Source organism: Dasypus novemcinctus, chromosome 28 (genome assembly GCF_030445035.2).
Source record: "Dasypus novemcinctus isolate mDasNov1 chromosome 28, mDasNov1.1.hap2, whole genome shotgun sequence".
Classification (NCBI taxonomy): Eukaryota; Metazoa; Chordata; class Mammalia; order Cingulata; family Dasypodidae; genus Dasypus; species Dasypus novemcinctus.
In genome coordinates this window covers 44,148,662-44,219,780 of record NC_080700.1, presented here as the reverse complement: position 1 = coordinate 44,219,780, position 71,119 = coordinate 44,148,662, and positions in this window count along the sequence as shown.

The window sequence follows — 71,119 nt, the reverse complement described above, 5'->3', positions numbered from 1 at the left end:
ACTGGGTTTCCAGTCTACCCCATCACCCCCTAAAAGCCCTTTACTCTACAGAGCAAAGCCGCAGCCCCTCAGCCCGCCACACAGGGCTGCTGGGAGCGGTGCTTACCTAGGTCTCCAGACGCCACTTGCAGTCGAGGCGCCGGCCTTCTCCTCGCTCCCCACTCATGCCAGGCTCTTGTCTGCCTCCCCCACTCGTCCCTGGTTTGGCCTTCCCTCTCTGTCTGGTGAACCTTTGCCAATCTTATTATTATTGCCAATCTTCTGAGATTCAATTCCTGAGTCACTTGCTCCATGCATCTCTCCTGAACTCGGGTTTGGGCTGCAGATTCCTTCTTTGAACATCCACAGGCTCTTGTGCCTAAAGCGATCCTAACTGAAACCAAGTCCTGTTTCGGCCTGTGTCTGTCTCCGTGTCAGTGACATGCTCTTTGAGGGCAGGGATGGTTTAATTTACCATTGTGTTCCCAGCACCCAGCTCTGGCACGTGGTAAGTTATACATAAATGTTGGCTGCACCATAAACCAAGCAGCGTCCCCCCGGAAGAAAGGCTGGACCCCGAAGCTCCCCGCATTCTCTCCTCTTCCCAGACTCACACACACACCTCTTCTGACCTCTGGCAGGTCCTCGGAGGGCCACGTGCTCTCCTTCGACGCCTTCTCAGTGTCCAGTGGCCTCTACGTCTATGTGGGCTCCCGCCCATCGGCGCTTCCCGAGGGGCCTGTCCCTGCCACGGAGGCAAGGGGCCACCTGGCCCTGCCGCGGCTGCCAGTCCGTTTGCCCTCCTGGCCTCCGTGGCCCCAGATGCTGCGAGCCCAGTGGGACTTTCAAGGGCCGACCCCGGGTCCCCCAGGAGCTGGAGCAGCAGGAGGCATGAGCGCTTCCCCGCCCCCGCGCCTCCCCCCACTTCCTCCTCTCCTCAGCTCAGCTCTGCTCCCGCTCCGTAAATGGATTAGTCCCTCCCACGTCGGGACCCTGGCTAGAGGATAATTTAAAACAGCAGATGGGAAAAAAGGGGTTCGATTTGGATCGCACACGTATTACATCATCCGTATGATTTTTGCAGCACCGGCAGCGTTTTGCTGTGCTGATAATTTTTTGCACATGCTCATCTTCAAATTACATTTCCAGCGTACCATCGCCCAGGGTGTGCTTGCAGGGACATGAGGGTGTGGCTCTTTTTCAGGAATCTTGCCCCGTGGAGCAGTGGGAAGAGCGGAAGGCCACGGGCCAGCGAGAGCTCGGCTCCCATCCATCCGTGTGCCCGTTGCTGAGCCGGGGAGATGGCTTCTCCTCTGAGAAAGCTGACCCCGCGGGCTGGTGGAGGATCAAGTTGTTGTGGCAGCTCTTCAAGTGAGAGCCAGCTCGATCCTCCTGGTACTCGTCGTGCCAGCCTTTCTTCTCCACTTCCCCTTGAGAGCCGGAGGTCACACACCAGGCAGCCTGCTTCTCGGGTGTCCCCCCCATCTCAGAACAGGGCTTTCTTTTCTTTTCTCCTTATTTATTATTTTTCCCTCTTCTCTACCACCACACCATCCCCTGCCAACCTGTATTCTAGCATCTGACGCTGTGAATTTGCATATTCTAATGATTTTCCATCCGTGAGGTCATACACCATTTGTCCTTCTGTCACTCCACTCGGTGTCTTCAAGGCGCGTGTTGTCGCATCCGTCAGGATGTCATGCCGTCTTACGGTCGAACAATATTCCAGTGTGTGTATATGCTATTATTTCTTTCTTAATTGAGTGGAGGAGAGGAGGTATTATGTTTGGGAATGAAGCAAATAGCTTAAAAGGATCAGAAAGGAAGTAGCTGAGAGTTGCCCGTGCTACCAGGTATCCCTAGTAGTTTTACTACCAGACCTGGGGACACAGCGCAGCGGTGGCACGCCTCGTCAGTCCCAGTTTAGCTCCTGGGTTGGAGAATTCCATGCAGGTTTCATTCCAGACTGTGCTGTGCTCTCAGTATTCTCTGATGTGTTTGTGTTTATTTGTTTTGCCTTGCACCCAAAGTCGCACGGCACCCCTGGCCTTTGTGCAGGGTCCTTAACAACTTACAAGCAAAGGGAAGGACTTGGGTGCAGCTATCTTCTAGGGAGAGCCCCACGTAGGAATAAAAAAATGTGGTGAAGGTGGCTGCTCTTCCCCAAAGGACTTTGCAAGCCAGTTGATGGGCCTTACGTTGCGCTGTTTTTAATTTACGCACGCACAGTAGGAGTGCAGGCCGCGTGGGCCCGCGGTTAACTGCTCCTGGATTCAGGCTATCTGCAGAGGCGGATACTTCCTAACATGTTCTCCCACTCCTACTAGAAGACTTGCCCATCTTTTGTCCTATTTTAGTCATAAATCTTTTCCCACAAATTTTAGTTTATACTAAAAGAGATATTTGTCCTTCTCCAAAAATTTCAACTTCAGTTTTTAACTGGTACTTTGAAAGTCAAAATATACTTTTTTCTTATAAATGTTATAAATTAAAAAAAAAAAAAAGAGCTCCTGGAGTACAGAAGCAGCATCAAGAATAAAATCAGGGGAGCGGGTGTCGCTCGGTGGTCGAGCACCTGCTTCCCATGCACAAGGTCCTGGGTGCAGGCCCTGGTCCCGCCTAAAAGAATAAACTCAATCTCATGTGATTATTACATGTTAATGCATTTGAGAGCAGTGGGTACTTCCCAATCAATCTGCTCATCCTACATGAAGTGTCTATTATAATCCACAGAGCAGCGTGCAGTATGCGCCACACGAGGCAATGTATTTCGATACAGAATAAAGAGAGTCATGATGCAAAGTGCAGTGCGTGTGAGATTAGTTCACCAGAGCGAAGCAGAGCCTAGTAACGAGCATTCTAGAGGAGACCAAATGCTGGAGCTTTCGGCACCAGGGTCAGTCTAGGCATCCTAATAAGCCAGGGCGCCGGGAGCCTTTCTGCTGGCTTCTCTTTGTCCCATAAACGTTCTCCCGCCAGGACTTATTTCCTGGTGGCCTCCAGCTGGCTTTCCGGCCCCTGCTGCTGGACCTCTGCGGATTCTGGATTCTCAGCCCCTCCAGGGCTCTGGCGGCGCCCCCTCCTCTGGCCCCTCTCCCAGCTGTAGGCGGAACCCTCCGCTGGGGAATTTTATTTTGCAAATGTTCTTCACTTGCTTTCCTTCCTGATGAAACCGTGGGCTACAGCCTGTTTTCCAAACTTCTCACCACCCATTAGTCATGACATCAACTTAGTAAGCAGTGGTCAGCATTGAAGAAGGACAACAAAGGAAGAAAAAGGACAGAGTAGAACTTACCAGGACCCATCATAAAGGACAGATAATATTCATTTGTAGAACGGTTGCTTCTTGAGTGTGTGTGAACTGGCTCGCAATATAAAATATTCTGTTTCCCTTCTACTGTTGACCAGCATCAAAAAATTTGAAAGCTACCAAGTTGTTGGCATTTTTCAGTTCATTTCTGGTTTTCTCAGTGCCTACCGGTTGCTGGCCCTAATAAATGATTAAGGAATACATAAATGAATTAATACAGCAATGAATGAGTTAGTCCCAGCTCTGCCCCCCAACATCCCAAAGACTACAACTGCCCCCACCGTCAGTCCCCCGCCCCATCCTAGGGGATCCCAGATTGCTAAGGCAGATGTGCTCCCTGCGCCCCCACTGCCCTCCTGTTCTGGGGGCTGAGGAGCTCTCTGGGGGAGCGCCGGAGTCCCCAGGGCGGGTATTTCATTGCACCTGTCTGTAAACACGGCCTGCCCCGGAAGGGCACACACCAGCCCGTGCTCGCTCGCTGGTGCCACTTGGGCCGCTTTTGTTCTAGGGAGCCTGGGCAGTGAGCTTCAGCCAAGCTCCAGCACCAGGCCAGGCTCCCTCCAGCCATGCGGTCACTGTGTCGGCCAGCCGGGCAGAGCTGAGGGACCACAGGCCCAGCGAGGCCCAGGGCAGGGCGGGAGGAGGGAGAGGGCACAGCTACCGCACAGCTATCGGCCACAGATGAAAGAGCTTGGGGACACCGACTGGGGGGCAGGAAGCAAAGAGCAGGGCGGGCCGGGAGCCTGTCCTGGGCACCCCAGGACTCCTGTGTGCTGAGGGGGGAGCCTGATTACCACTTGCTGCACCCGGCACTTAGTGCCCAGGCTACGCTCACTGGGCATCAGCTGGCTCACAACCAATAATCGCTGGTGATGGAATGACCCTTTTCATTGTTGTTCATTATTTATCTATTGAGAGAAATTATTCCTTACCCCACATATTCAAGTTTCATGATTCAGAAGTCCAGACAGGCAGTGACAAACTTCTGGAGAAATTCCAAAATCAATTTGCCTTCAGAGAGAGACCAGCTTTCATCTCCTCAACACATTGAATGGAATTGGAATTTCTGTAGAACCATGCAGATGGCTCAGTCTTGGTTCAGACTCACAGAGAGTGGCAGTTCCCAAGGAAACGCACAGCTGGCTCAGACAAAACAAAGCCACAGATGTTTGCCTGAAGGCCTCGCCATGGTTTGGTGAAAGCGCTAGAAGGTCTGGTGGCTCCTCTCAGGACACTGGGCTGGAAGGCCTGGTAGCTCTTCTCATGGACTCTGGGCTGGAAGGCCTGGTAGCTCTTCTCCAGACTCTGGACTTGAAAGCCTGGTAGCTCTTCTCAGGACACTGGGCTGGAAGGCTTGGTAGCTGGTAGCTCTTCTCATGGACACTGGGCTGGAAGGCCTGGTAGCTTGTCTCGTGGACTCTGGGCTGGAACATCTGGTAGCTCTTCTCGTGGACTCTGGGCTGGAAGGCCTGGTAACTCTTCTCATGGACTGTGGGCCATAAGATCTGGTAGATCTTCTCATGGACACTGGGCTAGAAGGCATGGTAGCACTTTTTAGGTACACTGGACTGGAAGGCCTGGTAGCTCTTCTCATGGACTTTGGGCTGGAAAGCCTGGTAGCTCTTCTTGTGGACTCTGGGCTGGAAGGCCTGGTAGCTGTTCTCGTGGACTCTGGGCTGGAAGGCCTAGTAGCACTTTTCAGAGACACTTGCCTGGAAGGCCTGGTAGCTCTTCTCAGGACACTGGGCTGGAAAGCCTGGTAGCTCTTCTCAGGACACTGGGCTAGAAGACCTGGTAGCTCTTCTCGTGGACTCTGGGCTGAAAGGCCTGGTAGCACTTTTCTGGTACACTGGGCTGGAAGGCATGATAGCTCTTCTCATGGACTTTGGGCTGGAATGTCTGGTAGCTCTTCTTGTGGCCACTGGGCTGGAAGGTCTGGCAGCCCTTCTCATGGACTGGAAATCCTGGTAACTCTTCTCAGGGACCCTGGGCGAAGGACATTTTTAAGTGTCCTTAAAAAGCAGAATTTAAAACTGCTGTTGATTCCAGAAAGCAGAACAATTAAGTCTCCAGAAGAAAGCAGTTAAGATGAAAATTAAAAACAAACAAGCAAATGAAAGCTGTAGGGGCCTTGCTCTTGGAGCTACAGGTGGGTAGAGGTTCTGGCTTTCGCTCAGGCAGTGCATAGGACCTGTCCACTGCATGAAGACAGGGCTGTTTCCATGTCCTCTGGGAGCCCCCTTCCTCCACCCCCAGCCCCATCAGAGTGCCTCCTGCACTCTCCCCAAGGCCTGAGATTCCATAATCAGAGATACTTGCTTTTACATTGAGGCATTTATCCTTAAGAACGAACAAAAATCAAAATATAACAACAACAAGAACGAACACCCTGTTGTAGGGTTGCAGATCAAAGTGGTACAGAATTCCTGTTTGAGGTGATGGAAGAGTTTAGATAGTGGGTGGTGGAGATGGTAGCACAACATTGAGACTGAAATTAACAACATTGAATTATATATCTGACTGGTTAAAAGGGGAAATCTCACGGGGTATATAAGTTACTAGAATAAAAATTTAAGTAAAGAACAGGACTGTCCAACACACTCGGAACCTTAATACAAACTACTGACTATAGTTAATAGTGCAATTATAATAATATTCTCTCAGCAGCTGTAGCAAAGGTACCGCACTTATGTAAAATGTTAACAATGGGGACAGGCGAATAAGGACTCCGCGTTTTCTACACGATTTTCATGTAAACCTACAATTTCTCTAATAAAAAAATATAAAAATAAAGTCTTATGTTTACACCCAAGAATGGATGGGTTAGCCAAGTCTTTCCTGGAGAAATGGTTGAGATGAGAGGATGGTGAAGGCAGCAGACTTGTCAGTGGGTGGGGATTGCTGGCACAGAAAAGGGAACTGGACTTCTCCCCCCTCCGCTCCCCTCGCTCTGCTCTCCTCCTCTACCCCCTCCTTCCCGCTCCCTGAGAACTTGGCCTAGAGACAGCCCCGCCTTCAGAAGCTGAGCTAACAGCAATCTGGGCCTAAATCTTGATAATCCACACTGACGTTCTCGTAAGTGGTAAGAGTAGGTCCTGTCCTCACACCCTCAGAGGGAATCAGATTTTTTTAAAAAAGCTGCAGTTCTTCACAAAAGAACTGAGAAATAAAAAGCAGATTTGGATTGCAAGCAACTCGATTAGTTAGCTAGACGATTAGACTCGGAGTGCACGAGCCCTACCACCGGCAGGAAAGCTGCCTTGGTCTCCTGCTGAGCACAGTGGACACAGTTTCTGGGTGCCCAGGTCTTCCCCTGAGATTAACAAGGAGACAGAGAAGTGGGGCTCAGATGTTTCTGTATGAAATGTTACCTGTGGTTCCAGGTTTAAAAGTAGCAGTAAGAATTCTTAGGATAGACGAATCCCAGCGACGGATTGGGGTTCCTGGGTCCGAAGGAGTGAGAGGACTTTCCGGACGCACGCAGACGTCACCCCGCACTGGGGCGCGAGCCCTGAATCCCAATTTGCAGCCTGCACGCACGTTTGTCGTCTGCGCATCTGCGCATCTGCGCATTTGCAGGCGGAACTAGAGGAGGCGGGTGGTGAGGCCGCAAGACTGGACTTTGGAAGACGGCGCCAGCGGCCATGTCCGGTTTACGGGAACCACTTCCTCGTGGTCTTAGACGACAGCCGGTGCAGCTGGCCGGCTCTGGTCTGGGGACACGGGGAGCGCTTCTCAGTCGGGGCAGCCCCTGCAGGACACCCACGGCCCAGCAGCACCTCGAGGCTGAAGCCTGCACCACCGGCTGCCAGAGGCGCTTTAGGGGACCCCAGGCCCCACACCCACCCGCGCCTGGCACGGGACCCGGAGGTTGGAGGGTACGTGGCGTGGAGAGACAGGACTCACCGGGGGTGGCTGGAGGACACGTGGGAAGCCGGCGTCGCGTGCCGGGGCGCAGAGAGGTGCTGGGGGAAAGCGGGGTCCGCCGGCCGCCCCTCAGTCTCCTGCTGAAGACCCCAAGGGGGTCGCCCAATCAGGATGCCGAGCAGATCAAACCACAGTGACCAATGGGCGTGGCCCCGATGTCCCCTTGCCCTGGGCAGGAGGCTGGCCGGGCCACGCTGGGACGGCAGCCCAGCCCTTTAAATGAGGGTTTATCAGGCGAGGGGGGCTTCAGCCGAGGCGGGGGCCGCAGTGGTTTCCATGGCGACCCAGGGCCAGGAGGCCTCCTGACCCCTCTCCGGGGCTGGCGTGGCCCTGCAGGTTTCGGCTGCCGTCCCCACCCCGCGCCCATCCCCAGCCCCACCAGGTGCGTGACTTGCTCCTGGGGGTCTCTTACCCCAGGCCCTGGCCTGGCCGAGCTCTAGTGGCGCCCACACGGGGACCCCCATGCCCACCGGTGGGTCCACTGGGCTCCCCACGGGGAACGAGGCGGGATGGGAAAAAAAGGAGACAAAGTCTTCAAGGGAGACCAGGCCGGCGCGGGGGACGTGTCGGCCCCGAGAAGAGTGAGGCCCAGCTGAGCGGAGAAAAGGGAAAGCACGAAAAACACCCCGAACTCAGACGAAACTGGGGCGGAGGTCACCGGGATGTACGTCACCTTATACATTTATTTATTTTTTAAAGATTTATTATTTAGTTATTTATTTCCCCTTCCTCCCCCAACTGTCTGCTCTCTGTGTCCATTCGCTGTATGTTCTTCTGTGACCGCTTCTATCCTTACCAGCGGCACTGGGAATCTGTGTTTCTTTTTGCTGCATCATCTTGCTGCGTCAGCTCTCTGTGTGTGCGGCTCCACTCCTGGGCAGGCTGCACTTTCTTTCGCGCTGGGCGGCTCTCCTTACGGGGCGCACTCCTTGCGTGTGGGGCTCCCCTACGCAGGGGACACCCCTGCGTGGCAGGGCACTCCCTGTGCGCATCAGCGCTGTGCCTGGCCAGCTCCACACGGGTCAAGGAGGCCCGGGGTTTGAACTGCGGACCTCCCATGTGGTAGGCGGACGCCCTAACCACTGGGCCAAGGACTAAGGAGCACGGAGGAAGGCGGGGGAGGGGCTCTCGTCTATCCTCAGGGTGTTCCCTCGTGTCCCCGGGGTGACTCGAGGGAGAGGATGGAGGTTCTTGGGTGCTGGAGCTCAGCCCGGGAGGCCCGGCCTCAGGTTCCCCTCGTCCTTGAGTCCTGCCTCTAAGTCGCTCCCGAGCGCGCCCCCGTCAGCACGTCCAGCCCGTTTAAGAGCAGAGGGGACGGGCCAGCACCCAGGAAGGCTCCGCGAGGAGCAGCCGGGATCTCCAAATCACACCCGGGGGTCAGGGGACGGCCGAGCTGGGAAGGAGCCTGGGAACTAGAGCGCCGGCGTCTGAGGAAGCTGCAGTCGGCAGGGAGCCCCCAGACCCTGCTGGAGCCCCTGCCCCCGGGCACAGCCCGCGAGGGCTGGACGACGGTCAGCTGAGCGCCAGCCCGGCTCCAGGGCCTCCGCCGCGATCGCCCCAGAACCCCGACGGCCTTTCACGGTGATTGTTGTCGGGTGACGCGGGGCCTCGGTCTGCCCAGGCTTCGGTTCTCAGGTTTAATTCTTTCCCACCACTTTCCACCAGCGGAAGCCAGGGGCCCCGGCCGTTGCTAGACGCCGTCACCTCTACCCTGGTACGGCAACCGCTGACCAGTCCAATACGAGGCTTTGTGCTGTTCACGGCCTGACGTCAGAGGCTCCTCTTTTTTTTTCGGCTTCTTAAAAAAAGATTTATTGTTTTTTTCCTCTCTGCCTCCCCCGCCCCTGCCCTGCTATGTTTTGCTGTCTGTGCCCATTCGCTGTGTGATCTTCTGTATCTGTTTCTCTCTTTGTCTTCTCGTCTTTCTCCTCTAGGAGTCACCGGGATTTGATCCTGGGGACCTCTGATGGGGAGAGAGGCTCCCGTCAATTGCACCACGCGGTTCCTGGTCTCTGGTGCGAATCACAAGCTCCTCTTGGCCACCCCCGCCCAGGTTCCGGGTGTGGCGTCCACAGCGGAAGTCCGTTCCGCTGAGGCTCTCGGACGCGGAGTCAGGGCTGCGAGCTGCCAGGCCCCGGGACGTGGCGGGCACTCTCTAGGCATTTGCTGAATGAACGAATGAACGTGCTTTTAAATCAAGCTTGTTAGGAAACACGGCATAAACCAGGGGCTTGAAACCACAGTTTCCAAGATTATAGTTTCCATTCATTGAGTATTTATTAAGTACCAGGTATTACTTCCTTTGATATTTAACAAGTGGTTGTTATCTCCATTTTATGTAAAAGATTATTGAAGCTAAAAGAGGCCCGGTACCTTGCCCACAGGCACCCGCTAGTGAGGGGCAGAGCCCGGAATCAGAGCCTGCGGTCATGGAGAGCTCGCCACGGCCTCTGCACACTCGTGAGAGCTGCCCGAGCGGGCAGGGCAAGGTCGTGCGAGAGCCCAGCAAGGCAGGGCCAGGCCGTCACTGTCCTCTTGGGTCAGAATTTAGATATTCCCTGGCCCTCAGAGCATTTGGAAACGAGGGAGTGGCCCAGCCAGGGGGTCCCCAGAGTTTAAGAGGGTACCGGCTTGCTGGGGACGAGGGCATCAGGCTGCTGGGGATGAGGGCATCAGGCTGCTGCGGGAAGAGGGCATCAGGCTGCTGGAGGAAGAGGGCATCAGGCTGCTGGGGAAGAGGGCATCAGGCTGCTGGGGACAAGGGCATCAGGCTACTGGGGAAGAGGGCATCAGGCTGCTGCAGGAAGAGGGCATCAGGCTGCTGGGGGAAGACGGCATCGGCCTGCTTGGGAAGAGGGCATCAGGCTGCTGGGGACGAGGGCATCAGGCTGCTGTGGGAAGAGGGTGTCAGGCTGCTGGGGAAGAGGGCATCTGGTTGCTGGGGACGAGGGCATCAGGCTGCTGGGGACGAGGGCATCAGGCTGCTGGGGACGAGGGCATCAGGCTGCTGGGGACAAGGGCATCAGGCTGCTGGGGACAAGGGCATCAGGCTACTGGGGAAGAGGGCATCAGGCTGCTGCAGGAAGAGGGCATCAGGCTGCTGGGGGAAGACGGCATCGGCCTGCTTGGGAAGAGGGCATCAGGCTGCTGGGGACGAGGGCATCAGGCTGCTGTGGGAAGAGGGTGTCAGGCTGCTGGGGAAGAGGGCATCAGGTTGCTGGGGACGAGGGCATCAGGCTGCTGGGGACGAGGGCATCAGGCTGCTGGGGACGAGGTCATCAGGCTGCTGGGGACGAGGGCATCAGGCTGCTGCGGGAAGAGGGCATCAGGCTGCTGGGGACGAGGGCATCAGGCTGCTGTGGGAAGAGGGCATCAGGCTGCTGGGGGACGAGGGCATTGGGCTGCTGGGGAAGAGGGCATCAGGCTGCTGGAGGAAGAGGGCATTGGGCTGCTGGGGACGAGGGCATCGGGCTGCTGGAGGAAGAGAGCATCAGGCTGCTGAGGACGAGGGCATCAGGCTGCTGGGAAAGAGGGCATCAGGCTGCTGGGGATGAGGGCATCAGGCTGCTGGGGACGAGGGCATCAGGCTGCTGGGGAAGAGGGCATCAGGCTGCTGGGGAAGAGGGCATCGGCCTGCTGGGGACGAGGGCATCAGGCTGCTGGGGAAGAGGGCATCGGCCTGCTGGGCGGCGCTGAAGGCCGACATAGTCAGTCAGTTCGTAACACGGAGCCGCTGCCTTCTCCCCTGGCAGGTAACAGCAAAGGCACTCAGAGCTCTCCAGGGGGAGAGTGTCAGGAAGTCAAGGGAAACCTCCCGGCAAGGCGGACATGAGTCACTCTACCAGGAACGGCAGCCAAGCAGAGGAAGAATGTTCTAGAATAGCAGAGTGGGAAGGCACAGGGATAGAAACGCCTCCACTGCGTCCCGAGAAGAGCCACCAGCTGGCACGGAGGCTGCTTGGGGGTCCCGGGCAGGGCGGCGGGCGGGAGGGGCACCGTGGTCCTGAGGCCCTCAGGGCCGGGGCTTGGTGGAAGGCACCAGGCTGCGAAGAAGCAGGTGGCGTGCAAGGCGCGACTAAGCCGTCGATGTATGTGCAGGCGGGTCCGAGAGGCAAAGCCAGGGCAAGGCTACGCCGCGGCGGTCTGGACCGAGGAGCTGAGGGCCTGAACGAAAGGAATGGCTGGAGAGGCTCTGTTGGCCACGGCTGACCAGATGGTTTAAGCCAGTTTATCCACAGAGAAAAATCAAACAAAACCAAACCAAAAAAGGTGCTTGAAGGTAGAGATAACTGCCAGGGCAGTGAGGATCTGCAAGATCAAGAAGAGAAGCAGCAAGGGAGGTGATTCCACACTTAAGCCCACGCCTCCCCTCAAGGCAAAAGCCAATTCTAAAAACAAGAACAGGGAAGCGGACTTGGCCCAGTGGTTAGGGCGTCCGCCTACCACATGGGAGGTCCACAATTCAAACCCTGGGCCTCCTTGACCCGTGTGGAGCTGGCCAATGCGCAGTGCTGATGCACGCAGGGAGTGCCCTGTCACGCAGGGGTGTCCCCTGCGTAGGGGAGCCCCACGCACAAGGAGTGCGCCCCGTAAGGAGAGCCGTCCAGCGCGAAAGAAAGTGCAGCCAGGAATGGTGCCGCACACACGGAGAGCTGACACAACAAGATGACGCAACAAAAAGAAACACAGATTCCTGTGCTGCTGACAACAACAGAAGCGGACAAAGAAGACGCAGCAAATAGACACAGAGAACAGATAATTGGGGCGAGGGGGGAAGGGGAGAGAAATAGATAAATAAAATCTTTTAAAAAAATAAATAAAATAAAATAAAAACAAGAACAGGCTGGGAAGTTCAGCACAGATTTTGGCACCCTCGTGGGGGTGGGGCAAGAGAGGACAAAAGAGGAGGTTCAGAATAAAAGAGGGAGATGCTTCCAAATACTGCTGTCATCTGGGACCCCAAGACCCCACCGTGGGAGGGAGAGGGCCCTAGAATTTGAGCAGACTCCGGGGCCGGCAGCCCTGCTTCGCGTCAGCTCTGCCCCCAACTACAGTAAAACGATCTTCCCCTAGCTTAGCTGCAAGAAAGGAAAATTACAGCTCAAGCTTTCTCATAAACACAGATTCAGAGGCTCTAAAGGAGACTTCAGCAACCTGAGTCCAGCACTATATATATATATGATCAAGTTGCAAATTTAACATGTGAAAATCAATCAAGGTAATTTATCCCATTCACAGATAATGGAGAAAAAAAATCATAATCATCTCATTAGAAACAGAAACTTTTATAAAATTCAACACTTACTCATGATCTTAAAAGAAGAGCTCTTAAGCCAGCATTAGAATGGAATTTCCTTTAGTTGATTAAAAGTACAGTAAACATCATAGTAAATGATAAAATTAAGTTTCAGGTTTTCCCCCTGAGGTTGAAAATGAGACAAGTCTGTTCACCAGAATATAAAGAAATAAAATATATGAGGGTCAGAATGGAAAGAAGTAGAAGAAATGAAACTGCCATTATTTCAAAAAAACAAGATATTGTCTGTAAAAATCCCAGAAGGATTCTATTAGAATTAATAATGCATTTACATGGTCTCTGGATATAAAGTTAATACACAGAAGTCAATTGTATTTCTATATGATATCAACAAACACTTATAAAATGAAGTTTAAAAATTATTTACAATAGCAGCAGATCAAGTATCTAGGAATAAATCAAACAAAAGATGTACAAGATTTCCACGCTGAAGACTCTAAAACATTCCTGAGAGAAACTGAAAAAGTGAATGAATGCGACAATATACCATGGTCATGACTGGAAAGACTAAATATTTAAAGCAGTTGATTCCTTTAAAAATGGTCCAAATAGATTTGATGAAGTTCCCAGCAGGTTTTGTAGAAACTGACCAGCTGATTCTATACTTATATGGAAAGGTAAAGGGCCAGCAAGAGCTAAGACAAAGTTAAGAAGTTGGAGGACATTCAGTACTGGATGTCAAAACTTACAGCCCTGGCCACAGGGACATACAGAGATCACTGGAACGGAGCAGAGTCCAGAAATAAACTCTCATTATTTGAGCACTTGGTGATTTAGGGCAATGGTGGCACATAAAGGAGTGAGCAAAGGATTTACAAAAAATAATTGATGCTGGGCTGCTTGGATATTCATATGGAAAGAATACTACTCTTGACCTCCGTCCTGCACAGAAAGCAATTTTACCTGGATTGCAGATCTAAAAGTGAAACGGTAAGGTGTATAGACGAGGATATTGGAGAAAGTCACCATGACCTTGAGGTAGACCCTGCACAGTAGGACGATAAAGGAGATTTCCCAACTGGGTTTTATTTAAGTTGTGTCTGTGTGAGCACAGTGTCGCCCCAGCTCAACGCCGGGTGAAGAGCGAGGTGAGGGCGGCTCCAGGGACCCAGCCGGCCCCAGGCCATCCCCCGTCTTCACCCACAGGCCCACAGCCTGTCCCCGGGGAATCAGATGGCCAACCCATCAGCTTCCCGTCGACTTCTTTACTCACGCCAGCTCGGGGGTGTAGATAGCAGGAGGGGGCTTCTCCAGGCTGACGGCAGAGCCCCAGGGCGAGGAATGTGAGTGTGGGGTGGGCTGGGGGCCCTAGAGCCCTCTGAATTCAAGCCACCTGCTCTCCTTTCTCCCTGGCCCCTCCGCCCAGGCCCCAACTGATCAAACCAGCACGGGTCCTTCGCGCCAGGAAGGGGCCGCTGTGGGGCTCGTCTTGTCTTCTCTCCTCGAGTTTATTTTTGTGTAATTCCCACCCTGCAGGTCCTGAAGGGCCCATGCCCGGCTGGTGGCTGATGGTTTCCATCATCCTCCCTGACCCTCCAAGAGGCTCCGGGCAGATTTCTCCACCCTCAGAGTTCACGTCCTCCACTGACATTTGAAAAACTCTGAACTGAATCAACCCACATTCCTTTTAGGTGAGAGAGCGAGTCTAAATGATGGAAACCTTTGTGAAAAATGTGCCAGAATGTTTTGAAAACGGCTTGTACTTGGAGGAACACAGTAGAGGGTGAGGTTTTAAAATATGACTGCTGAAGATATTATGAGTGAAGGTGTGTGCACACACTGAATGCCGGTGAGCCTTAATCCGATACGGCCAAAGTTTTTATAAGCAAAGAAATTTGGACAAAGAAAGAGAAGCCATGGGGAAAGGGCAAAGCTGGAAGTCAATGAAACCCAGAAGAGAAAGGAGAGGACGCTGCCACATGACGGAACAAGAAACGGCAAGGAGAGATGGAATCCAGCCTCGGAATGCCCCAGTCTTGAGGAGAAACCATCAACTTGCTGATGCCTCAATTTTGGACCACCCCTAGCCTCAAAGCTATGAACCAATAAATTCCTAATATTTAAACTAAAAAAAACCAAACAAAACAGAACAAAACAAAGCCGATCTTTACTTAAAGAGATGGCTCGCTTTAGAGTATCAAAAATTCCGAAACTCAATTCTTTGCAGATGTGCATTTTTCCTTACCTGAGGAAAAGTCACAGAAGGGGTAGAAGGTGTCCTCCTTTTCCCTCCTTTTATTCAAATCCCACATCTCTTCAAGGTCTAGACCAAGTCTGACCTCCATTTGACCTCTGCTTCTTGCTCCAACCCCAAATGTCTCGCTCCCCTGTGCCCTGCAGGGCTCACCTTGTAAATACTTCCTTTGCTATTTAAACATGCGAGTTTTTATATCACGTCTGTTTACCATCAGGAAAACACTGCAACCTATCAGAGTAATTTAAAATATCAAATTGGCACCTAGTGTCAGAAATACTTGCCAGGGAAGCAGACTTGGCCCAGTGGTTAGGGTGTCTGCCTACCACATGGGAGGTCCACGGTTCAAACCCCAGGCCTCCTTGACCCGTGTGGAGCTGGCCCATGCACAGTGCTGATGCGCACAAGGAGTGCCGTGCCACGCAGGGGTGCCCCCGCATAGGGGAGCCCCATGCACAAGGAGTGCGCCCGTAAGGAGAGCCGCCCAGCACAAAAGTAAGTGCAGCCTGCCCAGGAGTGGCGCTACACACATGGAGAGCTGACACAACAAGATGACGCAACAAAAAGAGACACAGATTCCCGTGCCACTGACAACAACAAAAATGGACAAAGAAGAACACGCAGCAAATAGACACAGAGAACAGACAACTGGGGCGGGGGGTGGGGAAGGGGAGAGAGACATAAAGAAATAAACAAATCTTTAAAAAAAAAAATACTTGCCAGGGAGCAGGTGTGGCTCAAGCAGTTGAGCACCTGCTTCCCACACGGGAGGCCCCAGGTTTGATTCCCGGTGCCTCCTAAAAACAAAACAAAACAAAAACAAACAACAACCAAGCAAATGAAAACACCAACTCAGGGAAGGATGATGTGGCTCAGGGGTTGAGCACCAGCTTCTACATATGAGATCCTGGGTTCATTCCCTGGCCCCTCCAAAAAACAAAAATCAAAAACAAAAAAGTTGTCAAAGTTTTTGTTTGTACTCCAGAGAAGGAATTTTTAAAAATCCTAATTAGGGCACCTTTGGCTGCAAGAAACAGCACCCCTGACTCAAACGGCTTCGCCGGGGATGTGAGATCTCACACAATCAGAAGCCCAAGGTGGCGGCTCCAAGCTTGGCTAATCTGGCAACTCAACCCCACCCCACGAGCAGGAGCTCTTCCTGCTCTCTAGGCTGCCCCTTCTGTGGGTCGGCTTTGTCTTCACGCATCTCATCCCCAGACCCCACACCCAGGAGCATCTTCCTCGTGTGCTTCTTAAGAGGCAGAAAACTGTGCCCAGAAGCCCTGCTCGGCGAGGGAAGAGGCTGCCGAGCCGGGGTCAAGCCATCCCTTGGCATCTGCCCGGGCTAAGAGGGGTGCCGTCTTCCCAGGACACTGAGCAAAACGGGGGCTGCCAGCAAAGAGGGGGGCAGCGATTTGGGGTGGGCACGGTCAGCGCCACGTCCGCCTTCCTCCCTGCTGGGCCTCGGGGACGCGAGGTCGGCGGGGGTCGCTCTCGCCTCGTCCTGACTCCACGTCTGGGCTTGTGTGCTGAGGTCATCACGTGACGTGTGTGGGGACACAGACGCCACGCGAACGCATGTGCAGGTGCCAGCGGGTCGTCACACAGGGCTTTGAGCGGAGCGTTCACACGGCCCAGGGCAGAAAAACCAACCACAGGGACAGGGGTCACTTCTCAAATGGAGGACCATGTGGCTGAAAGGGGCAACCCCGGTAGCTCTGCAGGGCTGACATTTTTTTTTTTAAGATTTATTTATTTATTTCTCTCCCCTTTCCCCCCACACCCCTGCCCCGGTTGTCTGTTCTCTGTGTCTATTTGCTGCATGTTCTTCTTTGTCCACTTCTGTTGCTCTCAGCGGCACGGGAATCTGTGTTTCTTCTTGTTGCGTCATCTTGTTGTGTCAGCTCTCCGTGTGTGCGGCGCCATTCCTGGGCAGGCTGCACTTTCTTTTGCACTGGGCGGCTCTCCTTACGGGGTGCACTCCTTGCGCGTGGGGCTCCCCTACACAGGGGACAATCTTGGCATGGCACTCCTTGAGCACATCAGCACTGCACGTGGGCCAGCTCCACATGGGTCAGGAGGCCTGGGGTTTGAACCGCGGACCTCCCATGTGGTAGACGGACACCCTAACCACTGGGCCAAGTCCGCTTCCCAGTGCTGACATTCTGTCTTTGCATTTGTGTGCATATGTGCTTATATGTATACGTCATAAGTAAACACGCTAGGTTTCTACTCTTCACATGGAGTGCGTACAACTATAAACCTAGCAAACATATAAACACAAAACACCTGCAAAAAAGTCTGTAAACTCCAACTGACAGTGCTGATGTGGCAGGTGATGCTTTTAGACACTAAATAGACTTTCCCAGAGTGAGTGCAGCCCTAAGTGTGCAGGTTTTGTTCAGCTGGGCTCTGATGAGTCACTTCTGCATTTTTCCTATGTGAATCACTGCCAACATTTCATTTGCAGAGCTGCAGTAATGCCATTTAGCCTTGGCCGGCCTCAACGTTGCATGTCCTTTTAAGCCCCTCCTGTTGCTTTGTTATTGGCTGGTGATACAGAAGTTGCACCACTTTGGGCCCAGGGGCTGTAAAGACAAATGCTGAAAACTCCGCGGCAGTTCTCACTCGTAAGAATGCCATCTAGGCAGTACACTTTTTTTTTAGTTTACCTTTTAAATTAAATATAAACTTAAACATTCTTATAGAGAACAGTCAGACCCTTCAGGGGTTTGGAAACACTGATGTCTCAGGAAGAAGAGAGACTTGAAGTCGGGAGAGCAGGCTGATGCTCCAGCTGTGTGCCGCCCTCTGCACGCTGCTTAAGGCCACTGAGCCCGATGGATATCCTAACAGGAGACTGGACAGGGGTAAAGCTTTGTGAAAACGCCACTGCTCGACCGCTAACTGCCTCTGAGCCCCCACTCTTCCTTCTCACTGTGAGGTCCGTGGAGCCACGTTTTCTGAGACCCCTTTCACAACCCCACCAGTCCCAGCCAGGCAGGTGTTTCACCTTCAGGGCGATAGTTTATTCCATTAAAATTCAAAGGGCAGTCTCATCTAGTGAGAAAACTCCAGGCATTTGTGAAACTATTCTATGGGGATCACCGCGCTTTCAAGTTGACATGACAAAGCCCCCTTCTTTCAGGGAACATAAGTAAAACACTCATAGGATCTATATGTACGTGACAGTTTGAAGCTGGGTGGACCCCAGAAGATCATGTCCTTGGAGCTGCCCCATTCCTGTGTGTGTAAAACTCTTGTAGGTGGGACTTCAGATCAGATTCAGTTAAGGGGCTGCCTTTTGGTTACGTCACTTTAGCTGGGCCTGGCCCAGGGTAGGTCTCAATCCTTTTACTGTATGCCTTTATAAATGGGAGAAACAGCAGAGGCACAGAAAAGCTGCAGAGACGGGGAAAGCGGGAGAGCTGAGAGAGAGCCCGGAGGCTGGAATCGGTGGAGCCCAGAGGGAGGGAAAGAGGCCCCGAGAAGCAGAAAGAGACGAGGCCCTGAGGAGAGGGGAGGGACGAGCACTGCGCCTGGCGCCCAGGGCTGGGCCCAGGGAGAAGGTGAGCCTGGAGAAGTCGGAGACCGGCCGGGCCACCTGCACACCTCACCACGTGGCAGGAGCCCGGGATTGCCAGCAGCCGACCTTCAGTGAGACGGCACCTCTGAAGAAGCCTTGATTTGGACGCTCCCGTGGCCTCAGAACTGTAAGCTTTTAACCCCAAACATTCCTGTTACAAAAGCCAATACAGCAGACTTGGCCCAGTGGTTAGGGCGTCCGTCTACCACATGGGAGGTCCAGGGTTCAAACCCCAGGCCTCCTTGACCCGTGTGGAGCTGGCCCATGCGCAGTGCTGATGCACGCAAGGAGTGCCCTGCCACGCAGGGGTGTCCCCTGCGTAGGGGAGCCCCACGCAAAAGGAGTGCACCCCATAAGGAGAGCCGCCCAGTGCGAAAGAAAGTGCAGCCTGCCCAAGAATGGTGCCACACACACGGAGAGCTGACACAACAAGATGACACAACAAAAAAACCACAGATTCCTGTGCCGCTGACAACAACAGAAGCAGACAAAGCAGAACACGCAGCAAATAGATAGAGAGAACAGACAACTGGGGGTGGGGGGGTGAGGGAAAAGAAATAAAATCAATAAATAAATCTTTAAAAAAAAAAAAAAAAGGCAATACGTTTCTGGCATGTTACTCCCAGCAGCTTTTCGCAAACTAAGACATGCTCCCAGTCGCCTGGTCTGGGAGTGGAGTCCCAAGCTCTCTTGGGTTTGCATCACAGAAGATACGACAGCGTATTCTCAAAGACCTCCCTGGCAGAGCACCCCAGATAATAACATGGTAGAAAATGGTAGGAGGTAAAATGGCAAGACAGAGGCAGCTTTGAAGAGCGGCCTCGGGTTTCCATCACATGTCAGGGCTGAGGATTCTCCACCCTCATTCCTCTCTGGCCTCGGGCGGTAATTTTCGGGGCTTCTCTTTACTCCCTGGTCCGTGGGCTCGGGGACGTCAGGGACGGGCTGTTTTGAACACGCTCTTCCCGGTGCCCAGGAGCTGAGAGCTTCTGGGAACAGGCAGGGAGAGCCTGGGAAGTGAGTACATTTTTCTTTCTCTGTTAACACTCATATTATGAACACCCACACTCGCACGCCCCCCAGGAAAAAAAGAAGCTATCAATAACAGTTTCTATACTTCCAGTTGTCATAAGAAACACCAGTTCTGCAATTAATTTCCATTTCCTTTACCTCCTGGACACGATCAGGCTCTTCTTTCTACTGGTTTCCACATTTTTATTCACTGACTTTATCTTTTGTTTCCCCGCTAGGAGCATCCCCTCTCCAAAACTCTCTGATTTTGTGACAGAGTTGTCATCTTCTGACACATTCAGACCCACAATTACGGAGCCAGAGAAAAAGAGCAGAGGATGCTTGAGAACGTTCTCCGGACCTTCTCCCACCTGTCCGGCCTGGGGTGGGTGCCTGGGGCACAGGGCACCTGGCATTCACCTTCCCGGGGAGGCTTCCACCTGCGGCCCTGGCTTCGCGTTTTCACCCCCCGCACCTGCCGGAGGCCTGGCCCTGTTTCCTGTTTCCAGTCCCTCTCCTCAAGCTTCGTGGAGGACCCCCTTAGCCTGCCTTCTGCACCTCTCTTCCATCCCCAGTCCCCCACCCTTTCTAATGATCTCCAACGGGAGTAACTTCCCTAGTGGACACCAAGCTAAAATTCTGAAAAGAAAATGGAAGCCAATTCACAGGAACTGAAATACCAAGAGTGGGGGAGAGTTCTGTGCATGGCGTCTCCTGAGCCCGGGAATCCGAAGCAGCAGACCCTGGGCCCCGCAGTGGCTGCTCGGTGACGCCTCGCGCCGCCCGGCCCGGGCTGGGGCTTTGGTCCCGCCAGGCTGGGGTGTGAATTCCTTGTCGTGAGCGCAAAAAGACATTCCGGGCAGTGCGTCCCTTGGGGATTGCTTTACTTCCTGGGTGTTTGGACTTGTGTTTTAGAACATCAACTCAAGTCACGGCTAACGGACCAGAAATGTGTTCTCCGTCACGTCCGATCCGAGGGAAGTAGCGTGCAGAAATCCCCCAGCCCTGGAATGCGGCGATTTCTCGGCTCCCTCCACCCAGCCCTGCCCTCCACCCAGGCGGCGCACATCCCGCCTTGCTTTTGAGGTTGTCGGAGAAAACGCGCCGATGGGAAAAACTGAAATTGTTCCGACTCCCAGCACCGGGAGCTAAGGGAACAGACCTACAGACTGAACCAGCATTTTCCCGGCGCCTGACAAAGCCTGTAGGGAGAATCAGGTGAAGGCCACAGGCGCAACGCCCGAACAGATCTCCAGTTTCCAGAAAGTTCCCAGGGAGACTGCTGAGGCCGTCACCCAGCGTGGTCCCCTCTTAGGCTTAGAGGAGCCACAGGGGACTTGCCCAAGCCGAAAGCGTCCTTCCCCGAGCGGCCTGGTTGCTTGTGCCTTCTCTGCGATTCTCCTGCTGACCTCTGCAGCAGTCTTTGGGTGGGCCTTAGATTTGCATCCCCTTCCCTTGCAGGGGTGGGGGGAAGCTGCTGCTACAGACCCCAGCGGTTACAGCTAAGGGACGAAGTCAGACGTAGTTCCTGTGAGTTGGCCCCAGTCCGAGCTCTGCGACTTAAAGCACTGAGAACGTAGTAAGGTACTTAGACTTCCTGAGCTTCAGGTTTTCCACTTGTGAAATGGGGATAATAATATCTCCCTTTATTAGGTGATCAAGAAGATTAAATAAGATTAGGTGTTTGAAGAGTCAGTACAGATGGCTGATGTTAACTGACTCAGTAACTAGAAGCTGGGAGCAGTAGCACCCAAAAAATAAACAACTGATAAAGAAATGGAAGAGTCTTAGAAACATGGAACTTTCTATTGGAAGTTCTGATTGACTCTGCTTTCCGTGCGGCATCTCACCCACGTGCTGGGAGTAATTTGCTCTGTAGAAGACTGTCAGGAAGGGCGTGTGACTCACACAGCTGCATCTACAGCACTTCCGAACAGTTGTTACAACTGCAGGGCCTTCGGCACACGACTCACCACTCAGCCGCACTGCATTTTGTATCGTTCCAGTTTGCTTCATGGGTGTCTTGTCTCACCAACCACGTGTTAAGTTCCTAGAGGACAAGGACTAGCCTTAATCCTCTCTGGGCCCCCCCCCCCATCTCTTGTAGTGTGAGGAGCTTATATCAGGTGACTTGCTGTTTGCTGGAAAAGTATTTTGCATTTCATTGGAGCTTGGTGAAAGATGAAATAATATGGAAATGATGTATTTTCTCTGTCATACAAGAACTCTTCTCATGGCCCACATCTCATTTAAAAACTATGTCCTGCTATTGACATAAGGGGAGCGGGCTAGAGCAGCACCCTAATTATCTGGGAACCCTACTTTTTGAAGTGGCTAAAATTTCCGTAGAGAAGGGGCTCAGGGAGAGTGAATTGGTTGCAAAAGTCTTAAAGGAGTTTCCTCGAAGCTGTTATTGCTGAACAAGTCCATTTTAATTTTAATTTTTTGGTTTATTTTTTGTTTCTCTTTAAACATTTTTACAAGTCCATTTTAAAAAACTTATGCTTCGTGCTTCTTTGAATTAGCTTTGGAGGCACTGAAGATTGGGTGGAAAGAAGTCCAAGCATCGCTATAGGAAGGTGGCATGTAGTTAACGGCAACACTGGAAGGAATCATCTTAATTCCTAAATTCCCAGTTGTGTTAGCTGTCTATTGCTGCGTGACAAATTACCCCAACACTCGCTGGCATAAACAGCAAACATTTACGACCTCACAGTTTCTGTGGGTCAGGAATTCAGAAACGGCTTAGCTGGGTCTCTAGGCGGTCGTCAAGATGTTGGCCGGGGATGCCGTCATCGGAAGGCTCAACCGGAGCCGGAAGCCCATTTCCAAGATGGCGCCTCGCATGGCTGCTGGCCGAGGCCTCCGTTCCTCACCACGTGAGCTCCCCAGAGCCCGCTTGAGAGTCTTCACGACACATCAGCTGGCCTTCCCCAAGCAAGTGACACCAGGGAGAGAACAGGAGAACGCCCAGAGCCTGGGGTCTTACACCGTGACATCACCTGCCCTGCTCACCGGAAGCAGCTGTCGAGGCCCAGCACACATTCGAGGGAGGAAAATCAAATGCTACCTTTTGAGAGAAGGAGTAGCAGAGAACTTGGAAATATGTTTTAAAATCACCAACCCATTAAAGCAAAATCAGCCAAGATTGAGCAGATAGCATGCCTGTGGTTTACAGAGAGCACTAAGTAAAGTAAAATGGCTGCTGCATTGGGTGTTGTGGGGACCTCCCCTTTCCAAGGACCGATTTTCCAGAAGACAAAAACAATCCACCTGTAGGGGCTTTTGGAGAAAAGGGAACTCACCCTAAAGGGTTGCTGATAAGCAATACTTGGTGATAAAACCAGTTTCCACCCAGTAGAGGCAGCTTCTCAGAATGGACAAACATACCCTAATAATGGATGTCCATCTGCTTTCTGCTCCCCACTTTGTGAGACCTCCCTTTTGTAGAATGGAAACCTAACAGCAGACAGTCAGAGCATTTCCTCACTCACCTCCACGTTTGCCCTATGTACAATTCCCCTTTCCAACCCCTCCATAAGATCCCTTCTAGTTCCTGAACGGGATGTGCCCAATTCATGAATTGCTCAATAAAACTCTGAGATCCTGAAAATCTTTTAACAAGAGCCACTGTTCCTAGTCCCTTCTTGAAAATAAGGCTGTATCTGTTAGGATGGTTGTTATAACAAATAACCCCCAAATCTTAGCGGCTTACCAACATGAACTTGATTTCTCACTCTTGGGACAACAGGGGCTGGGAGCAGGTCCCTGTTGGTTGTCACTGCTCAGGGACTCAAGATGACAGCCGCTCCATCTCCACATCTACTTCCATGTCGCGGAGGCTGGAAAAAGGGTACCGCGAAGCTTCTGCCTGGAAGGGACACACATCACAGGTTTTATTGGCAAAACTAGTCCCTTGACCTAACTTACAGGGGAGCAGAGTGGGGAGCGCCTGGAGGGAGGGGTCCTTCTTAATAACTACAGAGAGAGCACTCATCACCTCCATTTGACCCCACCTAGAATTGCTCTCCAAAAAAGAGCTGCAGGCGCTGGTTCCCTGGGGCATCCTTGTGCTTAGAAGCACTTTAAACCTCTTTTACATTCAGATTGGCCTGAACTCAGGGGGCAGAGAATAGAGAATGAGCCCCAGCCCCCACGTGCAGACGCAGACGGGTGGTCCCAGCTCATCTCCCTCAGCGGGACAAACGGAGGGCAGGAAATGAGGCCTCGAAATGCACTGGGTGGCAATTAATTTTAATCATCCTGTCTTTTTTTTTTTTTTTTACTTAATGTAATATTCACTGTGATTCAGTGATTTTGATGGCATTTACTCTAAATGTGGATGCTTTGCTGTGTGTTTCCCCGGAATTCAGCAATTTGGAGTTTCAGCAATAATTAATGACCTATTAGCATGCTGAGTGCCCCTCACCATTATGTATTAATCCTGCATTTAAAAAATTGACAGGGCTGTCGTGGAGGAAGTCTGGACTTTTACCCCCATTGGGGACAATCCCTGGACACCACCGTGAAGGGGGCTGCGCCAGCTTCCCCTCCCCAGTGAGACTTTCTTTCCGCTTGGAAGCACCAGTGCCCCAGCTCTGGAACCTGCGGGGGGAGCTGAGGCACTCTGCTTCACTTCACCTCGGCCTGCTCTCCAGAAAGACACAATGAATTCAGGGCAGAGCCTAAAATTTTCAGCATCTTCCAAATCACAAATGTTTACCATATTCCAAAAGACAATTTGCCAATGTTACCAGATTTTATCTAGGTTCTTGGCTATGCTGCAGAAATGAATTTCAAGAGCACGTCGGGTGAGTTAGGCCAGTAATTTATTCAGGTAGAGAGGGAGAAACAACAGAAAATAACAGAGCAGGGGTCCCAGGTAGAGAGGAAAGGGGTGAAAAGGGATAAAGAGAGCTGCGTTACAAGCTACAATTCTCCACTTCAGGTTATAAATCCCCAGGTTACTTGTGAGGCCACATGGCAGAGGAAAAATGGCGAGAGCGGCAGGCAGAGGGCAGGGACGAGTCCAGAAGCAAGAGAGCGGGGTGAGAGCCCACTCAGCCTGTGCCTGGCTTTTAAACTGTTAACTATTCCACCCCTCTGCTAACGGCAGGGGAGGCGCTCCAGCTGCTTGCTGTTTTGATTGATTACCCCACCCATCAATCCCCCAGGAGGGCCCAATGATAAAGCCCCAGGGAGCATCCGGGGCTTGTCTTTGCATCCAGAAGAAGTCTTTATTCTGGACAGCAGAATCCCAGGGACGGGGGTCCCCCAGTAGCCATCTGGGGGTTCCTGATGTCCATGTGGACTCTGCCAGGTTCCAGATCCATCTATTAATTCCCCATCTTACTAGCTGGCTTCACTAAGGTAAGAGAAGGACCGATCAAGCCCCTGGGCTCCGACCCCTATGGAAGAAGTTGCTAACTTCAGAACCAACAGCGGAGAAAAGGACCACGGCCACGTGGACCCCACTCCTGGGACGAGCGGAGCGCGGGGAGTGCTGGCCTTACATCGGCTGACGTAGGCGGCGGCTCTCTAAGGAAGTCGATCGGGCGAGGGGCCCCCTTCGGGTGGGCGGTCTGCCCGCCCTGGCCCCCGGCCTGGGCTCCTGTGCGGGGGCCGGGTGGCTGCCTTCCTGCGGCCACCGCACCTGTGCCTCCAGCCGGACCGATGCACGCGCTCGCCCAGGGAGCGGGGCGAGCCTCTCATTCTAGGACAGAAACTAGGGAAGGGGCCTCCCACCTGGAAACTGCCCTCCCCCGTAAGAGCCCCCCACGAGGCTGTCCGGAGCGGGGACTCTGGCTCTGCTGCTGACAGGCAGGTTCCTGAGCTCCTCAGAGCCCAGCTCGCTCTTCTCGGAGAACGAGGACGTTGACGACAGTCGTTCCCCTCGCATGGGGGTGCCTGGGAGAATTAAATGAAGTAAAGCATGTACATCACTTAGCACCAAACACGAAGTGCTCAGCAGTCAGTACTGTTTCTAAGTCGTTAATTCTGTTTGGCTTGCCCGCGTCACTTGCATCTTTCTGCACAATTTCTTTGTCCTCTTCCGTCCTCGTGGGTGTGTGTTTGGTGCACATCAAACAAATGTTAATATTACTCAGACAGGTTGGGGGATAGTTTTTGTCATCATCATTATCATTGACGTTCTAGAAACCAAGCAGAGAAGGGATAATTCCTTCCACCCCATGGACAACAGTCCACACTGGATTCCCGTGGAGATGGACCGTGGTTTGTGGGAGCGGAGGGCAGCGGCGTCCGTCACGACGCTTTACAAGAGGTCAGCCAGGAGGGAAATGGGGTGTGTATGGGGAGGGGATTAGGTCAGAGGATTTGCTCCCTCCCTTCCAACAGTGGGAAGAAGCCCAATCGTGGAGAGGAGTCTTGGAACCTGCTTTGGAGGTCAAGGAGGACGCGCGGAGGCACCGAAACCCAGCGCGAGCAGGTGTCTCCGCCCCGGGCCCTCCACTCTCCAGGAGTTTCCTGAGACCCCGGTCCAAAGCGGCTCCTCGCCAGCGACTAGCAAGGAGGTCAGCGGCCCAGGGCCCAAAACCAGCCTCGCCACCTCGGGGGAGTTCAGGGTTTTTATGGATTTTAAACAGAAGGGGTGGAGAGGTCACCGTTTCAATAGAAATGTCCACATACAAGGGTAGATCATCTAGAACAACCGCCACAGCAGGTCCTGGCTAGGACGGACCACATACAGAGGTGAGCTCAATCTAGAACAACCGCCACAGCAGGTCCTGGCTAGGACGGACCACATACAGAGGTGAGCTCAATCTAGAACAACCGCCACAGCAGGTCCTGGCTGGAAATGGCCACATACAAACGGTGAGGTGGGTCCAGCTGGTTTCCATCATTTCAGGTATGACCTTCTGCTCTCCTCCAACATAGTAAAAAGTCGAGTAACAAGGCACCTCTGCGACGGCTCAGTAATCATAACCATTCGTTGTTCTTACCTCTCACCTCCTCCTGCTCAGAAGGGGCTGAGCCGGGGGGGCTATGGATGGAGCCCTGGGCACGTGTCCCCCCCACACCCCCCTTTCATAGGCATTAGAAGCGCCCACTCCCCCCCCCCCCATGAATTTCAGTCCCCAGCAGGGTCCTCGTCAGAAAGCAAGGCCAAAAAAGACCCCCTGCCCACGTCCCGCTGGTGGCCCTGGCTGGTGTTGGTCAGCTGTCCACCTTGACTGTCCTCGGTTCAGCCCCCGGGACCCCGAAGCAAGCTGGGGGGTGGTGGTTAGAGCTGCCCTCCCCCGGTCTCAGCCCTCAGCTTCCTCCTGACAATCCTTTCCTCCAGAAGGCCGGGCGTCCCCCCTTCTTTTCCTAGCTAAGCCGTCAGGCTGAACACCCAACTGGACAGCGGTTGTGGGAAAGTGCAGGGTTTATGCACAGATTTGTCTCCAAGGGACATGGGGACACGCGGGGGCTGCCACCGCTGCGGCTTTCGCCGGACCTGGCCCCTCCCATGCGCGCTCTCTTGGGCTCCTGCTGTCTGGCTCTCGGCGGGACCTTGGCTGCTTTATTTTCTCTAAAGGGTCCCCCGATGTGCCGGGAAGTGGCGCGGTCCGTCTCCTCTGATGGCCGAGAGGTCTGCCCGTCTGGTCTGCGTCCTGGGGCGTGGGTGAGGAGCACGACCTTGAACCTCAGCCCTCCAAGACTTGCTCCCTCCCTCTATGTCCTCTTTCCTAAAACCGCCCTGAGATGGCCATGGCGCAGCGGCCCCGTCATGCTGCACACAGACCCAGGAACGTGCGAAACGGCCCCTGCGAGGCCTGGCCGCTCACTTGGCAGGACCGGAGGAGAACACGTCTCACTCAGCTTCCCTCCTCTCCAGGGAGGGAAAGCCTGTGCGTGTGTGTGAAATCTCCACACGTTCACAAATGTACGTCTTCATATACGAATATCTATACATTTACAAATGCATATCTTCATACGTGTGAATAGCTATTTATAAGTGTGCAGCTTCATATATGAAGAGCTATATTTATAATTGTGTATCGTCATATATGAATATCCCTATACATTTATAAATATTAATCCTTATATTTCTCTATACATTTATAAGTGCGTATCTTTATATATAAATATCCCTATGTTTGTTAATCTATATCTTTAAATATGACTAGCTCTATATTTATAAATATATATTTACATATAATATCTCTATATTTATACATGTGTATCTTTATATATATGAATATTGCTATCTTCTCTCTTTTCATCTATTTATCTATATCTTTCATTGGTCATCCATCATCTCTCTGTGCCTATCATTTATCATGTCTATTTGTATCATCTCTATCATCTATCCCATCTCTATCATCATCTACATCAATCTAGCTATAGCTATCTATCATCACTATCTATCTCTATCTAATTGTTGCACTGCCTGGTACAGGTTATGTTTGTAAACTGGTCTGTCCCTCTGGGTGTGCTCCCCTTTGAATGCGGTAGATTCAGCTGACATGTCTTGATTAAATTGCCTGGTAAGATTAGGGCTTTGATTTGACCAGGCGGGCATGGCTCAGGGTTGAGTGCCCGCCCCCTTGCTGGGCTGATATTAGTGGGCACTCACTCAGGAAGACACAACTGGAGGAAGAGGAGAGGACCTGGTCAGTTTTGATCCTGGAGCCCTGGGGAGAGATGAGCCAGTTGCCTGATAGTTTGCTGCTGATACAGGAAGCCCTGAGAGGGGAGCCCAGGCCAGCCTACAGCTGAGGTCGGAAGAGGCTGGGCCCACGGAGCGTTACGAGGAAGAGGGAGGCTGAACCATGCAGATGCTGCCTGCCATCTTGCTTCAACACGTGCCCAATGACTTTGGTGAGAAAGCAGCCTTGAGCTGGACTCTTTAGGGCCTTGAGACAGTGAGCTCTTGCCCCAAATAAATACGCTTTATGAAAGCCGAGAGAGTTCTGGTACTTTACATCAGCACCCCTTTGGTGGGCTACCACGAGGTCTGACCCCCTTCCAGCAGGGCACCTATGCTGAGCTCTATCTAGCCCTGCCTGTCATCTGTGCCATTCCCTGGAGGGGCCGAGGACGGTTGTAGCTTCAGCAGCCCCTGGCCCGCTGCCGTGGCTCTCCAGGCCTCCTGGCCTTGGGGGATGCAGCCTGACACCGCCCCGCCGGGCAGAGCTGAGCCACCAAACCCGCGTCAAGCCGGTGGCCCTGCTGGGCGCCGCCTCCTTGGGGCTTGGCGTGGTCAGCGATCTCCTGCTCAGAACGCATCGCAGCCCACCCGGAAGCCAGGTGTGCCCGCAGCTGGGCCAGGGCAGCCTGCCGGCCTGCCTCTGCGATACTGCCCTTCTCGCCGCGGTTTCCAAAACCCAGCAGAGCAGCAGCCAGGCTGCCGACAGCTTAGCGCTGCCCCAACTGGGAGACCCCATGTCCCACGTTTGTCTGCAGTCAAGCCAGGGCCCCTGGGGGCGCCTGGGGCGGAGGATCAGAAGGGGCAGCTTGAGACCCAGCTCTACCGGTACCATCTGCACCTCGTGGGCCATGGGCAGCTCACCTATAAAACAGGGTGACAGCAACAACAGAGTGGCTTCCTCTCAGGGCGCTTCGAGGCTCAAAGGGGTGAAGGTATGAAAATCACGAAGGATAACACGGGGTCAGTTGTTAACTAACTGGATCATTTCCACCACCTTCCATCTGTCCAGGAGTAAACCCCACAGAGCAGACCTGCGGGAAAAGCCTGTTTTCTCAACAGAGCGGCCAGAACCAAGGAGCAGCAGCTCAGCACATGCAGAGAACACAATTCCCAGTTCCCAGCGGCCCTCTCAGAATTCCACGCACCCCAGAGATTGGAGGCGGCGGCGTGGCTGTGCGACCTTGAGGCCCCCGCTCCCTCCTCCCCACGTTGTACCTGTAGCTGGCGAGCGTCGCCTGTGGGAGGAAGCACAAGGCGTGCAGCCCAGGTTCCAGCTGTGATTGCTTAGCATCTTGTGTTCCATCTGACATGGGCTTTTGTTTTATTCAAAGATTTATTTTATTTATTTCTCCCCCCCCCAATTGTCTGCTCTCTGTGTCCATTTGCTGTGTGTTCTTCTGTGTCCATTTGCTTTATCAGGAGGCACTGTGCGGCGCCATTCCTGGGCAGGCTGCACTTCCTTTCACGCTGGGCGGCTCTCCTTATGGGGCACACTCCTTGCGCGTGGGGCTCCCCTACGCGGGGGACACCCCTTGTGGCACTGCACTCCTTGCGCACATCAGCACTGCGCATGGGCCAGCTCCACACGGGTCAGGAGGCCCTGGGTTTGAACCCTGGACCCTCCATATGGTAGATGGACGCCCTATCAGTTGAGCCATGTCTGCTTCCCCTGGCAGGGGCATCTGAGCGGGAAGCAGCTGTGTCACTGGCTTATCAGAACCTGGTCCTTCTCCCACAGGGCGTGGGCCGGCACCTCCTGCCTTCAATGATCATTCGTACTGTTGGCACCACTTTTAGGGGCAGCTGGGAAATGGGAGCATCTGCTAAGGGCCAGTTCAGGTCACTCTGAACAGCCATCTGGCCCAGATAATCCTCTACTGAGCTCGGCGGAGTTGGGTCTCCACGGTGCCCGGCTCTTCCCACCTCAGAGAGGGTCGCCGTGGTTCTGCCATGACTTTCCTAACCTCTGCACATCCCTGCGGCCGGGAGGAGGGCCGGGGGCCCAGACCACCTCTTCCTGCTTGGGAAGCACCGAGCGGGGAGCCGCCCAGCCGTGAGCCGCAATCCAGGGAGACTGCGGGCTTGAGCTGTGGGAGAGGCGAGCGCTCCCTGCTCGTGTGCCACCTCGGGAGGCAGTTTAAAATTAAGGACTGCGTGCCCTCCCCCACAGCTGAGGGTAAAATGCCGGAAAGATAGTAAAGCGTGCAAATGGCGGAGCGGGTGTAGCTCAGCCGCGGAGCGCCTGCTCTGCACGTATGAGGTTCCAGGTTCAATTCCTGGCACCTCCTTAAAAAAATAACAATTAAATTAAAATACAATGGGCGCCTTTACACCGCGGATGGGTCATCGGTGTTGGTATTATTAATACTCACCCTCTGGCAGGATGACCCAAGGTCAGCAAAGACAGACAGAGGCAGACCGACAGGCAGGCCAGCTTCACGACCGGGCTTGCAGGCCGGGTGCCCAGGCGGGAGGGAGGGGACGGCACGCGGGCCGGGCAGGCGGGCCCGGCTCTCGGGAACGTGCCCAGGATTCCCTCCCGATTTGTCAGGGTTGAAGCGAAGGGATGGGGTTTCTCGGGGTGACGGGACAGTTTTGGGAGCGGGTGGTGGAGATGGGAACACAGCGTGGGGAATGTGATTGAGACCCCCGGGGTTAAAAAGGACATTTTATGTTGTACATATGTTACCCTAAAAAGAATAGGGAAAAAAAAGCGACGGGACCCCACAGTTTAGAAGCAAAGCAAAGGTGGGGAGCTTGGGGTTATCCGGCCAGGTCTCGCCTGCCTGGCGCGCGGCTTCTTTTGCCAACAGCTCTGTGCAACCTTCTGTGGTTTTGGTCACTGGCGTGTCTGGTGCTTTGGCGCTTGAGGGAGGCCAGGCTCGGGCAGCTCCACCGTCAGGCCTCCTGGGGTGCTCTGTGGGGAGCCTCCTCGCTGGGGGAGAGGCCAGCTCCACGGAGGCTGCCCTCCCGGGCGAGGGGGACGGCCGGCTGAGCACGCGGGGGCGGCATGGCAGGCAGGAGGGCTGTGCAGCTGGCTCTGGATGCCGGGCCCGGCCCTCCCTCTTGAGACTCGAGATCAAGCCTGCAGACCTGCTTCCTTCGCTGCAGTGGTCTCCTAGCCCCTGCCCACAGGCGAGGGAGAGGCCGACACCAGCAAGAGACCAGAGCCGGGCGCTGGGCAGGGGCTCCAGCAAGCGCAGCCACAGCGCCGCAGGGTCACGGGTGGGGGGGCGAGCGCATAGGCCGGCATTTTCCACAGCAGCCCACGTGGGGCATGGCACGGCCCGGGCAGCACCAGGCAGCCCCCGTCCCCACGGCTCTGTGCGGGCCAGCGGAGGCACCGGGGGGGTATGGGGGTGTCGCGGCTCCCTGCAAGGGGACTTCCCGGGGCAGAGCGTGTGGCCAAGAGAGTCCGTGCGCTCGATGTGAAATGCAGCGGATGAAATAGGCACGAAGGCTGAGTGGCCTCGGAGGAAGCGGCAGCAGGTGGCACAGGCCGCGACGGGGCCGAGTCCAGCGCGGCCGTGTGGAAAACCAGCTTCCGGTCGACAGCCTCCAAGGAAGGCCACAGGAAGCGGCAGCTCTTGGAGACGCCGTCCACCCGTCCCCTCCACAGCGCTCGTCGGTGCTGGTGGGTGCCTGCTGCTCTCCGAGGAGCTGGGGATACCGAGGAGAACAAGACGGCAGGCTCCTGGCCTCCGGGGCTGGCTTCCGGTCGGGATGGGCAGGACACAGCAATCCAGAGATGCCCTCTTGTGAGAACTGTCCCAGATGAAAGAAACCAGGATGTGTGCGCAAGGGTTGGCCGTTTAGGGCAGTGCCGGACAAGACGACCTGACTGTGCTTGGGAAAGGCAGCCGGGAAATCCGATCAAGTCCTGCACACAGCTGGTGCAAGCTATATACAGTCACGGCTCTGGAAGAAATGGCAGCGTGTACTTTATAGCTAACTGGTAAAGCGATTTAGCTTTAAAAAACCTTGCTGGGCGGCAGACTTGGCCCAATGGTTAGGGCGTCCGTCTACCACATGGGAGGTCTGCGGTTCACACACTGGGCCTCCTTGACCCGTGTGGAGCTGGCCCATCCGCAGTGCTGATGCGCGCAAGGAGTGCCCTGCCACGCAGGGGTGTCCTCTGTGTAGGGGAGCCCCATGTGCAAGGAGTGCGCCCCACAAGGAGAGTCGCCCAGTGCGAAAGAAAGTGCAGCGTGCCCAAGAATGGCGGAGAGCTGACACAACAAGATGACCCAACAAGAAGAAACACAGATTCCTGTGCCGCTGACAACAACAGAAGTGGACAAAGAAGACGCAGCAAATAGACACAGAGAACAGACAACTGGGGTCGGGGGGGAAGGGGACAGAAATAAATAAATCTTAAAAATAAAAATAAAAAAGCTTTCTGTAGCTTCCCAGGTGCCCGGCTCAAGTGGGAGCCTCCCCTCGGCAGACCCCCAGCCTCCCAAAGTGCCTTCCGCGTGTGCTGCCTGGGCGAGCGCTGGTTTCTGTGAAGGTCTCAATCAGGGTCATTTCATCATCAGGAACAGAAGCACTTCGGAGCCGTCCCAAGCCGAGCACTTTCGTGGGGTATCAGGGGTGGCTAAAAGGACTCGTGGCCCTGGAGAAAGCCCCCAAGAACCCGGCAGCTTCACTCTCTAGCTTCCTCCCGAGGCCATGCGGGTGTTTTGCCTTCCACTTCCGTCCGCCCCTCGCTGCACACAGCTCCCCAGCCCGCTCAGCCTGGAGGCGTTTTCGGTCCAGCCTCTTCCACCAAATGCACGCTTCAGAAGGTTGACTCCGATTGGCCCAGCCCCACTGCCTTGAACCAATCGGCCGTGGGGGGCGGGGTGGAGGCAGAGTCACATGACCCTCTTCCCACTCCACAGGGCGATGGGGGAGGATTCTCTGGGAAGAGGATTGGGCTGACCCCTGAACTGGGGAGTAGGACGAGAAGAGGGTTGAGCTGTCACTAGCCGAGCACGCGAGCAGGATCCTGAGCCGTAGGGTTCCGAGAGGCAAGTGCAGAGGGAGGCACTTCCCAGCCTCGTTTAAGCATGCGGCTGCTCTCCTGGGGGTTGTGTTTAGTGGACACCATCCTACAGACAGGGCGTCAGGGGTCCACAGGGGGGAGTACGGGGGATTTGGGGGCATCCACACTGCTGATCGTCACCCGTCCAGTAACCACCGGCTTCCTGCCAGCCAGGTCAACTAAGCATCTCCCCACCCAGGCATTGCCGCAAGTGAAAGGAGGGGGCAGTCCCTGCTCCCACAGGAAAGGCACGGCTCTGACGCAAATGAAGAGAGACAGCGAGAAACAGCTTCCCTGGGGTTAGTTGATGGGACACCCGGCTCTGGCCTGGCTTTGCTGCTAACCAGCCACCCAGCGGGGCGGTGCTGGGCAGCTCATCGAGGAACTATCAGACCGATGGGTCATCTCCAGGGCTTTGTTTGCTTGTTTTCCAATTTTCATTTTAGCAGAAGGACTTTTTCTTTAAAATGAAAGAATGTGGCTGGCATATGCTGTATCCATGTGCTGGATATGTACAAACATTTACGTACTAGGCAGAGTACATAAAAAAGACAAAGTGGGCCCTCCTGGAGGAGCGGGAGTGAGGACCGGGGGCCTGACACCAGGTAGTGCATGCTCTACCCTGTGGCCTGTCCTTTAGACGGCAGCAGCTGTCACCCTACACGGTGAGCCTCCCCTCCCCAGGCCCAGCTCTTGTCTTATGCTCCCAATTAGCAGCAAGTCCTTGACAGCAGGACGGTCTTAGAAATCTCTGGGTGCTGTGGTAGTTTGAGGCTTTTATGGATCCCAGAAAATCCTGTTCTTGGGGCTAATCCACTCCTGAGGGTATGACCTTATTGCAGGAGGGAACTTTAGATTAGGTCACTTCAGCAGGTGTGACCCGGGGTGGGTCCTAGTCCTCCTACAGGAGGAATATGGCGAGAGAGACAGAGAAATCAACAGGCGGAGACAACGCCTCGCTGCCAGAAGCTGTGGGCAACCCAGCCCGGAGGAGAAGGGAGAGCCTGGCAGGTGCTGCCTTATGCCTTGCCTATGAGAGGAGTCCAGCGTGGCCAGCAGCGGGTCTTTGGGAGAAAGCATCGCCTGATGATGCCTTGATTTGGACCTGTCAAGGCTCAGAACTGTCAGCTCACAACCCAGTAAATCCCCCTGGTAAGAGCCAACCCATTTCTGGTATATTGCATTTTGGCAGCCTAGCAGACTAAGAGGGCCCGGTGCCCAGCGTCCTGCTCACAGGGGCGTGGTTATGTCTGGTAGTGGACAGAGGTACCAGAACTGTACATGACAAGTTCCAGTCCCTTCTGGCAGCCTCCTGGGTATCTTGGGGTTGTCAGGTTTCTGTTTTGCTAAAGACAGGCATTATAAAAGACGGTTTTCACTGCTGCGATCGATGCCAGTTCCTCCAAGAAGGGCACTCCAGCAGAAGCAACACGGCCTGGCATTTGGGAATCACTGCTTGTAGCAGTTTGATATGGTTGTGAATTCCAAAAAGAGATACTGGATTATGTTTGTGATCTGGTCTGTACCTGGGCGTGATTAAGTTATGATTACGGTTTTGGGCCATGTCATTAGGGTGTTGAGTCCCCACCCTTTGGTGGGTGGGGACTCACAGATAAAAGGCGTGGCAAAGGACGGAGGGGGCGGTTTTTGATACTGGAGTTTTGATGTTGGAGTTTGATGCTAAAACCTTAAGCTGGAGCCCTGGGAAGTCAGCTCATAGAGGAAACAGAAGCAAGCCCTGGAAAGAAAGGAACCTTGAACCCAGAGAGAAGCAAAACCTTGAAAGAGAGAAACCCAGGAAGCCTGAACCCTCGCAGCCGTTGGCAGCCGTCTTGCTCCAACACATGAAAATAGACCTTGGTGAAGGAAAAATCTGTAAGCTCTTACCCAAAATATATACCCTTTATGAAAACCAACCAATTTCTGGTATTTTGCCTCAGCGCCCCTTTGGCTGATTCACACAGTGCTCTAGAATCATTTCGGGTCCTTTGTTTAATTCTGTCTTCCTCCTGTCCTCACTAATCGGGCTTGTCCAGGGTCGGCTTTCTGACGGTCCTTGAGCTTTGGGGCCGGGTCTGAGCCACTTCCCAGGGTACCTGCCCCCAAGTGTTGTCTCCTCTGCTGGCCCTGATTGCTGTGACATCTCAGTCCTTTGTCCCAAAGTCCTACCTCTACTTAATAGCACACGACATCTCTCCCTTGACCCCTGGGACAAAGGAGACTCTGAGGCGACAGAAATTCAAAACACCGAGCACCAGAACTCACCCAGGGTGACAGAGAGAGAAACGGGGCGATTCAGCACAGGGCCCAGCACACGCCAGCCGCAGCGGGGTGCCCCTTCCAAAGCGCAGGCGGAACCTATTGGCGGAGTGGATTTGTTGGCCTGGGAACCTAGGAGAGGATGTGGGTGTCGGGGGAACTGGGGAGGCTGTGGAAGGAAGAAACATTGGAAATGGGTGGTCCTTGGAGGATGACGAATCTGCCAAACAAGAGAGTGGCATAGATGCCCCAGGCGGAGGGAACAAAATAAACAGTGGCACTGAAGACGGAGAAGGGAGAAGGCCGGTAACTTTGGGAGAACGTGTCCATATCACCCCTCCAACCAGATCATTTTCTGGAAAGTAAAGTGTCCACGGAGTTCCCAAACCTAATAAGGTACCTGCTGAGGCGTGTGCCAATTCAGTGCCAGAAACCATGGTTTTTGGCAACCTGTGCTTTGCAAATAACTGGACCAGAACCAAAACGATGGCAGTGCAGTTTGTGGGGGAGCCAGGAGACTCAGAACTGTTTTTAGAGAAGTTTTACTGAACCTGGAAGATTTTTTCCTTGGAAGGATGCTGGGAGTAAAAAGAATTTGTGATCAAAGTGTCTGTGTGACTTCCCTTGGAAAGCTAGGGTCTCTTGGCTGGTGGGTGGAAATTTCCTGGGATGCAGAAAAAATTCCAGGCCCCCTTCTGTGGCTTCAGCCCATTCCTCAGAACGCGTAGCCCTACTGTGTGCAGAGCACTCGTCGGCCACAGCAGGTCCCGGAGGCACCGGCCCCGCCTTCCGTGGTTTGGGTTTAGGGAGGGGTGGGTGACAGACTGCGAGTTCGACTGCGGATTCCAGGCACATGACGTCTGAAGCCGTGGTGGGCTCTGAGCACTGAGAGAGGCTGGGGTGAGGTGGGCAGAGCGGGGAGAGGAGCCCCATGAGCGAGGGCGCAAGCGGAGGGCACGTCCGACTGACCGGCTCCTTCTGGAAAAGCGACGTGGTTTTCCCCTAAAGCCTTGTCCTCCCCAGCTGGTAACTCCCGCCGACAGCCCGGCAGTGACCTGAGCTCCCCGCCGCTCTCTCGCCTGGACGGCCCCTCCGTGGCCTCTTCAAGGTCAGGTCCACCTGGGGTTCCGAGCGGTAATTCCCATGGTCTGACCTGCACAGACAGGTGAGTGAGGAAAGCCTGGGAAATAGGCAGGGAGGTGGTGCAAGAGCTCAGCTGCAGGGCGGAGGACGCGGGGGTCAGTGGCACACCAGCAGAGGGGGGCGGCCGGAGTCCCCAGACGGGCCATGAGCCGCCGTGGGCGCCTCGAGGCCCAAGGCAGCGGCCAGGCCTTCCGCCCCTCCCCGCCTTGAGCCGAATCAGTGCTGGCCCATGTGGGCAGTGCAGGGAGCCCCCGGCACGTCCTGCCCCCTTCGACGAGCAGCCGGGGTTGGTGACCTTTTTGGGCTGCAGATGCCTTGGAGAATCTGAGAATCCTCTGCCCAGAAGAAAGGCACAGACTTCTCCACGGAATTTCAGGGCGTCCCTACACCTGTCCACGAGTAATTTCAGGGCGTCCGTACACCTGTCCACGAGTAATTTCAGGGTATCCATACACCTGTACACAAGTAATTCAGAGTGTCTGTACACCTATACACTACTAATCTCAGGGTGTCTGTACACCTGTCCACGAGTAATTTCAGGGTGTCTGTACACCTGTGCACGAGTAATTTCAGGGCGTCCATAACCTGTACCCTAGTAATTCAGAGTGTCTGTACACCGGTACACTAGTAACTTCAGGGTGTCCATACACCTGTACACTAGTAATTTCAGGGTGTCCCTACACCTGTCCACGAGTAATTTCAGGGTGTCCCTACACCTGTCCACGAGTGTAAAACGTTAGGAAAAGCAGTGGCGATGGCTCATTGTGACAAACCAGTGAAGACTTGGAAGTGGAAAGCCACGCTGGTCCTTGTGACGTCAGGGCTGTCGGCTGCCTGTGCCAGGACTTTGGTTTTGTGACAAGTGAGGCGGGCGTTACCACTGGCCATGATGGGGGACCCAGGGGAAGTCGGGGCTCTCCTTAAGTCAAGGCTCCAGACTCATCAACTGGCAAACACCGCCACCCCTCCTTTTCGTTCAGAGGCAGCCCTGCGCCCCCATCAGCGGATCCAGAGCCCCCACGTGCCTTGTTCGGCCGTCCCCGTGGCAGGTGTGCTCCGCCTGTGCCATGAGAAACGGCTCCGTTTATCTCCGTGGCACGCAGTTGTGCCACCTTCCAGTCTGGGGCTCTCCCTGCAGCGGCTGCTACTTAGTGTCCTCCATGAAAACGAAAGGCTGGGGGTTCACGGGTCCCAGGAAGCAGGCTGGCACCCACCTCTCCAATGCACCTGCAAATAGTCTTTATTTTTTTGAGGTACCAGGGTCTGAGGATCGAACCCGGACTTTGTATGTGGGACGCCTGTGCTCTATGACTGAGCCACATCAGCATCCCTGAGTTGGTATTTTCTTTCATTTGTTTTTGTTTTTTCAGGAGGCTCGGGGAGCCAAACCCGGGACCTCCCGTGTGGGAGGCGTGTACTCAACTGCTCGAGCTGCATCTGCTCCCTTGAACATGGTAAAGATTTATTTTGCTTATCTACTTCTCCCTGCCACCTAGCTGTTTTCTGCTCGCCGTCTGCTCTCTGTGTCTGCTCATTGTGTGCTCTCTGTATCTTGCTCGTCCTCTTTAGGAGGCACTGGGAGCCGAACCCGGGACCTCCTGTGTGGGAGGTGGGTGCTCAATCTTGGGAGCCACATCGGCTCCTCAAATGGTCATTTTAAGCCTGGAGCAGGATCACTCACCTGAGTGGAGGCGCTGCCCACCCTTCGTTCACCTGCTTCGCTGGCAGGTGCCACGCTAAGGTGAACGCCAGTGGAGGAACAGGTCTGCACGGCAATCTTGAACAGGACAGGAGCTGCACAGCAACACCCCTCCTGTGCCCCTCGTGGCCCTCGCAGCTAAAAAACCTCAAAAAGAGGAAGCCACCCCTCGGCCTGCATAACAAACGCCCATGAAAATTAAACTGCCTCTGCTTCCGGCCCCCTAGCACTGCCCTCGGCACCTGCTGCCTCCTCTCCCTGCCCCGCGTGGGGGAGCTCAGGGAGCGTGGGCACGGAGAGCGGCTCCAGGGCTGGAGGCACCGCCCACCCCTGCCCGCTCTTGTGGTGGCTCCCCCCGGAAAGGCACGAGGAGCAAACGTGGGAGTGGAGTGAGAGCTGAGCACCGGGCGTCGAACCCAGGATCTCGTACATGGGAAGCAGGTGCTCAGCCCTTGGGCTACACCCACTCCCCTTTTAATATATTTTTTAAAGATTTTATTTATTTTTTTGCCCCCCTCCTCTGCCGCTTGCACTTGCTGTGTCCATTTGCTGCGTGTTCTTCTGTGTCCGCTTGTCTCCCTTTGTTGCGCCATCTTGCTGCTCCAGCTCTCCATGGGTGCGGGTCATCAGCTCTGTGGCGAGAGCCACTTTGTCTTCACCAGGAGGCCCTGGGATTCGAACCCGGTGCCTCCCATATGGTAGATGGGAGCCCAATCTCTTGAGCCACATCCACTTCCCCCTTTTAATCTTAATGCATGTCCCAGTAGGTATGAACCCACTGCAAGTAGGACCAATTGAAGGTGTTATTTTAGTTAATTAGCAGCTGGGTGGGTCTTAATCCGGATTGGTCATCAATTGCCGGAAAGAAACGCGAAGAGTACGTGCCAGGGGCGACCATCCTCACATGACTCAGGCAGATGTGCCAGCCAGGGAACCCCAAGGAGTGCGGCAAGCCAGCGCCAGGACGTAGTGGGCTTTGGTCCTGATGCTGCCTCCTGGTTTTTGAGCTATGAGCCAGTAAGCGCTCGCTGTTTAAGCCAAGCCATTGGGTGGAGTCTGAGACAGATGCAGCTCAGGCCGACTGAGACAGAACTAGCCCTGGATACCTAAGGCTTGTAAGGGCAGTTAAAATCCTTCAAAAGAGCTGCTATAGGGAAGCGGATTTGGCTCACCTGACAGAGCGTCCTCCTACCACATGGGAGGTCCAGGGTTCAAACCCCGGGCCTCCCTGACCGGTGGAGAGCTGGCCCACGGGCAGTGCTGATGCGCGCAAGGAGTGCCGTGCCCTGCAGGGGTGGATACGAGCCTGTTCTGACCCCTCCTATGGGGTCTAACGCCGGAGGTGCCAGAACTTTGACAAATGCCTATTGGCATCATTCCATCAAGCACTAGATGCCCCCGGGTTTCGTTCCTGCTTTCATACACACAGAGCTTCATTGATGTGTAATTAACAAAACATAAAAATAAAAAGTGTGCGAGTGGATGGATTGTGAAGTCTGTGTACACTTGTGGCTCTGTCGCCTGAATCAGTTCCACGGTCCCCGCGTTCCCTGCATCCCTTCGCAATTCCTCCTTCCCAGGCGTTCGCTGACCTGTTTCCTGTCACCACATACTAGTTTGCTTTTTCTAAAATTGTATATAAACGTTCTCTTGTCTTTGTCTGGCTTCTTTCGCTCAGCATAATTACTCTGAGATTCGTTTAAGTCATCGCATGGATCAGTAGTTTATTCCTTCTGATTTCTGCGTAACATTCGGCTTTACTTTGCTAAAGGCTGCCAATGCAAAATATCAGAAATGGGCTGGCGTTGACGGCGGGGATTTGTTAGGGTAAAAGCTGACAGTTCGGAGGCCGTGGAAGTGTCCAAATCGAGGCATCGTCAGAGGTGCTGGCTCACCCAGGGCCAGCCGCGGGCAGTCCTGGACTCGCGCTGTGCGGCGAGGCAAAATGGCAGCCCCTCTGTCTCCTGCTCCGGGCACCTCCTCCCTGAGCTCCTGTGGGCGAGCGGGCTCGGGCAGGGCGTAGGGGAGGCCCACTCGTCCCTCCCGCTCCCCAGGCCTGTCTCTTGGCCTCCAGCTGCTCTGGGGCCTGGCCTCTTGGGGCCCTTTCTGAGCCTCTGTGTTCAGTGGATCCCAGCCCCCTGCCTCCGGGACCCCTCCTTCTGTCTCCTGAGGCTTTTCCCCACGTGCCTCTGCTTTGGTTCTACGCTGGCACTTAACCCAGCGTCATGTCTAGATAACAAGAAAGGCTTATTGGGAGTGGCTGAAGCACACCATGAAATGAAATAGGCACCATTTACTCCACTATTGCCATCAGGATGGTTATATAAGTGAAAGCTGCGATTAACACAGAAATATGCTACTTTTAACCCTTCTCCAATGGCATTGGGCCTCTTAGCCAAACGGGGCTGCAGGAATTCTCTCTGTCCCCAGATCTTATTTAGTTTACCTTTTGTCCACAGGTCCTTTTCTGTTTCCCACAGTCCACTCACAGACACCAACACGGCAGACAAAGCTTTGCGGGGTCAGAGCTGATGACGTAACTGCAGACTTCGCAGGCTCTGCGGTTCCCAGAAACCAGAGGCCTCTTGGCTGCCCCACTGCTTCCTTTCCTGCCAGCTGAGGTCACAGAGGTGCCCTTCTCGTCCCTGCTACCGTGCGAGGCTTTCCGGAGCCTTCCCGTTCTTTATGGGAGAAGGGCAAACTAGAGCCCAGGCCCGCCTGTCGGACAAGGGAAACATCACGATGGAGAACGATCACCTAAACAAGAATACCAAAATACTTTAGGATCAGAAAACATCATTGGAAATATTCCTACAGTGTCCCTGGAAAACGTAAGAGCTGCCTTTAAATATGCAAATGTGCTTCTTCCCACAACTGGGCAGTCAACACCTGGGGTGGGATCACGAAATAGATTTTAACCAAAATGAGGCCCAGGGGGAGAAGGCAGGAAAGAGACAGGAGAGCTAAACGTGAACAATCCCCAGGACTGGAGACAGTGGACGGCCAGGGACGTGGTGGGGGCGGGGGAGGACCCTGGGAATAGTTTTGACTATAAGCCAAGTAGGCGCCCACCCAGGACAAGGTTTTACTTCCCTAAGACCAAGGGAAGAGGCTGAGCAGCCAGAAGGGTTACCTCTACGGCTACTTGACTGGTAAGTATGGCGGCTGCAGCTCGGACCCAGGTCCACGGGTCAGACAGGCATCAGGTACCATGGACGGTGGTGAGCGCGTCAGGACAGGCCCATTGAGGGGCCTGGGCACGGAGCGGGGAGCAGCTGCCGGCATCTGCAGGGGTCTGGGAGGACCTCCCAGAGAACGCCGCGCTTAGAGGAGCAGGGATTCAGGAGGCAGCGAGAGGGGGACCCACGCAGGAAGGAAGGCTGTGAGGACGCCACGGAGGGCCAAGGCCTGCCCGAGCTCTCGGTAAGGGCTGCCCGTTGAGCACGCATGCCACGCTTCTTCACTGGCCACGCATTTCCACTGCTGCCATGCAGAGGGGGCCTCCATTTGATGATTTATAGCGTGAAATGTTAAAGAGGAACCCAAGGAATAGAAAGACTACCTGAAATGATACTGAGAATGTTTCTAAACTCCGGAAGAAATTCAACCCCTAGAGCGATTTTTATTTTTTTATTTTTTATTTTTAATTTAATTTTATTTATTCATTTTTTAAAAAATATTACATTCAAAAAATATGAGGTTCCCATTCACCCACACTGCCCCCACCCCACCACTCCTCCCACAGTAACACTCTCCCCTATCATCATGACACATCCATTGCATCTGGTGAGTACGTCTCTGGGCATCGCTGCACCCCATGTCCCGTGTTCCACACCAGAGCCCACACTCTCCCACGTGCCATCCAGTGGGCCATGGGAGGGCATACAATGTCTGGCAATTGTCCCTGCAGCACCACCCAGGACAACTCCAAGTCCCGAAAATGCCTCCACATCTCATCTCTTCCTCCCATTCCCCGCACCCAGCAGCCACCATGGCCAATTTTTCCACACTAATGCCACATTTTCTCGATTATTAACCACAATAGTTCATGAATAGAATATCATTAAGTCCTCTCTAATCCTTACTGTATTCCTCCTTCCTGTGGACCTTGGCTTGGTTGTGTCCATTCCACATCTATGTCAAGAGGGGGCTTAGATTCCACATAGACACTGGCTGCAATCCTCCTGCTTTCAGTTGTAGGCTCTCTAGGCTCCATGGTGTGGTAGTTGACATTCTTCAACTCCATGTTAGCTGAGTGGGGTAAGTCCAATAAATCAGAGTGTAGGAGCTGAAGTCTGTTGAGGCTCAGGGCCTGGCTATCATATTGTCAGTACAGAGATTCAAATCCCCTAGATATATCTTAAACCCCAGCACCAAATACAATTCCAGTAAAGTAGCATGAAAGGCTTGTGAAAAGAGATCCCATCTGAGTCCAGCTCCATCACGCAGAAACACCAGCTCCAAAGAAGGGCCAACTGACATGGCAGTGAACTCCATCTGCCATGACCATAGAACCTGTGAGTCTCTTTAGCCCTCAAAAGAACCAATACCTGGGGTTGTATCTACTTTATCTGTCTCTGAGACTCTGCTCAGGTGTGCATAAGGGCAATCCTTCTGACAACCTCCAGACTCTTTTTTAGAGACTCATAGCCATATAAACTCATTTGTCCTTTCCATTTCCCCCTTACTTTAGGTCAAACAGCATTTTTAACTCCTGTTATTATATGTAGACAGGGATATTCTGCTGGTCCGCGTTGAACCTTTGATTTAAGGTCATTTTCTAGTTACGTCATCAGCTGGTACTTGGTAGTGATCCCTCGGTGCCAGGGAGGCTCATCCCCGGGAGTCATGTCCCACGTTGGGGGGAAGGCATTGTATCTACATGCTGAGTTTGGCTTTGAGACTGGCCACATTTGAGTAACACGGAGGCTGTCAGGAGGGAACTGTTAGGCACAGTGCTGCTCTAGGCCTTGTTCTTATTTCAGGTGTATAGGCTCACAAGCATAGTCATTAGTATCAGGGGGTCACTGTTGGACCCTCATTCCTTCCTGGTTCTTACCGTTGCACCTGGGGGACTGCCGCTGCTCCCCTAGGGACCATGACAGAGCCCCCCCCCGCCCCGGGCCAGTAACCCAGTAGTCCCCCAGCTGTTGTTTTTAATTGTTTCCACTATGAGTATATCCAAACATTTCCATGCACCTGAGACACATGCCCTGTATAACTCCCTGTCAACCCTATGTCCCCTGTCAATAACATCCCATACCAGTATTCCTCCGCTGCCATTGTTGAACCACTCTGTGATCCAAAACTTCCTGAAAAGTGAAGCCCAATATAATGTCAGGTTCCCTTAATAGTAAAATGTCCTGTGTCTTCTGCTTTGTCCTGGTTGCATGCTTAAGTTCTCATTTCTCTTGTGTTCAGGATATTTCCCCTTGGATCACTCACTGCCTCCTCACTCAACACACATGAAACATGCCTGTTCCTCATTCTCCCTGCTGCCACCTGGTGCACTACTTCCCACACTCCCAAACTACAGCAGCTTCCTAACTGGCCTAAGCCTCTGCCCCTGTCATGTCCACATGGCTCATCTAAATAGTTTTCTTATGGTGTCCTTCCACCACATCGTTGGCCTAAGCCTCTACCCCTGTATGTCCACATGGCTCACCTAAATAATTCTATGGTGTCCTTCCACCACGTCGTTGGCCTACGTCTCTGCCCCTATTGTGTCCACACGGCTCCCCTAAATAATCTTATGGTGCCCTTCCACCATGTCGTTGGCCTAAGTCTCTGCCCCTATCATGTCTACATGGCTCACCTAAATAGCCTTATGGTGTCTTTCCACCATGTCGTTGGCCTAAACCTCTACCCCTGCCATGTCCACACGGCTCACCTAAATAGCCTTATGGTGTGGGGAGCCACCCGCTGTAAAACCTATTTACAACCTCCAACAACATGGCGGATTTCACAGCCCTGCCCCACCATTTCCTCCTTCTTCTTCCTCTTTGTTTCTTTGTTCTCCCCTTCCCGCCACAAACTCTGGTGACCACAGTGATACGCATGCGCAAGGCGCGAAACTCTGCAGATCCGGCGCGAACTTTCAGCCAATTCCCTTCCTGGACGTCTGCCACACGCGAGACCAACCTATGACCTGTGGACACATTCCCTTCCCTCAATATAAATTGTACTGCCCTACCCGCAATAAACAAGGCTTGATCAGAATCCTGTCTTGCCTCCATTCTTCTCGTCCCCTACCCCCGCTCCTTCCCACAGGTCCTAGAACTCGCCCCCGCCGGTTCGGAGCATTATGGTGTCCTTCCACCTCGTCGTTGGCCTAAGCCTCTACCCGTCTTGTCCACATGGCTCACCTAAATAGTCTTATGGTGTCCTTCCACCTCGTCGTTGGCCTAAGCCTCTACCCGTCTTGTCCACACGGCTCACCTAAATAGTCTTATGGTGTCCTTCCACCTCGTCGTTGGCCTAAGCCTCTACCCCTGTCTTGTCCACATGGCTCACCTAAATAGCCTTATGGTGTCCTTCCACCCTGCCATCCCTGTCAACAGCCCTTGAGGCTGCCCATTACCTGAAAGATGAGATAACCTCTCAGCACTCACTCTCCCCCCTCCTCCTCTTCTCTCCCACCTCTCCTCACAGCACCTTTCACTGGGCCCGTAGTGACAATGGCCTATGGTCTCTGTGCAGTGCTAGAGTCTAGGTGGCAGGGTGATAGCAAACAACAACAAAGAAATGATTCCAAATCGCAACAAGGTCGTGAAGTTAGCAAAGGGTGCACTGGAGGTTAGGACGAGAGAACCAGAGCTCAACGGGGGGGTACTTTTCGAGGAGTGGCGTTTGAGCTAACCCTTGGAGGAGGAGGTGTTGACCAGGGGAGAGACTAAGGGAAGGGGTGCGCAGAGCTGGACGGCGGAGGAGATCTGGGCGTGCTGGAGGCGCTGATGGAAGCCGGGCGGCTGGAGAGCAGTGAAAGAAGGGCGAGCCTGGAGCGGGAGGCAGGCTTAGCCCAACAGAGCCTTACCAGCGGGGGAGGATGAACCGGGAGTTGGGAGAGCTTAGCGGGCCATTGCGGTAACAGAAGCATTCGAAGATGGCAGCGCCAAATGGGCGCCCGCAGAGGAGGGTTCCATGGCCTTGGGCAGGCCGCAGCTTCCTCCCCGCGCCTCCCCATGGGCATCACGCTGCCCGCGCGGTCTCGTCCTCAAGCCCCTGAGACCCTGCGGCGACAGACTTCCAGGGCAAGCGTTATGCGATACCACACTCCTTCGGGAAAGAGTGGACCGTGCGTCCCAGCACAGGCGAGCCCGCCACGGGCAGCTCCAGGTGGACTCTCACTGGGGCCTTTGAAAGGCGGCCCAAGAGCAGAGCCTCCCCGTCTTTGCGCCCAAAGGCTCGCCCTGCGCTTCCCTCGTAACCCCAGTCCCGGGCCTCCTAACCAGCACGAGAGCGCACAGCCAGTTCTGTGGTTCCGTGGACTCATAGCTTAGTTCTAAGTAAACGCCTGAATCAAACGGCAGAGTCCTTCCTGATGGTTCTCGTGCTGGAAGCAGGGGCGGTGATCAGCATTTACAATCACAGCGGGAACTGCGCACAGGAGCAGGGCCGGGCCATCTGAGCTCCGAGAAAACGCCCACAGAACGAGGCACAGTAATCTGGAAGGGTTCCTGAAGGGCAGACAGCGTGCATGCTGCTCTCGGCTCCGCAGGAAGGAGCCCTGGCTTACTCTCTCCCCGCCCCCCAGTGCCCGCCGCTCCAGGCAGGCAGAGGGAGTCACTGCTGCGAACCGGCTCAGCCCGTGTCACCCTCGTGTCAGTAAGTGTAACCACGAAACTGCCTCCCTGAGCCAGCGCGCGCCTGTGACGTGAGAACTGGACTGAATAAACTAGAAACATCTCCGGATAGACAGATGTTTCTTCCATGGACCCTCTGCCAGTCAGGTGAAAACCACAGACCCCTTCCTAAGTCCACACCGTACTGTGCGTTATTTAATAAATAGATGACACCCACCCCAACGCGTCCCCACAAGAACAATGTTTTTTCGAACTTCAGTTCAAGCTCACAGGCTCCTTGTTAAGAACCCTTGCTCAAAACACAAGCACAGAGGTGGTGAAGATGAAGAGATTGTGTGAAAAGGCGAATGTTTGGGGCAGTTCCAGAGCTGTGCCATCCCCGTCGGCAGCCACCAGCCACGCGTGCTCACTGAAAGCTGGCTGCTCAGAAGGCAGACGTGCTGGACGTGCAAAACGCACACCAATTTCAAAGACTTCGTTCAAATAAAGAATGTATGGTATCTCATTAATAATTTTTCTGCTGATACATGTTATAATGATAGTGCTTTTGCCATATTAAGTTGAAAAATTATTAAAATGTAATACTTTTCTCCTGTGACTACTAAAACATTTAAAATCACATATGCAGCTCACTTTTGTGGCTTGCATTACATATATATATTAGGAGGTACCAGAGAGTGAACCCAGGACCTGGTACATGGGAAGCAGGCGCTCAACCATTGATCCTCTTTCACTCCCCAAGCTTGCATTGTATTCCTATTGCTCCAGAACATTCTTAGCACCCAAAATTTACGAGTTGTTAAGCCTGAATAGAAAAAAAGGGACAAAGTAGCAATGAGCACCCATGGTCTGTGCATCTACTAGGCATAAACCCAACAAACATGAAGTGTGGGCATGAAATGGCCTTCGGCAGCCCAGGAGAGGAGGGAAGAGTTTTATTCTAGCCCAACCCAATCTTTCCCCCTGGCCCCACCTTACGTTTAGCTCCCACCTTTGCTCAATGTTAAGCTTCTTGAGTTGTGTGTTGCATTCACCTTTGTAATGCACGGATGACAATCCCACGGGTTCAGTGCAATATTGTATACAGTGGGTGCCCAACAAATAAATTCTGAATTGAAGTCATTGTGAGACCAGCAGTTAAGTTAATGATGACATGCCAAGGGGGTACTTAAGTTGCCTTTTGTTTGCATCACTTCAACTGGAGCATGCCGAAGTCCTGCTGTCCCCCAGCGACCAGGCGAGGGCAAGCATCTGAAAACTCCTCCAGGGTTTCGCTTCTGGATCTTTTTGGAACCAAAAACCTCACGCCCACAGTCCTGACATGGAGAAGGATCCAGGTGAAACCAGCAAACACCGCAAAGTAGCAAAGCAAAGCAAATGCAAGTCACCATTCAAGGGAGAACCCTGGAGACGGACAGCGCTGCGGAGCTAAGATAGAATTCGGCTGCTAATACGGTGAACGAAATGTCCAGTGCCCTCTGCGTCTGTGTCCCCCACGGAGGCTCTCAAGGATGGAGATGGGGGCAGCGTGAGGACGAGCGTGGGAGACGGGGCGATTTTGGAGCTCCAGCTCCTTTGGCCTCGGGATGGAGGCACCCAAGGGACACAGAGAACACGGGAAGCCCGTTGCCTCCTTCCTGCCCGAAGCGGCCAGCAGCCCTGCCCTGCTGGGCGCCGCCAGCTGTGGTTCCACCCCACAGGACTCGGGGTCACCCCGCGGACGCCCTGGCCGGGCCCTCGCGCCTCTCAGGCTGCGGCTTCTCCCATGCGCAGTCTCACGGCCCGCCTCAGACCTTCTGGGAGGAAGGTTCGCCTGTGAAAGCACACACTTCTGCAGGCCAGTGAAGCTGTGTGGGGTGTGTGGAGCAGGGCGGGGAGAAGGGTGTCCTGGGAGAAAAGCGCAGGCCGCACTCCTGGGTTACTGAACCGACAGTTCCTTTAGGGGCCTCTGCAAGAGCGAGCTCCATGCATGCGTGCACCTCTGCGGCAGTCTGGCGTTGCTCATGAATTCCAAAACTAGGTACTGGATTGTGTTTGTAAACTGGTCTGTACCTCTGGGCAGATTAGGTTGGATTGGATTCGAGGTTTGAGTCGTACTTGATTGAATTAGGATTAGGGCTCTGATTGGGCCATGGCAGTGGGACGTAGGGTCCCGCGGTGGACGGGGACTCCCAGAGAAAATACAAGGCAGAGGACAGAGTTAGAGTTCTGATGCTGGAACCTCAAAACACACAGAGAAGCAGATACGTGAGGAAGGAGAGAAGGCTCCGTAGACGTGGCAGAGGCCACCGGGAAGAGAGACGAGCCATTGGCCTGAGAGTCTACAGCTGGCCTTGTGGAGAGAGCAGAGCACTGAGCTCAGAAACACATGAGCCCGGGAGAGAGACAAGTCCTGTGCCAGCCCACGGCTAACATCAGAAGAAGCTGGGACCACGGAGCCTTGAGAGGAAGAGGAAGCCTGGACCCTCGCAGCTGTTGGCAGCCATCCTGCTCCACCACGTGGCACCAGTCTTTGGTGAGGGAAGTAAATTACCCTTTACGGCCTGGTGACTGTGAGCTGCTACCCCAAATAAACACCCTTTATAAAAGCCAACAGATTTCTGATATCGGCAGTAGCACCCCTTGGGCTGACTAAGGCAAGCTCTGCGGCTGACCTTAGGCGACTCACCCCAGAGCTGTGGTCCCATGGGTGACACAGTTGTCGAGTCGGTCTCACGTGGGCCTCTGAGACCGCCCCCCATCTTAGCTTGCCGGGGAGCAGTCCAGTGTCCACACACTGGGGGCTTAAAACAACAGCAGTGGGCATCTCCCAGGCCTGGAGGCCACAAGGGCAAGGGGTCAGGAGGCCGCGGGAGCCCATCCTGCCACCTTCCAGCGTCTGGCGCTCGCCGGCAATGCTCGGCGGTTCTTGGCTGGGGTTGCGTTGCCCCATTTCCACCCCTGCCCCCATGCTCCTGAGCCTCCGTCCAAGCCCCTCTCCTTTCGGGACACGGCCACTAGCCAGCATGACCTCTTTTTGGCTCCACTCCATCCACACGGCCCCAGCTTCCTGCCGAGAGCCGCTTCCCAGGGGCCTGGGTAGGGCCTCCACAGACCTCGTGGGGTGGAGGTGATGCAACCTCGTCGCCCACAGCAGAACTGGGCATGCTGCCCACCCTGCCCTGGCTGCCCGCTGCCCTCACAGACTCAGCCCTGCCTAATCCCCAGCCAGCGAGGTCCGTGCGGCCCTGGGCAGCCCTGGCAGCTGTGGCGTGGGAAAGGTGGCGGAGCGAATGAGGAAGAGCGTCTGGGCCGCTGCGTGACGCGAGCTGCACATCCTAGACAAGCCCCGTCCTACTCTCCCTCGCCCACAAACACGGGGGTGCTTGAGCAGCTCCGGCCCTGAGCAGCCTCCGTTTCCATTTGGGCTTCCCCTGAGCCCGCAGGGCCTTCTCTTACCTGGACGTGGCTCTGGGTCCAGCAGCCCGTCCCCACTGCCGCCACCACAGTGACCCTAGAACCGGGCAGCCCCTGCTGGGTTAGAGGGGCACTAGGACAGAGGGACGGGTTTCGGCATTCGCAGCAGGGGCAGGCAGGAGAGGGCATGGGAGCTCCAGGGTGTGCAGGGGCCGGGACGTGAGTGGCTTCCTGGGAGTGCCCAGGGACGGGTCAGCTGCCAGCTGGGAAGGGGCGGTGAGGAGCCAGCTGAGGGCTCTGGAGAGAGGAGGCGCATGCTTAGGTTCTCTGTTCAAATCTAGGCCAAGAGCAGACCGGAAAGGCCAGAGCTGGAGGTGGGTCCACTCAGGAGCGATTTTAGTTGGTGGACCTAGAAGGAGAGGCAACGACCTGAGCTAAGGTGGGGGTGAGGCTACGGGGAAGGGCACGGTTGGGGGAGAGGCACGGAGGTGGACCGGCCAGGTCAGAGAAGAGTAGAAAGTGGGAGTGCTGACCCTGGGGTGGACCGACCAGGCCAGAGAAGTGAAGATATGGGGGTGTTGACCATGGGGTGGAGCCAACGAGCCTGGAGAAGGGTAGATGCAGGGTGCTGACCATGGGGTGGACCGAGCATGTGTAGAGAAGCACAGACCTGGGCGTGCTGACCAGGAGCCAGGCTGGTGCCACCGGGAGAGGCGCGGGCACGTGGGAGGACAGGGAGGGCTTAGGGAGGCCCTAGCCCCTGACGGACCCTAGGTCGGGAACCGCAGCCCCCGACCGCAGGAAGCTGGGCCACACGCGGACGACGTAGAGACCAGGCAGTGGAGAGCCGCGGTCTCGCCGCTCCGAGGAGCACCAGCACGGCCGGCCAGAGAGGAGGGGTGGTTCCACAGACGTCCTGAGAGCAGGAGAGGCGGCTCCGGGCGCGGGTCTGCCCGAGTGCAGGGCCCCCCAGTGCGCAGAGGAAGCCACACCTGCGCTTGCCCACAGTCAGGCCTTGGCCTAACAAGACAGCATTTGTTTGTGGGCCCCCAAAGGCTCCCAAGCGCCCGAGAGCCTTGGCCCCGTCCCTACCCAAGGCCCCTGCCCCCGGAGAAGGCTGGCTTCAGGCTGAGCCTGCAGGGCTGCCCTTCCCGCCAGCCCAAACACGGCCCAGGAAAACGCCCAGGCTGTGTCTCCCCGGCGGCTCCGGGATTCCAGGACAGGGAGGTGGGTAGGAGGGTGGGGGCGGGAAGTGAGGTGGTGGAGAAGGAGATGAGGGGGACGTGAGCCTTCTGTGCCTCAGTTTCCTCATCTGCAAAAAGGTGTGATGGCAGTAGCACGTCTGTGTTACAGCTGTGGGTGCGAGAATTAGGTGAGTTAGTATACATAAAGCACTTACAGTGAGAATTAAGTGAGCTGGTATACATAAAGCACTTACAGTGAGAATTAAGTGGGCTGGTATACATAAAGCACTTACAGTGAGAATTAAGTGAGCTGGTATACATAAAGCACTTACAGTGAGAATTAAGTGGGCTGGTATACAGAAAGCACTTACAGTGAGAATTAAGTGGGCTGGTATACAGAAAGCACTTACAGTGAGAATTAAGTGGGCTGGTATACATAAAGCACTTACAGTGAGAATTAAGTGAGCTGGTATACATAAAGCACTTACAGTGAGAATTAAGTGAGCTGGTATATATAAAGCACTTGCAGTGAGAATTAAGTGGGCTGGTATACATAAAGCACTTACAGTGAGAATTAAGTAGGCTGGTATACAGAAAGTGCTTAAAGCACAGTTAAAGCCTGGAACTGGCACAAAAGTAAGTGCTAACTCTCATTATCTCAGGTAAACAAGAAAGGAACTTGAACACGCTGACCCATGTTTACCTAAAATACTAATTTGGGGCGCGGTGACGGAGGGATCCTGTAACTCTGAGATTCCCCTCTGGACAACGTCAATATTTGTCTTTCCAAACCCACCGCTGCCCTCCCCCACTCCTCTCCAGCAGGGGCTGAGAAAGACCCGCGCGCACAGCGGTCTGGGGTGGGAGTCACAGGAAACGCAGTGTCGTGGAAAGTGGGAGTGGTCAGCACTCAGAGTTGCAGAAGTGCAAGGGGCATCTGCCCAGTGCAAGGCACGTCCTGGGGCCCAGAGCGCCTCCTTAATCCCAGCTCTTTAACGAGATTTGCCTTATGCAAGCTAGTTAATTCCTTCCAAACACGGTCTACTCATCTGAAGATTGGGGAAGCGGAGGCTGGAAGAGTTTCACTAGAATGATCTCTCAGATCTGTTTTAATCCCAAAGAAATCTTATGATTCTAAGTGTAAAATTTGCACATATATGGTCTTCCTACACCAGAGAAATAATAAAAGGTTTTATGTATTTTACCAGCAGCCTTGAGCAAGGTAATAAAACAAACCAAAGAGAAAGTAAGGGAGGGAGGAAGGGAGGGAGGGAGGAGGGAAGGGAGGAGGGAGGAAGGAAAGGAAGGAAGGAAAGAAGGAAGGAAAGGAAAGGAATTGGGGAGGCGAGGGGAGGACAACAGCAAACCGGAAGTTCCACGCAGTGCGAGGTGGCGGTGGAGGGTGATGAATGGGAGCCTGGATGATGTTTCTTTATGCTTGTTCTGCCAGTTCACAACTTTTACTGCACACTTATTATTTACCAATGTTCATGAATGAATGATATACTTCAATAAAATTGTATTAAAAAAAAACAAAACCAAAAATCAACCTTGACCTGGACTGGTAAATGTTTTTACATTATTTCCAAAGCTACTTTCTATTTTCATTTTTAGACTTTTCACAATGGTCTCTCTCCAATACGTCATTTAAACTAGAAATCATAACTGAGCCCTGTCTAAAGGCTGGGCCCAGGGACCTCGAGGGCGTCCCGTAGAAGAGCTAATGCCTCAGAAGTCTTGTTCCCTGAAGTTCTGACGCCTGGAGGAGCTCCAGCAAGAGCAGCCAGTTGCATTCCTGCTCAGTCTTGAATCCACGCTCCTTGCTCTTTCCCGTCCAGGGCTCCCCAGGCTTTTTGTGGTTATTTTTAAGGCCAGACACAGTGGTGCAGGAAGTGACCAAAACAGAGCCAGGCTGGCGGGCCCTGCCCTCCCTCCAAGGAGCTGGCTGCTTCCCCCCAGGCTCCTTGGCCCTCACCAAATCCCCCGTTGCTGCAGTGGGGGAGCCTGCAGTCCTGACCCGGTTTTAGAGCCCGGTCAAGGCAGGGCTGCGCTGGCAGGTCAGTGGCTTGCCCTGGACTCTCGTCACTCGTCAGAGTGAGGCATATTCCAGAAGCCTTCGAATCTTGGTCCCCACAGCTGTGGTCCCAGCTGGCAGGGCAGCTGGCCACGAGGGCAGGGACCCGGAGCACAGCTAGAGCAGATTCCGCTGCTACTTCTTAATCCTTCCAAGGAACAAGGCCAGGGCCGCGTGTGACTCTTTTCAGTTTAAACACGTTTTTTAGCGTTTTGATGTCCCCAATCCAGATGGAAAGCGCCTCGCTCTTAAATTTCCCGTGTTCGAGGATGTCTTAGTTCAAGGTCTGAGCCTACAAGGGTTTGTTTTGGAAAAGTCTACCCCCAGCCAGGAGGAAGTAGGAATTGGGGCTACAATTGCTCTTACAATTTTAAATCGGATCTTTCCCATTGGCCTTATTTCCTTTCAAATGCAAATTTTGGAAAACCTTGTTCCAAAGATAAGCTTATCTATGGGGGGGAGGGGATGCTTTCGTTTTGAAAAAAACGTGAAGAGTTGAGTTACTACTTAAAAGCAACTTAAGAAAGTCTTTACATTTTACACTTAACTAACCCAAGAAATCCTCCCTGTGTCTCCAGGGCCAGCAGCAGTGAGGGTGCTGGGCCAAGATAACAAACCTGGGGACCAGCTGGGAAGTTCTTTAAATAACAAGACAAAGTGTGAAAAAGGCCTGAACCAAAGAAGTGAAGGGGTTTTTTTTGTTTGTTTTTTCAAAGATTTATTTTTTAAATTTCTGTCCCCTTCTCCCCCATTGTCTGTTCTCTGTCTCCATTTGCTGTGTGTTCTGTGTCTGCTTGTGTCCTTGTCAGGTAGCATCAGGAAACTGCGTCTCTTTTTTTGTCGCGTCATCTGGCTGCGTCAGCTCTCCGTGTGTGCGGCGCCGCTCCTGGGCAGGCTGCAGGGCGGCTCTCCTGACGGGGCGCGCTCCTTGCGCGTGGGGTTTCCCTACGCGGGGGACACCCCTGCGTGGCAGGGCACTCCTTGCACGGCAGCTCTGTGCTTGGGCCAGTTTTACCACGTGGGTCAGGAGGCCCTGGGGATCGAACCCTGGACCCTCCGTATGGTAGGCGGACGCTCTATCAGTTGAGTCACGGCCACTCCCCGTGAGCAGTTTGAGAAAGGACAAATGGGGACGGAGTAAAGTGACAGAGTGGGGTGTTAGTGGGCAGTGGACGCTGCGATGGCTGTCGTTTGTGGGTGCCAGGAGCCAGGCGCCCTAACTCATCGCAGGTGTATGAAGACAGGACGAGGAAGGGCCCTCGCAAGCCTCCGGGCTAAGTCCCTGCTCAGCAGAGCACGTGGTTGCTAGAGTTTGGAGCATCCATTTGGCTGAGTCATTGGCCATTCCCTAGAGTTCTGCTTTCTAATGGACGAGGTAGCCAAAGACTCGACTGGCAGTCGGTGACGTCACTCACTCCGTCCCCTTCTCTGTCAACGTGATCCACCTTTTACGTTACACGTGGCTTTTCATCTTCAGTTCGTCTGGTTCACCCTTTGTTTTGTATATGAAGCCGGCTAGTAAGACAGGGAATCAATAGATGGATCTGGAACCTGGCAGAGAGTCCACGGGGACCTCAGGAACCCCCAGATGGCTGCTGGGGAACCCCCACCCCCAGGATCCTGCTCCCCAGAACAAAGGCTTCTTCTGGAAGCAAGGGGAAGCCTGGATGTTCTCCAGGGACTTTATCATGGGGCCCTCACGGGGGATTGATGGGTGGGTGATCAATCAAAACAGCAAACAGCTGGAGCCCCTCCCCTGCCATTAGCAAAGGGGCGGAATAGTTAATAGTTTATAAAGCAGACTGCGAGGCCCGAGCTCTCGCTCTCCCCGCTCTCCACCTCTGGACCCTTTCCTGCCCTCTGCTCACCACTCTCACCATTTTTCCTCCGCCACGTGTCCATGCAAGTAAAACCTGGGCTTTTATAATCTGTAGTAGGAAATTGTAACTTGTAAATCAGCCCTCTTTATCCCTTTTCACCCCCTTCCTCTCTTACCTGGGACCCCTGCTCTGTTATTTTCTCCCATTTCTCTTCCCTTCCTGCCTGAATAAATCACTGGCCTAACTCACCCGGCGTGCTCTTGAAATTCATTTCTGCAGCGTAGCCAAGAACCTAGACAAAACCCGGTAACATACACTGTTGCTTGTCTCCTGCTTTATAAAGTGCTCCTTGGGCAGAGGAAAGCCAAGAAGTGAAGATGCTGTATCTTCAGGGTCCCTCAGACAAACCCCTCCCAAGACCCTGGAAGGGACCTCGTAATTGCATTATTTTTCTGAAAAAGGATCCCCTAAATTGCTTAAACTTTAGGCCCTTCACACCCGGCTTTGCCCTGCCTGGGAGTCAGAGCTGAGCTGGAAACCAGAAGCCTAAGCCCGCACTTCAGAAGTGATTTCTAGGGAAACGGACTTTGGCCCAGTGGTTAGGGCGTCCGTCTACCACATGGGAGGTCCGCGGTTCAAGCCCCAGGCCTCCTTGACCCGTGTGGAGCTGGCCCGTGCGCAGTGCTGATGCGCGCAAAGAGTGCCCTGCTACACAGGGGTGTCCCCCGCGTAGGGGAGCCCCACGCGCAAGGAGTGCACCCATAAGGAGAGCCGCCCAGCGCGAAGGAGCAGCCTGCCGAGGAATGGCGCCGCCCACACTTCCCATGCTGCTGACGACAACAGAAGCGGACAAAGAAACAAGACGCAGCAAAAGGACACAGAAAACAGACAACCAGGGGAGGGGAATTAAATAAATAAAAATAAATCTTTCAAAAAAAAAAAAAAAAAAGATGTGATTTCTAATAGTTTTTGCATCTGACAAATGGAGGTATTTGCCCTCAAGTGAAAGGCTCCATTTCCTCCCCTTCTCTGCCCTCCACCATTTCTCGCTCTAAATCTTCCCTGCTGTTTACAGGACATTTTAAAATTAAAACATGTTTTTTGTATCAATGTTAGGAGATACTCAGTGAACACAAGAGAATAACTCCAAGAGTGATTAACCAGCTTTGGGCCATGCCTCTTTTGTTCATCTCGTCTTACGGGTTAGGAGTGCCTGCTCTGCTCGGCCGAGGAGGCTCGTGAGGACGGTGGGGCAGCTGGAGAGACTCCTTGCCTTTGGCTGGTCCATCACCACCGTTTTGTTGGTTGTCCAGGGCAGGCCTGGAGGACCGGGGAGTAGGCATTGGCTGCACACCTGCTGAGTTTCAGGGCCCCACTGGCTCAGGAGCAGTCCACAGCCTTTTTAGTGTGCAGAATTAAATACAGAGTTTTTTCTTAATACTTTTTTATTTTTAAAATTTATTCAGATCTCCTATAATTGCTGTTTTTAACTTTATTTTTAAATAAGTTTTAGATTACAGAAAAGTTACATCAAAAATATAGGGGGGGAGCTAATGTGGCTCAAGTGGTTGAGTGCCTGCCTCCCACACAGGAGGTCCTAGGTTTGGTTCCCAGTGACTCCTAAAAAACAAAATAAACAACAAGCAGGCGGCAGACTTGGCCCAGTGGTTAGGGCGTCCGTCTACCACATGGGAGGTCAGCGGTTCAAACCCCGGGCCTCCTTGACCCGTGTGGAGCTGGCCCATGCACAGTGCTGATGCGCACAAGGAGTGCCGTGCACGCAGGGGTGTCCCCCGCGTAGGGGAGCCCCACACGCAAGGAGTGCGCCCCGTAAGGAGAGCCGCCCAGTGCGAAAGAAAGTGCCGCCTGCCCAGGAATGGCGCCGCACACACGGAGAGCTGACACAACAAGATGACGCAACAAAAAGAGATGCAGATTCCCGTGCCACGGACAACAACAGAAGCGGACAAAGAAGACACAGCAAATAGACACAGAGAACAGACAACCGGGGTGGGGGTGGGGAGGGGAGAGAAATAAACAACAACAAGCAAAACAAATGAAATAAAACCAACTCAGGGAAGCCAATGTGGTGCCAGCTTCACACATACAAGTTCCTGGGTTCAGGCCCAGGTATCTCAAAAACTACACACACACACACACTCAGGGGGTTCCCATAATCCCACCACCCCCCCCTCGTATTTTCTAGGTTGGCACAGCAAAAATGAAACCACAGATCGAGACAATTGCCTCAGTGGAGCTGAGATCTGCTGTTGGAGTATTTTAGTTTGTTTCGTTTTTCCTAAAAGCACCCCATTTTGAATTGTCCCCTCCGCCTTGGCCCCCGTGCCCTCCCTCTGGCTTTGTCCCACGCGGGCACCGCCCTGGCAGTGCAGCAGGTGGGCAGCGAGTGGCCACGGCCCGAGGCTCAGTCAAAATCGGTGTGCTCAGAGAGAGCCACGAATGACCACGTGTGGCATCAAAGCCTCTCCCTGCCCCCCCCCCCCCCCCCCCCCCCGTTAGCAGCGTCCTTGTCCCCAGACCCATGGATGGCCTGGACAATGGAAGACAAAAGCCCCCGCCCGCGGCCGCGTGCGCCTCGCAGCAGTTCAGCTCTGGAGGCAGGGGGGCTGCGGGCGGGGTGGGGGCCACCCCCCTGTACCCAGAGCCAGATCTCCAGGCCCGTAGGCGGCGGATGGGTGAACAGGGGAAATCTGTATTTTCAGTGAATAAAGCACACCTGGATTTGCTGTGGGAAGGTGAGTCGAGCCGGCTCTGCCGAGTGGTGTGCTCGCCTCCGCGGCGCTCCGGAATTGCTCTCTGCTGCCTCCGTAACACCAAGGGCCCCGAGCTGATTTCCAGAATCGTGGCAGGTTATCCCAACGTGGGCTCCCGGAGAGAGAGCCCGAGGGCCATCTGCGGAAGGTCTTTGCACTTTTCTCTATCCAAAATTTGAACAGAAAGGGCCTTTCTTAGGAAAAAAAAGTGTTCAGCAGTATTTTTCGACCTTGAAATTTTTAATGAAAATATACATAGAGCCAAGCGCACAGATCATAAAAACACGGTTTGATAAGCATTTCGCCGAGTCAACGCACTGGTGTAATGAAAAATAGAAAGAACACAGAAATGGCACCAAGAAATTGTGCCTCACTAGAACCTTCCCCTCCCTCTCCAATCACTTCCTGCCTGCCCAGGAGATGGTTATGATAACTCCTAACACCATGGGTCAGCTTTGGCCTCATTTTGAAACTTCACGTAAATAGAATCCGCGTGTACATTTTTATTTCTGAGGTAATTTGTTCACATTATTTGTGAGAGTCACCTATGTTTTGTGTGTGGCAGTATTTGTCCATTTTCATGGATGTATAATAGTCTGTTGGACGGATCTACAATAATTGAGCTACCCATTGTACTCTTTTTTTTTTTTAAAGATTTATTTATTTATTTATTTATTTATTTATTTATTTCTCTCCCCTCCCCCACCACCCCGGTTGTCTGTTCTCTGTGCCTATTTGCTGCGCCGTCGTCTTTGTCCACTTCTGTTGTTGTCAGTGGCACGGGAATCTGTGTTTCTGTTGCGTCATCTTGCTGTGTCAGCTCTCCGTGTGTGCAGCGCCATTCCTGGGCAGGCTGCACTTTCTTTCACACTGGGCAACTCTCCTTACGGGGTGCACTCCTTGCGCGTGGGGCTCCGCTACGCGGGGGACACCCCTGCGTGGCAGGGCACTCCTTGCGCGCATCAGCACTGCTCATGGGCCAGCTCCACACGGGTCAGGAGGCCCGGGGTTTGAACCGTAGACCCCCCATGTGGTAGACGGACGCCCTAACCACTGGGCCAAGTCCGCCGCCAAAACCCATTGTACTCTTGACAGACATTTGAATTGTTTCCAGTCCTGTTTCCACATTCTCAGTGTGTCTTTGGAATATAAATAAGCACTTTGGGGAATGATGGCTAGGAATGGGTTTACTGGATCCAAGGGTATCGGTAAGTCCAGGTTTAGTAGATTCTGCAAACTAACCATTTATTCAACAAGTGTTTGCTCATCAAGTACCAAGGGCATAGCACTCCTTTAGACTGAAGGAAAAACAAAAGGAAAGATCTAGTTCCACTTTCTGAGAGTCACAATGTGGCCAAAGAGATCAGCCTGTGAAAGAGGGAAGGGACATTACAACTCCCTGATGGGTGTTATTGGTACAAAGCCTGAGCGCTCTCACACCGTCTCCTCTGACAAAGCAAAGAACGCTCATCTCTACCTGGATTGCAGGCCGCAGCTCGCCGAGTTTGTCTCTTCTGAGCAGCCATCCTGCATCTCCCTAAGGGGTTTGCTCCTTCATATAGCAACTTCCCTGCAGCTCCTGCATAGCTCTGTCCTGGATTCTCATCCCATATGGAAAAGCCACGGGGAGTCTCCTGTGAACCAGGTACCATAAAAGAGAAAAAGAGTAAAATAAGGCTGATAAAGAGATTTCTCTTTCCAGACATTTCAACCAAATTATTTGAAGAAACAAAGGTCTGGATAAGGTACTAAAAACATCTCCCTAAAATATCAAATAGCTGACAAAAGAGTAAGGCATTGCTAGACCAAACCTATGGTGAAGGAGGAATTCAAAGAGCAGCTAAGAGGAGCCCTGAGGCTCCTGCCTGGGGCCATTTGCCAAGCCCGGCAAGCCTGGGCATCAGCTTTGGCAGTGCCCCTGAGTGCCTGGAAAAATCAACCACAAATCCTTTCATGGATAAATATTCCTTCAACATAGACCCATAAATAATCTTGCAAGGAAAATGAGCCATACACAGTCAAAAATAACCAAGCACACAAAGAGGCCAAGCATGATGTGCAGAAAACAACAGAAATAATAAACCACAGTATGCCCTCAATGTTTAGCTGTTGAAGGATCAGGCAGAGATTATAAAACAACTATGCTTTCCATGCTTAAAGAAATAGAACAGGCTTGACAATATCTGCAGGTGACAAGAATCTATGAAAGAGGCCTGGCGTACTTGAACAAGAACCAAATAGAATTCTGGGCCCACGCAGACAGCCCAGAGCAATTTTACTTTAAGAGCCTTAATAACCACCTTAATTCCATCTGATTTCCCCTCTACCATCAACGTAGCATACCCACGGGTTCTAGGGACGAGGAGGGGGGCGTCTCTGGGGTCGTTGGCTGCCCACCCCTCTCTGGATAACCCGAGGGCCCCAGGCCTGAAGAAGAGAGCACCAGAGTCACCCCCAGACCCCCACACCACCCAGGAAGTGGCTCTGATGGTTCCTTTGGGAACGCTGACTGAGATCAACAGTGGGAAGCGGACTTGGCCCAATGGATAGGGCATTTGCCTACCACATGGGAGGTCCACGGTTCAAACCCCGGGCCTCCTTGACCCGTGTAGAGCTGGCCCACGCGCAGTGCTGATGCGCGCAAGGAGTGCTGTGCCATGCAGGGGTGTCCCTGTGTAGGGGAGCCCCACGTGCAAGGAGCGCGCCCCATAAAGAGAGCTGCCCAGTGTGAAAAAAGTGCAGCCTGCCCAGAAATGGTGCCACACACACGGAGAGCTGACACAACAAGATGATGAAACAACAAAGAGACACAGATTCCCGGTGCTGCTGATAAGAATGCAAGCGGACACAGAGGAGCACACAGCGAATGGACACAGAGGGCAGACAGCAGGGATGGGGGGGCAGAAAAAAAAAAGAACCTACATGAGGTGGGACACCAGCGTCCCGGCTTTCCTGGCCCCAGGGGTGTGTCCAGCTCCAGTGGACGTACCCCACTCCGTGTGGCTCCTGCTTTCCGGATGGTTTGAAGAGTGGGAAAGAATTTCCCCAGCCTCTGCCGGGGCATAAGCCTTCGAATTAGTGAGAGTTTCTGAACCTGGGGAGGCTGACAAGTCAAGTTCTTTATCCTGCAAATTCTGCTCAAATTCATCTACCTGGATTCCCTTGGGCCTCCGTGCCAGCCAGTCGACGTGGAGTGAGCACGGAAATCCATTCTACAGTCTGTATTTATCACTGTCCAGTTATGAGGGAAAGGAAACACTCAGGCCGTTTAAGCAGAGGAGGATTTATTTAGGATTTTAAATGGTTTACAAAATCAATGGGGGAGCCGAAGACACAGACACCGAGCTGCTGGGAATGACAGTCACAAAGCAGAGCTGGGCGGCCAAAGCTGCCGTCGCCTCTCCCGGTCCGGGGAAGCTTCCTGTGGAATCAGGAAGCTCTAACGAGTTGAGGTGCAGTCCCCACAGCAACGCTGAGAGGAGGCTGCCTCTGTAAATGTGAGAACTGTGGTGACAGCTGCTGATGGTTCACCCTGGATTTTTCTGCTGTGCTCGTACATCTGCAAAAAATGGGGGCCTCTCTTCAGCCCCTGTCCCCACTTAACTCAGTTCTGAGGCCAGAGTGAGTGGGAAAGGATGAAGAGGCAGCACTGACATCACTTCTGGAACCTCCGCTGCAAGGGCGTGTGGGAAACGGGGGCTTTAGCTCCCCAGACCCCTCAGGGGGAGGAAAGCTCTCCAGGAGTACTCTGGCATGGGCTCTAAGTCAGTCCACGCTGCCATCCTCACCACGACAGAGCGCAGGTGTCCTTTCCTGAAGCCGCAGGGCCAAGAGAAGGTGAGTCCACCCGCGCCGTGGCCGACGGTCGCCAGGATGGAGTTTGAAACAAAACTCGAGCCTCCTTTCCCTCGTCACGTCTTTTCCTTTTGCCAAGATTTCCTGGGCTGGTGTGAGTTCACCGTTGGGTTGCTTCTTGCTCTAACTGAACTAGGTCCCTTGTCCTGGCTTTGCGGCTGCGCCAACTAAACATGTACACAGTCAGCCCGCGTACCGCAGCTCTTCCTTTATTCCTTCAGGGGAAAATATCAGCATGGAGCCCGTGGCACGGGTCCAACTAAAACATGCAGCAAATGGTCACCACTGGCAGAGTTCTCGGGTTGATTCATGGGAATTGGGAATAAATGACCAAATACAAACAGTGGCGCGCCGCCAAGTGACGCTCTATTGTAGCAAACGGTCTCCTGTGGCCTGTGACAAAGAGGCCGGGAAAGCCCATCAGCGGGCACCGTGCCATCTGCTGCTGTGCGCTCACTGCCATCGTTACTCCTGCTCTTTAGAAACAGCCTTTCCTTGGCTGCTTTTTCTAGGAGCGCCTTTAGTTGGGAGTCACCAGAACACTCGGGCTTCATCGCCCATCGGGGTTCGGGGCTGTCTGCTGTGCTGCCCAAATGTCGCCAAACCCCTCCCTAGTGGGTTGGCACCAAGGAGAAAGAACACACCGTCATCTCTAGCCAAACCTTGCTGACCTTGAGTTTAATGGAAAACTCCTCAGCTGGCCACGTCCCTCACCTGACCAAGAGCAAACATAGGTTAGACAGAAAGAGAGATGATAGAAAGATGATAGATAGATGAATAGATAGATAGATAGAGATAGAAATATATAGATGATAGAGATAGAAGTGGTAGATACATAAATGATAGATAGACACATAGATAATAGATAGATGATAGGTGGATAGATAGATACCTAGATGATAGGTAGATAGATGATTGACTGATTGAGATTGATAGATATAGATAGATGATAACTAGATAGCTAGATAGATGATAGATAGATACTGATAGATAGATACAGATAGATGATAGAGATGGAAATGGAAGATACATAGATGATAGAAAGACACACATAGATGATAGGTAGATAGATGATTGATTGATATAGATAGATATAGAAATGGTAGATGAGAGATTAGTTGGTAGGTGATAGAGGATAGAAAGATGATAGATATAGATAGGTATGCATAGATGATAGCTAGATAGATAATAGATAGATGATAGAGATAAAAATGGTAGATACATAGATGATAGAAAGATAGACACATAGATGATAGGTAGATATCTAGATGATAGAGAAATGGCAGCTAGATGACAGATTCGTTGGATAGGTGATAGATGATAGTTTAGATAGAGGGAGAGATACATAGATAGATAAAAGGTAGATGGATGATTGATCTGTAGAGATAGATAGGCGATAGAGAGGAGGTTTTGTATCAGCAGGCATTTAGGGGGCCTGAACAGTTTCCCGTGGGCCCCCCACTAGCCTCCCCACCTTCTCTGCCTCCTCATTCGCATCTTCTGCTCAGGAGCGGCTGGAGATGCCAGGCACCTGGCAGGGCTGCCGTGGCCGTGGCCTTCCACGGTTAGAGCCTGTGGCTGAAGCCCTCCTGGAAGGACACCACAGAGGCCGCTCTGTGACACCCACCGCATCCGGGGCGCGTTACATTCATCCTCTCCCCAGGGCACCTTAAGAGCCCTCCCTCGGCTTCCTGGCTCCTGTGGTTCCTTGGGAACTGGCGTCCCCAAGTTCGTGGAGGCATCACCCCAACCTCGGCCCTTCCCCGCTCTGGGTCTCCCCTTCTCTCAAGGCCACCCCAATCCAGTGTGATGTCATCTCTACTCGATGACGTAAGCTCTTACTTCACAGGAAGGTCATTGTCACGCTCTCAAGGACATGCTGAATCCTACCTTGTACCTGCAAGTGTGAGCCCCTTGGAAACGGGTCCCTGCAGACGCTGTCGTTAGGGGAGAACATGCTGGAGCACGTGGACCCTGGCCTGGCGGGGCTGGCGGGAGACGCAGACGCAGGGGCAGAGGCCACACGGAGGCGGGGCCACACGAGGCCGCCACGCGCCAAGGAAGGCGCCTCCCCTGGAGCGTCAGGGCACCCCAACTTCAGAGTTCAAACTCAGGACCGGGAGAGGATGACGTCCGGTCGGTGGTACCTCGGGAGACCAAGGCGGTCACGGCCACAGGCAGCGGCGGTAGGTCTTCCACGTGTCACTTCGGGACGTCACCCCGCCCGCCACAATTTCCTTCTGCTCGCACAGGTTGGGGGCTGCTGCCCTCGCCCCGTCCCTCCCGCTGAGCCGTCCGAGCCCTGAGGCAACGTGGTCCACTCCCCAGTCTTGCAAAGACTTTCTTGGAAACAACCCGCTTTGCTTCTGCCTGTGGCCCCCGGGCCATGGCTAAGGCCCAGTGAGCTCTCCGCAGCACTTGCACCTCACCCCAATTCCAGCTGTCGGCCTGGTCATCGGTCAGTTAACCTGCAGCTCTCCGTGGCGCACGTGCTGGGTTGAACACGTGTGTGCTCGCCAGGTGCTGCTGGGGCCATGACCCACCAGTTTGGGAAGCACCGCTGAGGCTGGACGACCCAGCAGGACAAAGGGACTAACTGCCCGTAGCAAACAGCGCTAGCGCCGATGACCCCTGGAGCTGGCTGGAGTCGGCAGCACGCTGTGCGGGGGACGGAGGGGACGGGCTGGCAGGTGGCGTCAGCTCACATGGAAGATGTCAGGTGGTTTTAAATGAGCTCCCGTCTCCAGGCCCAGCAGATGACTTCATGACTCTGGAAGGTTCCCTGTTCTTCAGGATGTATGTCCCAAGCCCCAAATGGGCTACGTCGTCTGACACTCGTACTGGGACAGGCTGTCTGAGTTTGGAAAACCCGGTCATGGTAGCTTAGGCAGCACTGGGTGCGCTGCAGGTAAGCGGGTGAGACCCCGCCCAGGCCACTTGCTCGGACAGGATCACCAAAGGCCTCTCCAGCTTCCGCCTCTTAACGCCATCCCGTGCCAGAGCATCGACCATTTAATCCAGACCGAGGAGAGCGGCCGGCGGCAGCCAGGAGAGGGGGTGCTGGGGGGAGCTTCCTGGGCTCCCTTCTGCCGGGCACCGCCTGGCATGGCAGGCACGAAGCTGGCACAGGCTCAGGCGTGGCCACCTGGGTTTCGGAGTTTCTCTGTAATGCTCAGACGTAAGGCCAGAGTCAGTCCCAAGCGTGGCCTAAACGCGTGGACCAGGGAAAATGCTGGCCTCGTGGACTCTCCACAGCCATGTCTTCTCTTCCTGCCCATCGCGGGGCCCGCGAAGGGGTAGAGCTGTGACTAGCGTCCAGTTCTCCAGCCCTGACCCTCTGGTCCAGCCACGCGCCCTGAGCCTGTGGCGCAGCCTCCCACATGTCTGGTGGCCGACCCACGTCCACACCGCCCTTTGGCCCCTAGCAAGGGCAGTACAGCTGCCGCTGGCAGGGTCCCCAGCCACTGCCAAGCCATAGAGCCTATCAGGAAATCAGGGAGCCTTATCAATGCGACAACTGTCAGCCCTCCGGGAAACGCTAACGGCCGGTCCGGCAGTAAAAACCCACAGAACGTCTACGTGAACCGCCTTGAGCCTGTTCTCGGGGTGGCTTCTGCGGCCGGGGAGACGGAGGCCCCCGGCGGGTGGTGTCCACGCTTCAGGTTGGACGTCCTCTCTGCAGGCCTGAGTCGGGAGCCAGCTCCAGGGTGCCGGTCGCCGCGGGCTGAGGAGGCTGCACAGGTGACCGCGTCGGCGAGGCCGCATGCGACCTGCTGCTGCGTTTCGAGCAAGGGTGCGTGCGGTCTGCTGCCCGGGCTCTTTGGAATTAGCTCGTGTTTACCAGAGGGGGGATAAACCCCTATTTTCAATTGCAGAAGTGATCTTAGAGCAAAGGCAAGCCACGCTCAGGACGGCCAGATGTCTTTCTTTCCCTGCTCACTTTCGGTTCCACATACGTTTCCTTGCAGCTCGGTGGCCTGCAGACGGCCACGCTGGTTGAGCTGATGGCCCTTCAGTCCAGCTCGATTCTCAACAAGAAAGCAGCTTTTATCCCCCCAGGACGCGGGGACACGCGCTCTCCTAGGTTAGACAATGACCTTGCACCAGCCTCAGCCTCAGAGACCCCACGGAACGGGGAGGCAGGGACAGGGCCCGGGGGCTGGACGCTGTGCACCGGCCCTGCCCCCCACAGCCAGCCGCCCCGCAGGCCTCCCGCGGCCGCCAGCGCGCCTCTGAAGTCCCCCGTCTGGTGGCGTCTAGCAGTGGCTCCGGAGGTCAAGGAGAACGCTCCGGGCGCAGCTGCTCTGAAAGAAGGAAGAAGACGGGGTCAGAGCTGAAGCGGAGAAGCCCCCCTGGCCCGGGACGCCGGCGCGGCGATCACCCTTCTGCGCTTTCTAGCTTTGCCGCGCCGCCCTCTGGGTCCTGCCCGGCAATCCGCTGCAGCCCCACGGAGAGGGGCCGCCCTGGGCGCAGGGTGCGAGCAGCCTCTCCTCTGGGGCCCCAGGGTCCCCTCGCGGTGAGGCTTTCTCCATATGCCTTCGCCAGGCCCATCTCGTGCGCCTCCGGGAGCTGCCGGGTGACCTGTGCAAGCAGCCCCTTCAACCTTCCGTTGGGAAAGCAATTCTGCAAATCCTGCCGCAGGGCCTTTGCGCCTGTCGGTCCTGGGCCTCAGACATCCAAGGGGCTTCCTAGTCCCCTCCACCCACCACCACGCCCTCACTATTCGGCCCTCCCTTTTCTCCAGAGCATTCTCTATGGTTTACCCACATTTGTGATCGTTTATTTCTGTCTTACACCACGAGACAGCAATCTCCGTGAAGAAAGAGATTTTGGCCTGTTTTCATCACTGCTGCATCCTCAGCAACTCAGACCCATAGTTGACCCCTAACAAAAACCCGTTTTTTCATAGGAGAGATACAACTGTGTGTTCTGCCTTTTCGTTTAGCCTTAGAGTACATCATTTTTCCTGTTCCTACATGAGCCACCACTGTTTTTCAAACAAACAAAAATCAACAAACATATATTTAAAAACCACAGCGGGGGGGGAGCAGATGTGGTTCAACCAATTGAGCTCCCATCTCCATATAAGAGGTCCAGGGTTTGATGCCCAGGGCCTCCTGGTGAGGGCAAACTGGCCCACATGGTGAGCTGGTCCACGTGGAGTGCCAGCCCATGCTGGAAAGCCACCCCATGCAGGAGTGCCGGCCGACGTGGAGAGCTGGTGCAGCAAGATGACGCAACAAGAGACACAGAGGAGAGACAGTAAGAAGACATAGCAGAACAGGGAGTTGAGGTGACACAAGAGAGTAATCGCCTCTCTCCCACTCTGGAAGGTCCCAAGATCAGTTCCCGGAGCTGCCTATTGAGAACACAACAGACACAGAAGAACACACAGTGAATGGACACAGAGAGCAGACAAGTGGGGGAGTAGAAATAAATAAAATAAATCTTAAAAAAAATAAAAACCGCAGCAGGCAGAGCCAGCCACATGCTTTGTCATCATTTGTAACCATGTTTAGAACCCTTTGAAAATGCAATAAAAACAGAATTCATAGTCCCCAGAAAAAAACACGCTGATGTCCACACCCCATTTCAAGACGACAAATTCCCGGGGCCCCACACATTAAGACCCCTGGATTTAAGTAAAAGTGGCCCTTCTTCCCTCACACCAGCCCTCCCCATCGAGGTGCTGGCGAGGCTCACTCTTGGGATGGCTGGAACGCCGATAAAATAACTTTCTTTGCGCTGAGCCCGTCAGCCCTGGTTTCTCTTTATGAAGGGGAGTTTCCCACTTCTTTCTGCTAGCTGGAATGCGGGGTCTGTTCGTGGGAAACAGCCCAGAGCGCGGAGCTGAGGGCAGCTGGATGGCCCGTCAGCCCGGCAGGACTTCTGGAACAAGCTTCCAGCCCAGCCCCAGGTCCACCTGCCACCTGCGCCCAGTGTTCAGGGCCGTTCCCCTCCCCGTGAGCCGAGGGGCCTGAGTGAGCCTTGGCTCCTCTCGAGAAAGAGCCCGATGAGGCCAGGGCTGGGAGCCACCCTCGAGCCGGCCCGCTGCTGGAGGGCCCCTTGGGAAGAGCCCCCGGAGAGGGACCCGCCTGGGACGGCTGGGCCAGCTGATTTCTCAGCTCCTGCCACTTTACAAATCCCGCACTCGATGAGAAGTTTATTCGACCTGGGGTTTCTGATGAAGGAAAGCCAGAAAACCAAGAGAAAACCCAGCAGCTTTCCTGTTGCCAAACTGGAGCAAAGCAAGGCCGAAGCCTGGGGCACCCGCTGATCCCCAGCAGCCCCGCCCCCACCCCTGCACCCCTTCCTCAGCCGACCCCGCGGCTGCAGGGCGCACGAGGTCCCTGCAAGCCCTGGCCGCCCGCACGTGGCCCTGCGAGCTGCTCTGCTCAGACGCAGTTATCGACGCGGCCGGACGCTCGTTTACTCCTTAAGCATCTGTAGCTGTTCTGCACCGCACCCCGTAAGATCTGCGGACGTTGCCGGAACCCACGGTGCAGCCTCCAGCCCTGGGCGCCCAGCCCCTCCCTCCATCACCTTCACAAAGGGGACAGCACGGCCCTCCTGATGGCCTCGGGCCTGTCACCCCGGGGTCCCCCGAGGAGCTTCGCCCCTTCTCAGGGGAGACCCTGGAGCACCCCCTGGGCCTGGATTGAAAATGCAGGGAAAACACGAAACAACACCAAAAAAGAAAAACAAACAATAAGGCTCGGGGAAGCATCTTGGGGACCTTGGGTCGGGCGATGGTTTCTTAGACTTTACCCCCAGAGCACAAGCAACTAAAGGACACAGGTTTAACGGGACCTCGTCAAGATTTAAAACTTTGGTGCATCAAGGTACTTTATCACGAAAGTAAAATGACCGCCTACCCAGTGGGAGACCACATATTAAACAAAGGTTCCCTTTCCAGAATATATAAAGAAATCCCTTAACAAAAGGACAAACAACCCAATTAAAAAGTGGGCAAAATAATTGTTTTATAAGTTTACAGTTTCTGTATAAAAAAAATATTTTTAAAAAGTAATAGGGTGGGTTGTGGAAAAAACACACCAAAAGTAAGATAAGGACTATGATTAGTAGTAAGATTTTGACAATATTCTTTCATGATTTGTAATAAACGTCTCATGACAATGCAAGGTGTTGCTGGCAAGTTGGTGTGTGTGACCGTGTATGGGGTTACGCATGTTTGCTTTGTAAGTTCACAACTTTCACTATACACTTAATTGTTTATGTATGTTCATAGATAAGTGATGTAAGGATAATAATAATGGGATTGATTAGGGGAAAAATACTTTGTTGAGTAGTGATATTTTGACAGTACTCTAATCATTAGTTAAAAAGGTTTAAAAACGATGCAAGTTATTGGTGGTAGGGTGAGATGTTATATATGTTTGTTTGATGTTATATGTGTTTGTTTTGTAAGTTCACAACTTTTATACACTTATTGTTTACGTATGTTTATGTATGAGTGATATATTTCAATAAATTAAAAAAAAAGTGGGCAAAACACACGAATAGACATTTCTCCAAAGAAGATTTACAAATGGCCAGAAAACACATGAAAAGATGTGCAACCTCATTAGCCCTCAGGGAAATGCAAATCAAAACCACAACAAGATACCACTCCACACCCATTAGAATGACACTACTCAACAGCAGCAGAGACTCTGAAGTGTTGGGGAGCAGAGAAACAGGGGCTCCTCCAGGCCGGCGGGACTGCAGAGCGGGGCAGCCGCTGCGGAAGAGCTTGGCGCTTCCTCGTGTGACGTGGCAATCACGTACGATATACCCCAGGAGCTGAGAGCAGGACGCGGACAGAGGCCTCCCAGGGACGTTCTTACAGGCCTGCTGCACAACTGTCGGAAGACTGAAGCAACAGGTGCCTGTCGAACCGACAGGTGGCTAAGCCACGCGTGGCCTGTCCACAACGGAGTATCACTCAGCCGTGGAAAGGACGAGGAGCCGTGAGGATACCGCACCGAGTGAGAGACGCCAGACACAGAGGACAGACGGCGCGTGGTCTCGCTGAGCTGAAACAATTACTGTGAGCAATCTCAGGGAGCGAGGAGCTGGCGTGCGGCTGCCAGGGGCCGGGCGGGGCCTGGGGGGGCAGTTCAGGCTCACAGCGCACAGCGCTCCTCTGTGGAGTCACGGGAAGGTTTTGGTGATAGATGGCAGTGACGGTGGCACGACATCGTGAATGCCGTTAGCAGCACTGAGCGCCAGATCTAAGTGTGGCTAAAAGGCGACTGTTAGATTGTGACAGGATGAAACGTTTCTAAAAAGCCCACGGAGCTGCCGTACACAGGCTGCATCTGGAGTTAAGCCGTGGCCTCTGGTTAGCAGCACGGTCATAACGTGTGCCCTCATCAGCCGTCACAAGTGCGCCAGGCCCGTGCGAGGCGTCACCAGCGGGGCGGGGCCGGGAGCCCTGCACTTTACGCAGCTTGTTCTGTGCCCCATAAGGTGTCTGGTGAAGACAAGGGACAGGCACACGGGCAGGGCGAGGGGCGGCGCGGGCCGGACGCCGGGGGCCTGGCTGCCCCTGTGGGCGCCGGGCACCTGCCGAGCAGCTGGATCGCGGGCCCTGGGCGTCTGCTGGAGGGAGGCTGCCTCCTGCGCACTGCGGCAGGTGTGGCAGAGGCGGGCCTGGGTGCCCACAACCACGGGCTCCTTCCTGTGCCCTGAGCGGAGGCTCCAGCCCCTCCACGTCAGGGGGAGCCGGGGACGGCCGCGGGAGCCGAAATCGGGTCTGAGTAGGGGGTCACGGGGGCAGAGGCAGGTGGGCTGTTCTGACACCCAGACACAGTAAAACCCGGCTAGGGGGAGGGGCCTTGCTGGGAGAGGAGGGGGCCCTGCTGGGGGGGCCCTGCTGGGGTGGGGCATGGCAGCCTCCTCCCGAGAGTCAGAGCAGTGCCCCTGCCAGCTCCGGGAGATCCCCAGTGGGCAGGGCGGGCAGGAGCCGAGCTGGACTCCTCCTCTGTGGGCAGCGGCTGCTTTCCAGGGAGTGAAGGGTGGGCTGTGATATTGTTTATGGTTCCCCAAGCTTCTGTGCTTTGGAGCCCACGTCAAGCTTAGAACTGGTAACATCCCAGGGTCCACAGGAAGGAGGAATAGAGTATAGATTAGAGTGGACTTACTGGTGTTCTGCTGGGGAACCATTGTGATTAGTAAGAGAAGAAATTGTAGCACTGATGTGGAGAAAGTGGCCATGGCAGCTGCTGAGGGCAGGGAGACGGAAGAAGAGATGTGGTGTGGGGGCGTTTTCGGGACTTGGAGTTCTCCTGGGTGGTGCTGCAGGGACAGATGCTGGACATTGTGTGTCCTGTCATGGCCCACTGTGTGGACCGAGGGAGAGTGTGGACTGCAATGTGGACCACTGTCCATGTGCTGCAGGGTGCTCCAGAATGTACTCGCCAGGCGCAGTGGATGTGCCGCGATGATGGAAGAGGTTGATGTGGGAGGAGTGGGGTGACGGAATATATGGGAACCTCTTATATTTTTTGAATGTATCATTTAAAAGAAAATAAAGAAGAAGAAGAAGAAAAGAATTGGTAACAAACCTGCGCCATCCTTTACAGCCAGGATAAATGCACAGGCGGGGAGGGGGGCTCGTGACAGGCTGGAATGGGGTCCGCTGAAATCCTTCCTGGAACGAGGCAGGCGGTAAACAAACACAGGCATGAAGAGACGGAGGTGGGTACCTGCACTGTCCCCTCCCACGCCCCAGCAGGTTGGATTTACAGGGGTTCAGGGAGGACACCCCCCAGCAGGTAGGATTTCCAGGGGTCCAGGGAGGACGCCCCCCCAGCAGGTAGGATTTCCAGGGGTCCAGGGAGGACGCCCCCCCAGCAGGTGCACCGGGGGCCTCCCTCCAGCGCAGCCCCTGCTCGAGGCTCCCCAGCTGCCCTGAGCGCCTCCCTCCACCTGCTCTCTCCGCCTCTGCTTCCCGGGCACCCACTCGGCCAGGTGGCCCCTTCGCTTTCCTGACCCAGCCCTTTTCAGCCAGAAGCCTCTTAAGACAGTCTCCTCAAAACCCCTTTTCTGCCCTAATTACGCTCCATCCCCTGCCCTCTGCTGACTCGACCTCAAAATAATAGA